At 41.8% G+C, this 61,568-nt stretch overlaps 4 protein-coding genes across 12 annotated transcripts; 3 read left to right on the forward strand and 1 right to left on the reverse strand.

The window, feature by feature from the left end:
- Window positions 1–5,849: 5,849 nt before the first annotated feature.
- Window positions 5,850–13,685, forward strand: pou5f3 (POU domain, class 5, transcription factor 3). Of its 4 annotated transcripts, XM_086053254.1 has the most exons (8): window positions 5,850–6,324; window positions 6,858–7,160; window positions 8,542–8,765; window positions 8,859–9,539; window positions 9,614–9,725; window positions 10,456–10,586; window positions 10,808–10,972; window positions 12,624–13,685. In XM_086053254.1, the coding sequence occupies exons 4-8, from the start codon at window positions 8,994–8,996 to the stop codon at window positions 12,879–12,881; spliced, it is 1,212 nt and encodes a 403-aa protein (XP_085909380.1). In that variant the 5' UTR covers window positions 5,850–6,324; window positions 6,858–7,160; window positions 8,542–8,765; window positions 8,859–8,993; the 3' UTR covers window positions 12,882–13,685. The 4 variants fall into 4 exon arrangements, with proteins under 4 accessions (XP_085909380.1, XP_085909376.1, XP_085909378.1 ...); XM_086053250.1 differs by having other exon boundaries at window positions 5,851–6,324; window positions 8,542–9,539; XM_086053252.1 differs by having other exon boundaries at window positions 5,851–6,320; window positions 8,542–9,539.
- Window positions 13,686–14,656: 971 nt separating this feature from the next.
- Window positions 14,657–18,273, reverse strand: fut7 (fucosyltransferase 7 (alpha (1,3) fucosyltransferase)). 4 transcript variants are annotated; one of them, XM_086053257.1, is made up of 5 exons: window positions 17,896–18,273; window positions 16,877–16,930; window positions 16,538–16,620; window positions 15,416–15,762; window positions 14,657–15,328 (listed from the first exon to the last, which is right to left on the reverse strand). In XM_086053257.1, the coding sequence occupies exons 3-5, from the start codon at window positions 16,562–16,564 to the stop codon at window positions 14,698–14,700; spliced, it is 1,005 nt and encodes a 334-aa protein (XP_085909383.1). In that variant the 5' UTR covers window positions 16,565–16,620; window positions 16,877–16,930; window positions 17,896–18,273; the 3' UTR covers window positions 14,657–14,697. The 4 variants fall into 4 exon arrangements, with proteins under 4 accessions (XP_085909383.1, XP_085909381.1, XP_085909382.1 ...); XM_086053255.1 differs by having other exon boundaries at window positions 14,657–15,762; window positions 17,896–18,062; XM_086053256.1 differs by lacking the exon at window positions 16,877–16,930 and having other exon boundaries at window positions 14,657–15,762; window positions 17,896–18,052.
- A 2,900-nt stretch (window positions 18,274–21,173) lies between these two features.
- On the forward strand, window positions 21,174–31,569 carry clic3 (CLIC family member 3). The gene is made up of 7 exons (XM_086053693.1): window positions 21,174–22,563; window positions 22,634–22,725; window positions 25,646–25,755; window positions 28,721–28,846; window positions 28,940–29,046; window positions 29,808–29,983; window positions 30,098–31,569. Exons 2-7 carry the CDS (start codon window positions 22,651–22,653, stop codon window positions 30,260–30,262), a joined length of 759 nt encoding a protein of 252 aa, XP_085909819.1. The 5' UTR covers window positions 21,174–22,563; window positions 22,634–22,650; the 3' UTR covers window positions 30,263–31,569.
- Window positions 31,570–31,865: 296 nt separating this feature from the next.
- On the forward strand, window positions 31,866–53,670 carry pnpla7a (patatin-like phospholipase domain containing 7a). Of its 3 annotated transcripts, XM_086053902.1 has the most exons (36): window positions 31,866–31,986; window positions 32,419–32,473; window positions 33,464–33,547; window positions 34,388–34,475; window positions 34,569–34,651; window positions 34,728–34,834; window positions 34,921–35,061; window positions 35,626–35,785; window positions 35,927–36,007; window positions 36,727–36,855; window positions 36,964–37,044; window positions 38,386–38,515; window positions 38,598–38,669; window positions 38,749–38,822; window positions 38,916–39,071; window positions 39,422–39,499; window positions 39,773–39,978; window positions 40,061–40,192; window positions 40,313–40,436; window positions 41,098–41,211; window positions 41,577–41,643; window positions 41,754–41,903; window positions 42,170–42,233; window positions 42,349–42,517; window positions 44,410–44,592; window positions 44,695–44,813; window positions 45,255–45,411; window positions 47,105–47,221; window positions 47,351–47,420; window positions 47,983–48,099; window positions 48,220–48,368; window positions 48,495–48,647; window positions 48,747–48,866; window positions 49,663–49,747; window positions 51,313–51,428; window positions 52,287–53,670. In XM_086053902.1, exons 2-36 carry the CDS (start codon window positions 32,420–32,422, stop codon window positions 52,389–52,391), a joined length of 4,035 nt encoding a protein of 1,344 aa, XP_085910028.1. In that variant the 5' UTR covers window positions 31,866–31,986; window position 32,419; the 3' UTR covers window positions 52,392–53,670. The 3 variants fall into 3 exon arrangements, with proteins under 3 accessions (XP_085910028.1, XP_085910029.1, XP_085910030.1); XM_086053903.1 differs by lacking the exon at window positions 51,313–51,428; XM_086053904.1 differs by lacking the exons at window positions 48,747–48,866; window positions 49,663–49,747; window positions 51,313–51,428; window positions 52,287–53,670 and having other exon boundaries at window positions 48,451–48,597.
- The last annotated feature ends 7,898 nt before the right edge of the window (window positions 53,671–61,568 follow it).

Here is a 61,568-nt window from a genome sequence, read left to right on the forward strand (position 1 = left end):
CCAAAATGTGACTTGAGGTTTTGGCCCGATGCCAGCGATTATATACATATATACGTACATATATATATATATATATATATATATATATATATATTTATATATATATATGTATGTATATATGCAGAGCTGGGCATGGCCTAACCGCCGCCGAGTTCCCGTCCGCATATTTAAACGAACCACGCGGTCCCGGTCCGCCCCTCGTCGGCGGCAGCCAATCGGCGTAGAGAACGGAATCTTCACGCCGGCAAACAGGAAAAAAAAAGATCAAACGAAAACAATTGAGACGCACACGCCCAGCGTGGTGATCGGTGGAATAAAAAGGATATGGGGCACGTCACGCACACAACACTTTTATTTTTGTATTTTTTTCCTTACTCGACCGCGTGGGTCGTTTAAATATTCAGACGGGAAGTCTGTTTCGGTTAGGCCATGCCCCGATCTGTATATACATATGTACGTATATATGTATATGGATATGGATATCGTTGCTGTCCTGTGAAAAACACTTATGTCCATTGTTTTTTTCAATTTTCTCATTTTTACGTGAATGGTGTTTCCGCGTTACAGACATCGCATTAACGTGAACATTTTTTTTTTTAAATCCAAAATTGCACATACGTATTTTTCACAGGACAGCGACGATATCTATAAATATGCAGATCGTTGCTCTCCTGTCAAAAACACGTACCGGTATGTCCGTTTTTTTTCAATTTCCTTATTTTTACATGAATGGTGTTTCCGCATTGCAGATATCGCATTAACGTGAAAATTAAAAAAAAAAAAAAAATCCAAAATTACACATAAGTGTTTTTCACAGGACAGAGACCATATCTATAAATATGCATATCGTCGCTGTCCTGTGAAAAAAACTTATGTCCATCGTTTTTTTCAATTTTTCAAATTTTTACATGAATGGTGTTTCCGCGTTACAGACATTGCATTAACGTGAACATTTTTTTTTTTTTTTAAATCCAAAATTGCACATAAGTGTTTTTCACAGGACAGCGACGATACGTATGTGTATACATACACACACACACGCATATATACATACATATTTGAAGTACTTGATGATGTCTGTTGCATGGTTTGACAGTAATGTGTTTGAATCATGGCAATGCAAATCCTTCTGCCTCCCGCTATGTATGCAGCCTGCCACTGGAGGAGGAATGTACAGTCCAAGTGACTCTGAAGCATCTGAATGACGTTTTCGTGGGGGGGGGGGCGTTGTTAGTGAGGCTTTGTGGCGTTGGGGGGGGGGGGGGTGACAGACTATATTGATAGATGTGTCGGTGGTCAATTTCACTATCTTGTGTTGTCCCGCTCTGTCCTCTTGTCGGTCCCAAAGTGAACCTCCTGCTGCAAAAATGTACATAAAAGAGTGAAAGTGTTCACCTTTTATAGATATTTGTACATGCAGAACAAGGATCGGTAATAAAACTTTTTACCACGTCAATTTTACTACTCTCTTTGTTGGGCGCGTTCTGAACGTTTTGTGTTTATCATCTGTTTTTTTTTTTTTTTTTTTTTTTTTTTTTTTAAATCCAACTGCCATCTGATTAAATAACCTAACAGTAGAAACACGTCAGACAGGCGTGTGAAAAGCATCAAAGCTGTGTCCAAATAGGAAGTGACAGTTGTGACTTGTTTTTCGAGGTACAAGTTCAGCTGATTTTTTTTTTTGTTGTTTTTTTTTCTTTTTAAGAGTCAGAATAATTCTTCAAGAAATGGGGTTCAAGCTTGTTATTGCCACTGTCAGTCGAATTACTGTCAATCTAAACTTAAAACAAGAGTATGACACGTCAAAGTACTTAAAGCGACCACATAGCCTGTTTAGCTTAGTGCTAACAAAAAATGCAATGACATAGACCGGCTAACGAGTTGCGGACTTATTTCCCTGTAAGCAACGGATACTTTAACAGAACCTGTGGAGCAAAACGTGCAGACAGATAATATACTATTATTTACAGGCATCAGTTCTTTATCCTCTGGGAAGAATGCCTTAAAGTAATGTATCTCACAGAGAAGGGGTAACGGTTAATACTTCGTTGTATTTTGAGCTAAATAAAAAGACGATTAAAAGTAGACTTACTGTAGCCGGGTGAGTTTATTCACTCACCTGCAGAAAATACAAGAAGGCTATTAGGGGGGAATAATTAAAATATCATTTTTATATTTTTCAGGCAATTTTCCCTTCCAAATTACAACTAATACTTGACTAATTGGACAAGCTGAAAGTCACAAAAACGTGTTTGTTTTTTTCCCCCCCAAACCTTCATTTCTTTAATTCAATAATAAAACACGTTTTTTTTTGGTTTTTTTTTCAAATCCTAATGGAGTTTTATAGTAACTGGAGTGTTAGTAAACTGCCTGAAGCAAGCCCATTTTTGACTCTTTTTAAAGACTTTTAGCTGCTTGCCGAGCAGCACACCAGCGCAAATACGAGCATAATGATAGGAAGTTATCATTACTTATTCTACTATGGCAGCGTTTTTTTTTTTTTTTTATGAGTGTGAATACAGAATCAGATCTCCCTATAAAATGGGTGTTTTGGCTGAGGAAGGGTCGGGAATGATGTGGATCATAAGTCAGAAGGGGAATTAAAGTGGCTTTAAGTAAAGTCAAAGTGTCAACAGTGATTGCGATCTGGCCGCTCGTGTTGAGTCATCAAACAAACAAGCAAACCAAACGCGTCATTTGAAATGTATCCTTGCTAGCAAACAGGCACTTCCTCGTTGCGCCGCGTCCTCTTGTTTGATGTCTCGTTGGCTCCTGTCTCAGTCTTGGCGATCGTCTTTGACTTTGTGCAGCGCTGCCTTGGCTCACAGTTGCCCCAACTCGGGATTTTTGTGGCTACAAGCTACCGCTAGGTCGATTTTTGTCTTTATAGAAAAATTTGCCTTACAAGTGAGAATTCTAAAAAGAGCCCGATAGTGCTTGCTTCAATCTGTTTATTCCCCCTGCTTGCTGAGGATTACTGTAAAACTAAAACAGAAAATCACTTCTAACCAAACCACATGACTTTGTTTTACGAAAGGCCCCTGTCGTATCGCTAATCGTTTATCAGCGTTGTTACCATGGCATTTATAAATGAACATCTTTATCATGTAGTACATCGCTGGCATCGGGCGGAATCCTCGTGCCTCCAAAGGCATCATTCACTATTCAACAGACCCCATCAAAAAAAAAACGGCATGTTTGTTCAATCGTTAACATTGCATCGTCAAATAGATCGAGCCATTTTCAACACCTTTGATTGGTCAATAATTTGTGTATGTGTGGACTGACCAATAGGACAGAGTTGCGAACAAAATATTATTGTCAACAAATTGTAACGGAGGAGGTTCCGGCCCGACAACAGTGATGCATACATTTGTTGGAATAAAACACGATAACCGATTAATCGGACGATTTATTAAAAAAAACATGTAGATTAGGGCTGCTTGATTATGAAAAAAAATATATCTATCATGATTATTTTGGTAGTAATTGAAATCGCGATTATTCAAACGATCATTTGTTTTTGGGTACAAAACAAGAAAATGTTTAAACGTAAGAAAAACTATAAAGACAAATAAATGTAAGTAAGTTCCTTTTGGACCAAACAACATTTATAGAATTATTATAAAATGAGAGAAGGTGCAAATGTATAAAGTATGATTTCCTTGTGTAAACAAAGCGCCAGTGCGTTGGATAGAACTGCATATTAATCATCGTTTTTTTACGATTATGCCAATTTTGTGACCGCGGGGTGTAGTAAACGTAATTGTAATTGAATTAAGAATAATTGCACAGCTGTTTTTTTTTTGTTTTTTTTTTTTGACGATTGGGCGGGGGGATTTTTGAATGTCATTATCTGCGATCAAATCTTCGGCCCATTAATCAGTCGGGCCTTAGCGCGACGTCTTTGATCGTTCAACCCCGAGTCAGCGTCGCAGCAGAAGGAGCGGCACAATGTCCATTGAATTTGAAACTGTTACATCGAACGGATTGACGTTGTTTTCATTCATCTCAAGATCCCACTGTATTCCCTCCAGCAATACACACGACGAGTGCATGGTGGTGGGGGGGGGGCGGAGAGGTAGCTCACAAGGGTGTGGGGGGGGAGGGGGATGGGGGGAGGCCCCGGTCTCCTGTCCCCATTGAGCCGCATGCCGAGGGCCGTCAAGGCCCATTGTGCGCGTGGACAGTGGAAGGAAGGCAGCCATTGGTGGCAGGGTGAAAAGCGAGCCCGGGTGGAGGGCCTGTGAAGATGGGCGTCAAAGGCTCGGCCGTTAAGGAAGAAAATCAAAAAGCCATCAGACTTGTTTGTTGCCGCTCAACGGGAGGGCCGCCGTTTTACATTTAAGCCTCCCCAGTGGACAAAGAGGTTTCCCTCCACTTAGAAAGTTGGAGCGACGCGCGCGCGTTCTTTTTGCTGTCGACTTTCACAGTACGTCGTGCCTGGGAGCGCTTCATAAGCGACTCCAAATTTCAGTCGGCGGCGTTAATCGAGCCACCACATGAACAATGGATGTGACTGAGCTTTTTTTTTTTATATATTCACAGCATATATTGACGCTCGAACGAGAGTCACTGTCGCGAAGACGGACTTTTCTGTAGTCTTACTCTAAAAAGTTGCTCGACGCCTCAATGGCGAAATTCAAAATAATTTGCACACAGATTGCAAAGCCAAATTCAAATACCATATTATTTGTCTTTGTCTTTGGTGCATCGCTCAACTGTTGTATTTTTCAGGAAAAGATTCGTATTCAAAGATCAAAGAAAGCGATTAGAACAGTCTTCGAATCGAAATATACTGTTACTTTTTTTTCCCCACATGAATTCCAACACTTCACTCAAGTAAATATCGGTTCCGAGCTTTGTAAAAAAAAATTTACTCGAAAAATATGATTAATCGCGATCAAATTTTGCGATTAATTAGTTAAGAAATGTTAATCGCTTGACAGCACTAATATATATACATATTATATATGTGTGTGTGTATGCATATAAGTATACAGTATATTTATATAAAAAATTGGCCAGGATAGATCTTTGTACTTGCCTCTTATACTTCATGCCGTATACTGGCGCATATATGAATGGATGAAATACAGATAAAAGCCAATTAGTTTGGGATTTTGACTTCCATTCCAATTGGTACAACTTCTTCTCTTTTAACTTGTGGCAAACACGTATGTTGATAAAAAGCCAACATCCGACAACCCGCCCCACCCCTCCCGCCACCTTTTGGAGCACCCCGAGAGTGATGTGTGCTGTCTTGCTGGCTGGCCTCGCTCTCTTCTTCTTGTCTTTTGCATGACAATCAATCAGTCATCCAAGTCCATGGACCGTCGCAGGACAATGCCGCCGCACTCGGGTTTGATGTCTTCTTAAGCTATTGAGTAAAGTCTCCCGTCTCCCCGCCAGTTTGCCCCTTGCACTTTGTGTGGCTGTGAATAGTCATACAAAGTGTTATTTAAAATAAGGTGTTATGAGATCTTGGTGAGGTGCTTTTATTAAAGTTAGGATGTTATTTGATCTCTTCTACAGGTATAGAAGAGAAATGATTCATTAATAAATTAATTATTGTCATAACCTTGTTTTCATTGTAAAAAAAAAAAAAAAATTGAAAAACTCCTCCCTCCCCTCTGGAAAAAAAAGAAAACTACCAAATAGATTTTCGATCAAGGCCTTTAGGCTTTTGCTAGAAAGCACAACTAAATGTCAGGAAAAGCCTACTAGAACTGATTAACTTGGGTTTAATTGGAGGCCCTTTAATTGGTAGCAGGTATGCACAAATGTGGAATGTGATTGGTGTATTCTAAACACAGCCACGCCCCTATTTATAATTGGGTGTGCACACTTTTGCAACTGCATTATATCTTAGTTTTGTATTATTACTTCCCCTCCAAAAAAATCCTTTAAAAAAAATGAATTATAAGTCAGATCGTGTAAAACGTTTTGGAGTTATGTTGAGTGTTTTTCTCAATACAATAGTTCACCTATAGCCACTGTTTTTTTTTTTTTTTAATCTATATATTTTTTATATTTTTAAATTTAATAGTTTTCTCTCATTTTTGGGGGGAGGATTAGCAAAATTATTTAACCCCACTTATTCCGATTTTTTTTTTTTTTTTTTAATCAATGCAGTTATAATAGCTGTCGATTAGCAACCACTATCCATTAAACCTGCACGTTTTCAATGGCCCTTTTATTGTGGGCAGCCTTGGCACACCTGTGCAAGAGTAATGCAGTCTAATCAGCGTCTTGATATCCCCCACCTGCGAGGAGATTGATGATCCCGGCAAAGGAGAAGTGCTCACGAACAGATCAAGGCAGGTTTGTGGTCCACATTTGAGAGAAATTGGCCTTTTGTGTACATATAGAAAAGTCTTGGATCTTTTCAAGATAGATAACGTAGCTCTCTACCTAGCTTGATAGCTACCTAGCTAGATAGCTACCTAGCTAGATACAATAGATAGATAGATAATGTAGCTCTCTACCTAGCTAGATAGCTAGCTAGCTAAATACAATAGATAGATCGATAACGTAGCTCTCTACCTAGCTAGATAGCTACGTAGCTAGATGTGAGAGATGGATAAATGAATGGATGGATGTGTCACATGCCATGTGGCAGGAAGTTTTTTTTTTTTTTTTACAACTTTCACCTGGGCCACACGAGACTTGCAGGCTGAGCATCTCCTCAGACCTGCAGAGTGAAACTGCAGCCTGGTGTTTGTTTCATAGGCTGGGGCCGGGTGGGGGGTGGCTGACGGTGGGTGCGGGGCGAAATCAAAGGGCCGAGACGTATTGTTTCAATGTGAAAAGGAGCTAATGGCCGACCATCGCAACTCGGGATCTGCAATCCACAGGGTGCCCCCGGGGCCGGGCTGGTACAATGGCGCGCCCCCCCTCCTCCGCTCCCTCCCCGCGGCGCGTCTTCCTGCCGCAATCTGCGGCCAACGACGCGCGCCGGGGGGAGCGCATCTGTGCGCGCGGGGGCCCGGGCCGTGAGGGCCTCGCGGTGGGGGAGACACCACCCCCCCCTCCCAACACCGATCAAGAAAGAAGTTCACCTTAATGCTCCTGATTCGTTTATGCTGCAAGAACACGCATTGGAGTGTGGAAAAGAAACCCACGCAATGTGTCCAAAACACACACTGTCACGACTTAAGGTGAGGAAGCAAATATAGAAAGAAAATGTTTTTTTTTTTTTTTTGTCTTGTTGTACAAGAAAATAAGAATTATAAATAAATTGGCGAAACTATTCAGTTTATATCTTCAGTAATGTAAAATGATAATAAACATTGGAAAGTTAGTAAAAATAAATCCTCACAAGGTACACCAAAAATTAATATAGTATCTAAGTACATATGAAATGGGCAATGAGTAAAACATGACATTCTACGTTAAGTGAAAAAAACAACATAAGCACCACTGGTCAACAGCAAGTTTTAATCAGCCATGTTTTATGAGTCCCCAAACGTAATTTTGACGCTGAGGTTTTTTTTTTTTTTTTTAAAAAGATGACTTTACTATTTGAAGCACATCAGGTTTTTGAGGTATTTTCATTTTTTGTTTTTAAGTTTGAGCAATAAAAACTAGCTCAATGCGGATTTTACCATACGTTCTAATTTATAGTTATGACGTTTCGGAGTGACCCCTGTTGCTGAACCAAACCCTTACCAGATATAATGCTATATAGTATTATATTTATTGTATTCTATATATTTAACTATAGTAGCTATATTTATTTTATGAAAACCTGATGTGCTAGAGAAAAACGCGAGCAGATTCGGAATCAACACAATTTTAAAAGTTTACTTACTAAAAAATAAACTGTAGTTGACCAATGTAATTAAATCCAAATAAAAGTATGAACAAAGTGATTAAAATATTAAAAACTGCAATAAGCATATATACCAATAGCGTGAAGTAAAAATATGGAATCCTTCACAGTTATTCAAAGTTAAAAATCTAATAATAAAAATAGAAATGTTATATAAGAAATATGGTACAAACTTCTTCACAAATTAAACTCAGTATATATTAAGTAAAAATGATATATTTAGAAAGATCTACAATCCTTCCCAAAGTCATGATATAATCTGATATAAAACCAAACAATCATACGCTCACATATTGTAAAAATGAATCAATGTGGATGAACTCAACACTGTCACAGAGAATGTCTTTAAAAAAAAAGAAAATAAACGAGAAAATCCATACAAGTAATTAATAACAATAAGTCATTTATTTTATTAAGCTTGATGAACAAAAGGCCTAATGACGTGTATTTTAATATCAAAGCCATCTTGTGAAACACTCACTCGTCTAAACAATCATTAGAATCCATGTGTGACACATACTTAGCATTGTAGATGCGTTTTAATTCAAACAAAAAACAAGTTTAGACTTTTTTACAGTTGTTGCTGCTGCTTCAACGAGACCACGCCCACGGGGGTGTGGGGGTTTGTGGAGGGGGCGGGGGTGGGGTGCTTGCTACCAAGGTCATTGGCAAATTCACCTTCAGCCGTGCGTAATTGTGCGTGGCAGCCAATGAGCGACCAGGCCAAAGATCTCCACCATTGGCAAAACGTGTGCAAACCAGCCCGCAGCGCACATTCGATCTCTACGCCCGAGGCCGGAACTGGTGCCCGAGAGCCGGCCTTCATGGACTAGTTCGCAGCCTTTCTGCGGTTATGTTGGCCCGGTGTTCCACCACCTTGGACTTTTGTTTTGACTAAGAGCTTTTTTTTTTAATTGGTGTGGTTCCCAAGGTAAGTTTAAGTGCCAAGATGTCCGAAAGATCCCACAGCCCAAACTCGGAGTGTCAAACTCGCCCGTATGACTTCAGCCGGGCTTGCGCGCAGATTTTGGGTCAAGAGGGCCTCGGGGCTTCGTCCTTCCACCAGCTTCCCCTGCCAGAAGCGGGTGTGCTCTACAAGCAACCCGCCTACGGTGGCCTGCCATCGGTCGCCGCGCAGAGCTTCTTTCCCTTCCCGTCGATGGGCGCCGGCGACTACCGGGCCTCCGAGCTCCAGGCCGGGGAGTTCGGCCAGCCCAAACATTGGTATCCGTTCGCCGCGTCCGAGTACATCGGGCAGGTACCCGGTGTAACCGCGGCCACGCAGCCCACCAACCTGAGCCCCCCCATAGCCGAGACCCGGGAGCAAATCAAGCTCTGCGATATCAAGACGGAGAAAGACACCGGAGACGAGTACTCGAGCGAGGTGAAGATCCAGCAGTACCCGCCGGCCTCCGCCGCCATGCCCCACGGAGTCCTCTACTCGAGCCCTTGGAACCCGTCGTTCTGGCCCGGCATCAGCCACCTCACGCCGCCCGGCAGCGGAGGAAGCAGCAACCAGAATCCGTCGACATCTTCCGCGTCGTCGCCATCAATGTCCCCGTCACCGCCCAGCAACGGCGTGCCGGCGAACGCCTTCTTCGGCGTCACGCCCGGCCAAGGGGGCCCCGGGCCTCAGGGCCAGAACCCGGCCTCGTCTACGCGGAGCAGCGGCTCTTCCAGCGGCGGTTGTAGTGACTCGGAAGAGGTAAGCTTTTCCGCTTTGCGTGTATACTGTATAACTAAAACCACATAAACATTTGACTCAACGCCATGCTTTAGGAAAACCTTTCCACTGAAGAGTTGGAACAGTTTGCCAAAGAGCTGAAACACAAACGCATCACTTTGGGGTTCACTCAGGCTGATGTTGGCGTTGCGTTGGGCAACCTTTATGGTAAGTTGATATAACCGCTCAACCAATGCAGTTGTGTATATTTTAAAGGGATTAAAGTTCAGCTTTCTGTTGTAGGTAAGACAAATGGTCGATTGGATTTTCTTCAGGTGGTCAATGGCCCTGGATCCCATTAGATCAGGACCCGCTGTTGATATGGAAACTGACAATAGCGTTGTTGTACTTATTTGTATTTTTTCTGCAAAAAGCATTTTTTACCATCAATTGGGCAGTTGGTGCAATCTTACCCTTTGGCACATCACACACTGTAGTACCAGGACTGACCTAGAAGAGGCAGCAGGGAGCGTTTGGACGGTAGTAGAAGTAGATACTGGAGCTAAGCTAACTGTAACCTACATGATTGTTTTGTTGTTGTTATACAAATTCTCACTATAACCAGTTACTCTGATTTGTGTTTAGAAACGGCTCAAGATTCAGGTAATCTCCTCATTGGCTAATGTACAGTCTCACGTCACAATAACGGGGCTTGGCCGCATTTTAATGTTGACCACACGCATAAGGAACATAAATATGTACGTTTAACATTTCCGTCTGTCGGGTAGGGAAAAAAAAAATCACTTTACGCCGCACATCACAGGATAATATTCTCAAGACCACCGATGGTTGAGCTTTCGCTGAGGAAAAATGCTGATCCGGCCCAGTTACGTGTACCCTGCTTAAGTGATCTAATTTCTTTTTGGGGGGCGTGCGGGGGGTGGTGGTACATCCACAGGTAAGATGTTCAGCCAGACGACCATTTGCCGCTTCGAGGCCCTCCAGTTGAGCTTCAAGAACATGTGCAAGCTGAAGCCCCTACTCCAGAGATGGCTGAACGAGGCCGAAACGTCGGAAAATCCCCAGGATGTAAGTCCTCTCTCCACATCTGCCGTCTACTTTACAAGACAACAGACGAACGCATCCGATGGGAGGGGGTTGTCACCGTGGGCCGACGTCCCGCTGAGAGCCTCAATGGAATCCCCCTCGCTGCCATTGTGACCACCTGCAAAGCCTTCTGAACCTTGACCTTGTCCCAAGGCCTTCCAGGTAACAGCGCTGATATGCAAAGTGTTCATGTGTTCATTCAGATGTACAAGATCGAGCGGGTGTTTGTGGACACCAGGAAGAGGAAGAGGAGGACCAGCTTGGAGGGAGCCGTCCGCTCGGCTCTGGAGTCTTACTTTGTCAAGTGTCCCAAACCCAACACTCAAGAGATCACGCACATCTCAGACGATTTGGGCCTGGAGAGAGATGTAAGTCAATTTCCCCCCCCCCCTTATAACACATTCTAAAAAAACAGTGAGTCAAAAATAATAAAGTATGGCTCAAAAAAGGACGGACATTGGATTGTTTTGGGTTGACCCATAATTGGGTTATTTTTTACTCCAACTTTTTTAAAATGTGTATTTACTAATGCCCCATGTTGCAATCTAGCTTCTGATACGCCGTCACTCGAGTGATGTGAAGTTTATTGAATGGTCAAATGCGCAAAAAAAAAAAAAAAAAAAAGCTGCAATGATTTGGATCAGTGCATCTTGATTTTTACAACAGTGAATGAAGTCTGTACGGATGGGCGCAATTGATTTGAGTCTGAAGGAAATGGCCGTGGCCAGCGGAGGCACTGTGGACTTGGTCTCAACGAGTTTGCAACACAACACTAGCCATTTGTTTGAATTTTGGCAAATTTTACCGCAACTGTTGTGCAATTAATTGTGCGGCCAACAAACTACGAATCCAGAGAGGAATTTTATCACCGTATGTTGGGACCCTTCTTGCAAGGACAAAGGGGCTCCAGTGATGGCTCGTTCACTTCCCCGGAGACGAAATTCTCAGCCTTTTGTCTTCACTGAGGTAAACAAGTCGTTATGCTTCGCAATCATTCACCAGATGACGCGTTGCCTTTTGGGTATTAGAATGACATGGATGAGTAAGGGCGACCTGCGTGACGTTCGTGGTGAAGGTTTGCCCAACGGCACTATGACGGTTACCAGTTTACATGATTACTCGACAAAGATGTGACGTTTGTAAATAAGCGACATGTGGACGTAAATTCCTTTTCGGTGTTGTTGGCAGCAGGTTAACTTTTTGTTCGTTCCTAACATGTCAGTGATGTGTTGGCCAATTCTGCGTACATTTGAAAATCAATTTATTTTTTTGTTGTTTTTTTTTTTTTTCAAACGTTACTTTTTCGCCGCGCACCTCGACCAGCTAAGCTATGAGACGACGACTGAGGCTGCATGGTTGAGCAAGGTTCACGGAGGAAGCTCCAAAGTGGAATAGTTCGATTCAAGGAATCTTTATGGTGAAATTGGAGCGAAAAATGGCAGTATGCGATGTTTGCAACTCAAAGGCAAAAGATATGTTTACTGTCATTTGTCTAGCTAGCTTTAACTCTGAAGCTAAGCTTGCCGAGTTAGCTCGGGGGCGCCGAAGGGGAATAAAACATTTTTCAGTCCTTCATTTACTCGAATTTCTCTCGTCAGGCATGTTCGTACGGTGGAGCGAACGCTTTTGACTGGCAAACTCAAATATATCGGCAATTTACAATTCCTGCTACTGTGTTTGTGGGAAGGCAGGAAGAGGCACGGTGAGCCTTTCGTTTACTTGGGCGCTAAGTTGGTATACGCTGGAATGTATTTACAAACCTATTCGACCATAGAGATAAAATGTAGGCTAAATGCTAAAAACAGCTCCCCCCCCCCCCATTTCAACATTGTCCCCCCCAATTTTTTTTAATAAAATATATTTTCACTGCAATGTTGTGACTGAGCAAGATTATACACACAGTAACTTGGGACTCCACCTCGGGTGTTGACCTCAACCTTACGCAAACAAATCAAACCAAACGTAAACGAAGACGAGCATGCGTTCCGCGTGCGGCTAACTCGACGTTGTCCCGCGCAGGTGGTCCGAGTGTGGTTCTGCAACCGGAGACAGAAGGGCAAGCGTCTGGCTCTACCTCTGGACGAAGAGTGCGACGGGCAGTTCTACGAGCAGAGCCCCTCGCCTCTCAACATGGCCGCCTCCCCCGGCCAGGGTTACCCGCCACCGTCCGGCTACCCCGGGGCCCCGCCGCCAACGCTTTACATGCCGTCGCTACATCGGCCCGACGTTCTGAAGCAAGCGCTGCACCCCGGACTGCTCGGTCACCTGACTGGATAGAAGCCGCGGCGCCACGGATGAACCGCTGTCCAAACCTGATCCGCCTCAAAGGATTGTGGGACAGTTCAAGGTTTGCTCTATCACTGCAGCTGTGTGTGTGTGTATGTGTGTGTGAGAGAGAGAGACTGATCGCTCCACGCCAACAACTTGAAGTGTTTTGCTAATGCATGTTAAGTTATTCAGTAGGCCGGATTACCAAAGTGCATTTGACGCAAGGCAGCTTTTAGTTTTTTGTCGTGCAGATTTTTGTTTGGTTTTTATGGATGAAAGTAATTTGACAGTAAATGAGGGGAGCTATGGTTCATGTCATGTTCTACTTTTTGGATTCAGGTGTTTTGATGTAAAGACTGGTGGGGGGGGAAACAAATCTCAGTGCATCATTCTGTAAAGTGCCTTTCCAACATTGTTTGTTTGTAAACTTGATCTCTAATGATGGTTATTTCTTTAATGTCAATTGCTGTGTTTTTTTTTAAGAGATTGAATGCAATATTTTGATAACAAAATGGTCCTTGCTGCTAGTTTTCCTCTGCTTTTATTGCACATTTTCAACATTTCATCAGGTGGAAGTCTGGCCAATGCGACAGTTTTCTAATAAGTGTTGACATGTTTCTCATCTGTGCTTTTTACACCAGTGATGTTGGTTTAACAAATGGAAATTGAATACATCCTTTTGAGTTATTTAACTTGTCCACCCTGTTTTGAGTGTGTTAAAATGGTGAGCTTTTTAATGTTACATCAGCAGACAATTTTAGCCATCCTTGATATGAAAATACTAACATGTAAATGGATTATAACTCAAAGGTTGGCATTTTAACTCACTGTCTATCTTCAAAAGTATGATTTTGCCCCCTGTATTTTTGTTTTTGGGGGTGTGGGGGGGGGGTTGTTTTAGTTATGAATTGTTTCCCTACCCATGCCAAAGTAAATGTTTACACTGCTGTCAATGTGTGTGTGTTCCCGTGACTGGTTAGTTCGGTTTGGATCAAATGTGTATCAGCAACGATGTTTGAGATGCCATTTAATTCTGACATTTTTATATATTTTTTTAATTTGATAAATTAGTATTTGTATATATTTCGATATGCAATGAATTCATATACATAGCCTGTGCATATTTACATTGTAGTTACCATACCTTCTCCATGGGTCCAAAACAAATTAATTGAACATGCATCCACACAATGGGAAGACTAAAAGCAAGTCAAAAGTTTACTGTCAGTGGTGATACTGAAAAAATGATCACTGTCGAAATTTACAGGTGTTGCATAAACGCCAGATGTTTTATCTGCAGCCTCCAAAGCACTGCTGCATCACTCATTTGTGTAGGTGACCTTAGTTCAATTCATTTTTGTTGATCACGTGACGCCACCATATCCTACACACACACATGCGCGTGTGTGTACAGCACACCATGGCCATGAGTTTAAGTGAATTTCTATCATGGAATTAAAAACATTTTATGTTCATCTTTGGGCATGACTGTATATGGTAAGTGACGAGTTTGGAAAAACGGGATTTGTTTACTGTAAACAGAAGGGTCAGTATATATATATTTTTTGTCCCTCTTACTCTCATAGTATATTATGTTTTAAAAGTGTTCAGTCTTAAAATATGTACAGTACTCTAATAAGTTAGCATTTGTGAACGGTGTTTTACGTAAAAAGTAATCAAAAGTAAAAAAAATGGAGGAAAAGATGAGAGCTAAGACAAGCGCTCGCGGTTAGGTAATATCGTGTCTTCCGCTTCGTCGTGTGTAAAAGTGACAGACAAATAGATGAGCGGATCCATTTATTTGCGATTTCTGCACGAAAGAGGCTTACACTGCGCCAGTCGCATGAACCCACGCAGCCAGGTCGCTGTAAACCTTGTCGGGAGGCAAATGGTCAAAATGGGAGCAGATCTTACACAGTCTCTCGCTCCAGTCACCGCTCACTTTCACTTTCCACTTTCGCTTCCACTGAAAATACTCGCTGTAGCGCTTCGGGTCCGCCGCCGCCTTCAGCAGATACTGGGCCAGCTCTTTTACCGACGCGAATTCGTCGACGTGTATGAAGGAGTGCGGTGGTGCCACGGCCTCGTAATCCTTCACCGGCGCTCCCAGGACGACGGGAACTGCCCCCGATTGATACGCGTTCTTCCACAGCTTCTCTGTGATGTAATCTTTGTCCTCAGAGTTCTCAAAGGCCAAATAGAAGTAGCAGCGAGAGATGGTGGGCAGGAGTGCTTGTGAGCTGAGGCTAGTTTTTGTCCAGCGCCCGTAGACCTTCACGGGAACTATGGCGCTGAGTTCTTTGTATACTTGACTTCGTCTATATGAACTCCTGTAGTTGCTGACTACCCAACATGCCAGAAAGCTTTTATTCTGCTTGACGTCCCGCACCGGATTTTCTCCTTCAACCTGTTTGGCTAGCCGCTCTCCATATGGTATTGAAATATCCGCATCCCTCCTGTAGGTGATAGTCAAGTTGAAGATACCTGCAAATCTCCTCAGGTCTCCGTCGTGAACAGGGGACTCCAGGGACATCCAAGCCCACCTCTGGCCTGGCGGCCTGGGAAGATCCAGAGGGAGTTTCTCCTGTCCTGTGACTAGCTCTCTGTTGTGGAACACCACCACGTTTGCCGTGGGAAACAAGGACCTCTGCTTCACCAGCTTGCAGAGCGGCGTGCAGTTGTGGACCCAGTTGGCGTCCCTGCTCAGTTCACTGGGCTTGCTGAAGGGTCGGTGCCATATCAGAACCGTCACTTGCGTACGGCGGTTGGAGTCAAAGCTGAATACCTTGAGCGAGACATTGAGAAGGGCCAGCGGTAGGACACAGAAGAAGGTGAGGATTTGGCACTTCCTCATAGAGGTAAGCGCATTCTTTTTGGTGAGGTTACACTCCTGAAAGGAAGAAGCAAGTGTTTTTTTTTTGTTTGTTTTTCCCCAGCAACAAGGTTTGAAACAAACATACAGTATAATCTCTTCCGTTGTATTGTCTTAAAGTGGAAGTCAACCCCAAACTGTTCTTTACGCTAATATGTTTTATGCGCCCCGCTCATTTAAACTTGGTAATGGTTTTTAGCCATCTCAGGGTGTTGGCATTTTGCTACTTGCTGTCAAATGAAAATGACATCCGCCCATTTTTAGCCATCTCGGAGGCGGCCGTTTTGATACTTTCTGTCGCCGGAAAATGACATAGCAGTTACTCAAGGCTCAGGTAACAACCAATCATGGCTCACCTGTTTTCTGAAGCTGAGCCATGATTGGTTGTTACCAGAGCATTTTCAGTCGGCAGAAAGTGACAAAATGGCCGCCCCGTGAGATGGCTAAAAAGAGAGCTTCAGAAAATCAGGTGAGCCATGATCGGTCGTTACCTGAGACGTAGTCAACTGCGATGTGATTTTCAAATCGACAGAAAGTATCAAAATGGCCGCCTCCGAGATGGCTAAAAATGGGTGGATTTTGCTGGTTAACTCATATTCCACGAATGCAATACTAATCAAAATGCCATTGACTTCCATCTGAAGATTTACCGGTAATTATTCATCCGTCATTCTCATAAGAAATACAATCTGGCTAAACAACTGTTGAAAACACACCGATAGTATAGCCAAGGCCATAAAAAGTGTTTTCTGGTTCAGTTGTAATTCTGAATTAAAATTATGATGAGACTCACCAACAGGGCGACCCCCTCAGCTGCCATTCTGTTAAATCAGATGAGCATGATGTCAAGCATTTTGCTTTGATTGCTGAGAGATCCTGAAGAAACACATGAATTGATGCTGGGTTATTAAATAATTCATTAATTCGCTGCCTATATATGACGAATACATTCATCAAACAAAAGTCACACCCCCTGCCTTTTTTTGAACGAAACTGGTGGGACAAAGGCTACGTTCACACTGTAGAGCGTGATGCCCAATTCGTATTTATTTATTTTTTTTGTTAAATCCGATCCTTTTCACATTACAAAATCATAAGTGTATGCGTCGAGGTAGCCACAAGCCGCGCATACCCTATTGGTCTTCTCTGAAGTTTTCAAAGTTGGAGGCAATTTTCCCGCCCACCACTGGATGGCAGCATCGCGGTGGTTGATTGATCAGCCAATGTGAAAAACAGAAAAAGAAGAAAGTGGCGCCATACATTGCTGGCGCTGAACAAGTTAAGTGCAAAACAGTAACATGGACATTTATTTTGCGCTCAAAGAAAGCTAGTGCCAAAAGTGTATCGTCCCAGCCTTAGTCTCTACCAATAAAAACCTCAGTGGAGATCATTCAAGTGTCTGTAACATTCTGGCATGAACATTTCAGAAATGTGGAATCACTTTCTTAGAAAGTTGAAAGATTATCAGGGAAGAAAAACGGATTGTGAAACAGTACCGCACTATCTCGCTTTTACGCAACGCAAAAGAGGAACAAGAGGTGACAGTTTTCTTAAGAAAATGCCAAGAATCCCCCCCCCCAAAAAAAAATCTCATGTGACACTTTTTTTTTTTTTTTTTAAATGCATTGTCACTAAATTTGGAGAGGATGTCAGCTGTTCAGTTGCTTCTAATCTCATTATGCCAAAGAGACGTTGGCCTTTTCTGGAGATATTTTTGTCAGACCAGAAATAAACATTGAAAAAGACTGTGCACGCCCTAGAATATATTCTAAATGCAATAATTTTAAATAAACTGTAAATGTATTCCATGTTTCAGTCTTTCATAAACACTTTTTTACTCTGAACAATTCTAATTCATCATTTTAAAATAAAGGAGAGTAGTACAAGTCAGAATTCTGATGTTACCAGAAAAACAAATATTACAACAACAATCTTAGTATCAGAATAAAATAGTCAGAATTTGATGCCATTACACAAGAATAAAATCATATTTCTACAAGAGTTTTACACCGACAGCTTTTTCGTGGCACAATTGCAACTTAACTGCAGAAATGACAGTGAGGTTCACCTATGGAAAAAAAAGATGGATTTCCCCCCCCACCCCCAAATAAAGAAAAAAAAAGGAAAACACAGATAGCAAGAAAAACAAACCTTATGGCAGCAGCACAAGGACAGCATACGCAAACACAAAAAATGCAGAGAGGTGAACTTAATTACAACTCAAACACTGGGGCAGCAGATTGGTCAACAGCTGAAACTAATAATGACACATTGCGGGAGCGCATGAACGGAAATCGCCCATACCTGTTTTTTTCATTAACCGATTTTTAAAACGTGAGCTACCCCCACACATGACGAGGTAAGTCAAGATGGAGAAATTAAGATTAGTTTCCCTGGCAAATTGAACGAGGTTAATTTTTTTTTTTTTTCTACTGGGGTTTGAACTAATTAGCCGACATGACTATCGCGCAAATGTTGGGAGTACAAACAAATTGTTGCCAGAACGTAAAGACACAACAACAGAAACATCTTCCCACTACTGCCCAAGCGAGATGTCTTTTGTAGTACCAAGATTGACCTGTGAGTGTCAGTATGGTGCCACCATAGGCAATCTAGACAATACAAAGACAAAAATAGTAGTAGAAGAAGAAATAGAAGCTCTTTGGCTAACTGTTAGCTTCCGTGCCAACTCCACTCTTGTGGCAGACTGCTCAAACATGTGCACATAACCAACTTTTATCTAACTCTGTCTTTTTTAAACTACACCAAGTACCACCCCAAAACATTACTTAGCTTTCCAGGTATCATCATCATGGATAACATTCAAATACAGTACAGTTGCGCAAAAGGCTAAAGTGTTTGCCCGAAAATGAGACTGAGGTTTTACTCCTAAAATGTATTTTTCCTATTATTGTAAGCCACTGTAATAAACACCCAACATTAAAGTGACATTGTGTATATTTTAGTACCATCTAGTGGTGAACTAATAGAACACAATAACCTAAGTTTGAAGCGCATGCATTTTGAAGCGCACACCGCCTCAGAGAGACCACACATCGCAATCCTGCCGCCACTTTCTGCAGCAGTGGTGCAAGCGAAAATGTCATCACAAACGACTTCTAGTATTCCCTCGAGTGATGAAGTAAGTGCATTGCACTTGGTGCACACGCTGTAGTCATGATGTTGAGGAAGTACGTTCGCTAAGTTTGTCTACTTTGGGTGTCCGGAGCAGAATGATGGCAGCGAAACATGGCAGCCTCCTGTAGGGGAGGCGCTCCTTTTGTAATATAATTAGCGATTACTAGAGCTACAATTATACATTAAAGAGAAAAAAATGTACGTCGATGTGATAGAACATATTGTTTGCACATTGTCGAAATTAAGAGTGGGATTTTAAAATGAATGAGCATTGAAAAATCAAAACATTCTACACACCGTCCCTTTAACATTGGAATTAAATATATAGAAAAATGAAAAACAACTGTAGATAATTATTCAATCAATTTGCACATCACATAAAAGGAAAGTAATTGCACCGCACTATTTGATAACAAACCGTTCTCAAACTAATGCAAAAAATAAATGTAACATTATTGTAAGCCTCTGTAACATTAAACTGAAAGCAATGAAGTAAGATATTTTTTTTAATTGAACTGCACATAAATGTCCTCCAATCACCAATATAAATACTTAAAGACAAACAGTTCTTAAACATTAAATGCAAATGTATTTCACTTAAAAGTTAAATACAACTGAACTGTACTTGAGCAGTGATTGTTTCTCATACCACAAGAGGGCGCAAGCATGTCACTAGTGGAAACCGTGCCATGCTTTGACAATCACTGATCCAAATGATTAAAATCAAAACAGCAAATTCAATAAACTGCATCAGGAATAAAGTCACAAAAGTAAAACTTGTCATTCTATGAGAATGATCTCATAGTATTAAAAGACAGTCGCAATATTATGAAAATGCTCGTCACAATACGCGTTGTAGCCGATCAGGAAACAGGCGTGGTTATCTGAGAGTCAAAATTTCAAAAGAAACCTGCTGTTCATTCTGTCATAAATATGCAGTTTTTAGGCTATAAATGTTTCAAATATATATATATATATATATATATATGTATATATATATATTCGATCGTATCTTTTTCCATTGTGCAAGCGGGTCGCACGAGAGTAAATAAATAAACGACTGACTGTCTTCAAGCAGCCATCAAGAAAAGGGAGGCTCATTAGAAGTCACTTATTATGAGCATTCTCATTATTAAAAATCGGTCGCGACCAGAGAGGCTATACGGATGAAGACTTTTCTAGAAATTCTCTACAGGATGTGGTGAGAGATTTATGTTGGCAGTGGCACCCTGTGTCACTTGCCGTTGCAGTTAGGAAGTCCTCAAGGTCACACAGCCATCATTCATTCCTCCAGTCATAATTTTTAGGCGGCCGTCGAGACGGGCGCACGCACAGCTCCCCCCCCACTCCACTGACCTTGCGACGAGCGGAGACGTTGGCACCGTTCCCTCCGCCCTGCCCCGAGAGCATCTTTACCCGGTTTGAAAAAGTGCAGCCGGTTTTGAGGAAGGGGTGTGGCCCCTCTTGAGCATCGACTGCGTTACATCACCTCCTGGCATCCTCCAGCCACTGATGCGCTTACGCTACCCGGTGTCTTGCCTGTGCTGAAACGGCGAGACCGCTGGTGGCCAAGGAGGAAGTCAAAATGGGAAATGGCACTTTTGGACGAAAGGCGGTGCATATACGCAACTGGACGCCAGACAGCAAATCAGCATTGACACATGCTCGTGAATTTTCTCATTCATCCAGGTCGGTAACAGATAGGTTGGAGCCGATATTCATTTTCAGTGAAAAGGAAAATATCGGCATCGAAATCTAAAGAAAAATTGACTCGTAACTTTGTCGTAACGTAAAAGTTCACGGAGCACCCGGGATTGTCGGCATGTCTTAAAAAGGATCAACTTAAACAATAGCACCGTGTAGTTTTCGACAGTAAATGAAAATTTCAAAAATGACAGAAATGTTGAACTCTCACATATCTTTGTTTTCATTTCCACGGTTTTAAATTGATTTATTATCGGCAAGCATAGTTTTAAAAAAAAGGCCGATAATCTGTCCATCCCTAAAAAAGAACACAATTTGGGGTCAAAAATGGACCAATCCACTACTTGGGTCAATTTGATCCAACTCTCGAAGTTGTTTTCTGCAAAAATAACCCCCCAAATGGGCAGGGACCGTTTTGTCCAAAACAACACAAGAAAGTGGGTCAAATTGACCCAAATAGTGGATCGGTCCATTTTTTTTTTACCCCCAAATTGTGTTATTTTTAAATTGGTTTATTTATTTATTTATTTTTAAATTGTTTTTGAAATGTGTGGCGGGGGGGGGGGGGGGGGGGGAGTGGGACGCTGAGGTTGATTATCTCCAAAACTGTGGTGCAGTACCACAATGCATGTGTGTAATGACCTGTTGCTGTTGGACAGTGTACGCATTTGTTGGTTTCACTAACAAATATCAGCTGCAAATGGAGGTGCAAAAACATCTACAGACACTGAATGTCTCCTTATTTCCTTTTTGTCAGTGCCAACACACATCAATTGTCTGGTAAAGTGGGACACCCTGTAATTACACTCTTGTTTGATTGCGTTGGGGGTTGTTGCATCATAGCAAAAGTAAAAGTGTATGAGGCAGCTTTATTTAGACACTTGATATTGCTGATTTGAAGTGATCTCCGTAGCATGCGGCTGTCTAACTTCCTGTTCCTCCTGACTTGACATCCACACCAAGGGCGCTATTTTTATGTGCCAAGCAAGTATAGCTCAAGCCGTGGCAGAAATCTGCGCAGGGGCAGGGCAAACCGAGTTTGGGTATTTTCGGCAGACGCTTGGCGCAATTGAAAAGGGGCCTTTAGCGCCATTGTGGGCGTGAACACAGCCTACTTCATTTGCCGGCAATCGAAGCGACTCGTGTCATATCCAAAGAAGCCACGTGATCAACTTCACGCTATAACCGTCGATCAAGTCGACGAGTCCACTAGTCGGTTCCACCTCCAGCGCACACCGAAGCTCATGTTGCTGCAAAAATTCAACCTGAATGTAATCGAGTGCGGCTTCCTGCTGAGTCGCGCTACCTGCTACGCAGGAAGGCTGCTGGCACACGCTTGACATGTGTCAAAATGAGTCACACGTCTGCCGGTGAAATGTTTCCTTGACATTTGTGTCGAAAGTCTGAATCAGCATTTGACGTTCAACCCCGCCGTTAACGGCGTTTACGCCTTTCATTACCACGGCCACCGGGGGCGGGGGGGGTCACCGAACGATGTGCCCCGTGATTGACTGGCGACCGGCCCAGGGTTTGCCCCGCCTCTCATCCAAAGTCAGCCGGGATAGGCTCCAGCTCACCGGCGACCACAATGTGAACAAGCGCCGTAGAAAATGGCGGCCGGCGTGACAAATATCACCAACACAAATTTGAAATTTGGCATTGCTGCACTTTGAACTTTGGAGCTAGCCGGTGTTAATCAGGACAAGTTTGCTCCAGAAAAGACGAAAAGAGAGCAAAGATTGAGCGAGGATGAGATGTATTTTCTTGATTACGCTGCAAAGCCGGGAGGAGGAGAGAACCAGATTTACAGGTCGCACAGGTACGGCTGGGAGGAGCTGTGGATTGTCAGGTGTGGTTTGCCACCTAGCAAATACCAGCAGCCCACAGACGGCGGTGAACAGCGGAGAAAGGTGGAAAGTTACCCTGAAAGTGGAGTCAAATTAAACAAAACGAGCCGTTCCGAGTGCGACGTCCACTGTGAGTACGGTACGACAGTTCATCGAAATCTTTGAGGGATTTTGCAATTTTAAAAATGCCGTACCTGCAGGAAGGGAAGAATTGCGCATGCAGAGGGGACAGATGGCCCAAAAAAGGGAGGAAAGTAAGGGTGGCGTTCCAAAGATTGAGCTCTTTGTCAAGGTGAGGCCCGCCGTTGTTTCTTGTTTTTTTTTTAAATTATGTTTAAAATGCCTTCAGCGATGCAAAAGTGCTTGAAATGCATTTAAAAGTGAGGATACCTTGATTTAAATGAGCATTTTCACGCCATTTGGTTCTTCACAATTGCCCAGGACACTAATCGCATTATTAAACCCAAAATTATTGTTGTATTTTAATGGCAAGCACAAATCTAGCGATACATTCATTCACAACCTTAAAGAACACCAAGTAACTTTAATTCACAACTTTGCGGGTGACTTGTGAAACAACATTTCAATTGACTTATTCTCTTTCAGCGCGCAGGTGCATCATCCTAAGTTGCAATATTTCTCTCACGCCATGCTTTGCAAAGTACAAACAGAAAAGCTGCGAAATAATGGCTAAAGCAGACTACATGCACCCTTCGCGCCGAGAGGCAACCCGACGACTCGACTAAGATTGTTTAGGTCGTCGTCTTCATCGAACGTGGGCGTGTTGTCCCTCCACTTGAAATTCCGCACATGTTGGACTCTCGACAGTCTGAGCAGGCTCGGCAAGATGTAATCACATTTTGGTCAGATGCACAAGCCAGAAGCGACTCTGAGGCTGGCGTGCTATTTCAAAACTATTTGTTGATGCCTGCGCCAAGGGATTTAAGCATTGGCACAGTTGCTTTGTCTTCAGGCCTTCTTCCATGTGAGAAACCCCATGCGTTAACATTTTTTGGACTCCGGTGGGATTGTTGATAACTTTGTGGTTAAAAAGTTGCTTCAAGTTGTGAAAGCCAAAGACAAATGTTTATATATATATATATATATATATATATATATATATATATATATGCAACAAAATCTACCCGTTTTTAGCCATCTCCGGGGGCGGCCATTTTGTCACTTCTGCCGACTGAAAGTGACATCACAGTTGCTCGAGGGCTCAGATAACGACCAATCATGGCACAGCTTCAGAAAACAGGTGAGCCGTGATTGGTCGTTACCTGAGCCCTGTGTGACTTTGATGTCATTTTCAGTCGACAAAAGTGACAAAATGGCCGCCCCCTGAGAGGATGAAAAGGGTGGATTTTCTCGCTTAAAGCGGAAGTCAACCCTAGCATATTTTTTTCAAGAATATGTTCCCAGCAGGCCCACTAGTTGAAACACGGCATTCTTACTAATTTTGCGTTTGTGGAATATAAATGAAGCAGCAAAATGCACTCGTTTTTAGCCATCTCTGGTGGCGGCCATTTTGTCTTCTGTCGACTGAAAATGTCATCACAACCGCTCACGACGACCAATCACGGCTGACCTGTTTTCTGAATCTGAGCCGTGATTGGTCGTTGTGAGCAGTTGTGATGTCATTTTCAGTCGACAGAAGTGACAAAATGGCCGCCCCCAGAGATGGCTAAAAACGAGTGCATTTTTCTGCTTAACTCATACTCCACAAACACAATATTAGTCAGGATGCCTTGTTTTCAACTAGTGGGCCTGCGGAGAACATATTCTTGAAAAAAAAAAAAAATCTTCACTTGAATACTAACAACTAGTCGCCGTGACATTCACACCCGTGGGCACTTGAGAGTCTTCAATGAAACCTGCGTGTTTTTGGAATGTGGGAGGAAGCTGCGAAAATACACCCAAACTTGAGAACTTATCAAGTCCACACAGGAAGAACCCCTCAACCGAGGCCGACACGCTAACCGCTGCTAGTCCATCGTGATGCCTCGTACTCAACAGCACATAATAATTTATGGCTTGTCAACGCCATGCTTTGTGATTATGTGCTCGAGTGGTTAGGCATGGGCATAATTGATTCATTGATGGCTAAACAGTCAGTTGATTGCGTGTATTGATGCAGCATCTTGAAACGCTGGCAGGCGCTGTGGCTTCCTGTGCAGAGGTGCCTTTGAGTCAGTTTGAACTAGTTTGCGGTCTAAATACAGCAGATCTAAGAAGTCGACACTACCCTGTTCAAATGCCAGGCTTTTGTTGTATAAACATGGAATTCATTCCCATGAAATGATGAGAGGAATTGTGAATAAAGGCTAAATACAGCGGACGCTAACTCCCACTCACAGTAGCCAAAAGCGAACAAAAAAAAAAAGAAGATTTTCCACATTTAGCAGAAGCCTGAAAGTGTTGTGCCAACGCTGCTTGTTATTTGGAACTGTTCATAATTCCCTCCATCCTGACAAAGATCCCATTTCCACAACCGTGTTTCACTTGACTGTAGGCACGGTGTCCTTTTGGGGATGAGCAGCGTTGTTTACGCCAAACATACTTATTCCAAAAGGTGTTTTGGTGCAAAAGTAACACTGCTTATCACCAAAACTGAGGCTTCAGTCAAAGTGGAGGGAATTATGAACAGTTCCAAATGCCAGTCAGTGTTAGCACAAAAAAACCTTCAGGCCTTTGCTAGAATGCAAAACAGTGTCAGGAAAATCCCACTAGAATATCTTGGATTTTTTTGCGGCACTTTAAATGATGTTATGTGCTGACTCTCATTTAAGATAACTTTTGATGTGATGGGTTAATTCTGAGCCAGGCCACATCTTCGGTTATAAGAGGGTGTGCACATTTGTGCAACCACACTACCTCGGTTGTTTATATTTTATGACGCCTCTTAAAAAGGTTTTCAATTGAGTGGCACAGCTTATAGGTCACAATGGTGGAAAAATTATTCATCCTGAACTTATTTTTTTTAAATCGCAAAAATGGCATTTGGACAGGGGTGTGTAAACATTTCATACCCGTTTTAAGTCTAAACAGTATGCGAAGTTGACATCCAGTCCAATAATGCCATCATTACCACATAGAACCCGCACTTCAAAACATTTAGGGAGCGCTTCTCCGATTAGCATATCAGGAAATCGAACATGGAATTGCTTAATTAGTGTGTAAATACAGTATTGTGTATTTCCTTCTCCCAGGCTAGCAGTGATGCCGAAAGTGTGGGTAACTGTCCTTTCTCTCAGAGACTCTTCATGATTCTCTGGTTAAAAGGGGCCAAATTTCTACTCACCACAGTAGACATGAAAAGGTAAGCACCATTTTAAAAAAGAAAGTTACTGTGATTGGTCCTTCTCAAATTACTTGACAATACTAATTTAGCCATTTGTAGTAGTAGGTTGGACATTTTACCAGCGATCGGTGATGATGTGATCGCTGATGTGCATACAGTATTGGCAAAAGGTTTCAAGGGTGAGCCTAAAGTGCACTACAGTCGTCCTTTGGTTATAAATAAACCAATCACGACTCACCTGTTTTCTGAATCTGAGCCGTGATCGGTCGTTGTGAGCAGTTGTGATGTCATTTTCAGTCGACAGAAGACAAAATGGCCGCCCCCAGAGATGTCTAAAAATGAGTGGATTAACACTTATTCCACAAACGCAAAATTGATCAGAATGCCCTGTTTCAACTCGTGGGCCCGCCGGGAACATATTCTTGAAAAAATATATTTGGGTTGAAAAACATAGAGCAACTTGAAATGTACACAAGTCTGAGAGACCAAATGAGAACAAAAATGACAGTCGTACTGACAAACGAACAGAAGACGAGCGGCACTACTGGCGAGGACAAAATGATCGACGAGGTGCGTGAGAGTAACAGGCTGACAATGTATGATGACTAATGAAAATATCTTCTGCATCGAAATACTCTGCTGATGATAATGGGCAGCAGTTGTGATGTAGGAGACTCCGCCCACCTGGGCTCTGCAACACAAGGAAGCAAACACAACAGGACTAAGCAACCAATTAGTATGTGACTGGCTCGCCGTGCCTCTGCAACTGTTGTGGACATGCAGCTAGTGTGCTTATTGTTAGAGATAGACCGATACCCTTTTTTCACTGCCGATACCCATTATTAGTAGTCAAGGAGGCCGATAACCGATATTTGGAGCCGATATTCGTTTTCAGTGAAAAAGAAAATATTGGCAAAATCTAAAGGAAAATGTACTCTAACTTTGTTGTAACGTCTTTAAGCATGTTTATTGAACAATGTTTCAGGCTTGCGTAATGGTGATTTTTTTTTTTTTTTTTAAAACATTATTACAAGAAATTTTTGACAGTATACATGTCTGTTATAAAATTCTAACAAAACGTTCAGGGAGCACCCAGGATTGTCTGCATGTCTTAAAAGGGAAAAAAGGAAAACTTAAACAGCAGCTCCATGTAGTTTTTTACAGTAAATGAAAATTTCAAAATGACCGGAATGTTCAACTTTCACATATCTTTGTTTTGGTTTCCACAGTTTCAAATTGATTTATTATCGGCCAGCAGAGTTTTAAAAAAGGCAGATACCGATAATTGGCCCGGCCGATAATCGGTCCATCCCTACTTATTATGCGTTTATTTTGTTGCCATTTGTTTAGTTGTTGCGGCGCTAGGCTATATTAAAGTAGTTAAACTACTAAATGAAGGATTAGACTCTTTTCTTTCGTCGCAAAAAAAGTTCATTTCTTCCTTATTCCATTTTTTAGTAATCGGCAGTAAAACATGGCTTGGTTTCACCCAAATCAAATATTTTGGATCCCCCCCCAAAAATGCAGAAAACAAGCTTTTTGTGAAAAATTATATTTTATTCACAACACTGACTTTGGTGCTGATAGTTCTTTTCTTTAGTGATGCCTCAAACATCTGAACAGACATTTTCTTCATACAATATCATAGTATCGACAGTGTAACAATTTTACATTTGATGAACGAACTATTTGCATACTCTTTAGTAGTAGTATTTAGTAGTGTGCGTGCGTGCACGCTTGCCATGCAGGTGTGTGTGCGTCATCGTTTCAACTTCTGAATTGAAATGATCTCCATCATCTTTTCTCCCTTTTTGTGGCAGTCTTTGTAGTAAATTCAACGTGACAAACGCTTTGATCAATCACAAGCTACTTGTAATGTTTGGATTTCTAATGTTTAATCATTAGGAGATTTAGGATCTTTCACATTGCTGTAACACACAGTGAGCTCGGTGTTTGATCCATGAATGGACTCATACATCCGGTTCAGTTTGAACTGGAATTTAAACAGTCCTCTTCATCACGCTGTTCACATTTTGACATGATGAGATTGAACTAATGATTGGTCAACTAGACTTTAAACAGGATGTGCTCAGAGGGAAGCCTCGATTGTCTTGCTCAATGAATAGTTGAGTTGAGTCATTAGCAGGTTTCGACAGAGAGGCAAAGAGGACGGAAGAGCCGCAGAAACGCTTAGAAGTGGATGTCCTTGCAAATGTACCCGTCGATTCATTGATATAACAACTGCTGTGAATTTTGCCATTCAGGTCCTTGTTAAAAAAAAACAGTTAGAAATGCTCAACAACAAAAAAAGTTTCAACCTGGAATTTCACCTTTAAAGCCGAAGTCAAGCCAAACATATTTTTTTTTCAAAGAATATGTTCCCAGCAGACCCACGAGTTGAAACGCGGCATTCTGATTAACTTTGCGTTTGTGGAATATAAGTTAAGCAGAAAAATGCACTCGTTTTTAGCCATCTTTGTGAGCGGCCATTTTGTCTTCTGTCGACTGAAAATGACATCACAATTGCTCACGACGACAATCACGTGTGTGTGTGTGTGTCTCTCTCTCTCTCTCTCTCTCTCTCTCTCTCTCTCTCTCTCTCTCTCTCTCTCTCTCTCTCTCTCTCTCTCTCTCTCTCTATATATATATATATATATATATATAATGCTCATACAGTATGTAGTTATTCATAGTCTCTTTATTAAATACAATCACAAAATACACACAAGTTGCCTCTGTAAAACATAAATGCAATGTAATCAACATTACGCCCATACTATTGACTTCTAAGATAAGTCATACACTGTTTCCATGGTGATGGCAGGGATGCTATTCTCCCTTTTGAAGCTGCGATAGATTGTGCATGTAACTAACACCATTTCACTATATATTGTTTTGCTTTTCTGTCTCTTGCCAACGTCACTGCCAGGCACTTTTTTCATTGAATTACACAATGAACTTAATCTGATTTGTTGCGCGACAGAGCCCCGGATGTGCTCAAGGACTTGGCTCCGGGATCTCAGCCTCCATTTCTGGTCTTCGATGATGAGGTCAAAACGGACGTTAACAAGATCGAGGAGTTCCTGGAGGAGAAATTAGCACCACCAAAGTGAGACAAGCGCATCGCGCTCAGCCTTGATTCCTCAAAATATTTTCCATCATTCATCCACACTGGATTTCCCATTTGACTTTTCTATGACAGATATCCCAAATTATGCTGTCGATATAAGGAGTCCGTGTCCGCTGGAGAAGACATCTTTCGTAAATTCTCGGCATATATTAAGAATCCCATCCCTGGATTAAATGACAGTAAGATAAATATATATATATATATATATATATATATATATAAACACACATAACATCCTGTGTGATGCCTGTTCAAAGCAATTTACCAGTGTATTGATAACCATAGAACCTGATATGGAACTTACCGCGACATAAGAACGGATCTGACTTCTCAGTCCAATTAGATAAACCACCTGAAGAACTTTTTTAATACCAGCCACCAGGTGGCAGTGTCGACCGGCAAATGTCTGTCAGGCATGTTGGGAGGGTGCATGTTGGTACAGACTGCATTCTCAGATATGTAGTATCAGTGGTGGATGAAAATAATAATAATGCATCAGATTTATATAGTGCTTTTCCGAACTGTGCTGTATACTCGCTTGCCAGCTTCAGAAAACAGGTGAGCTGTGTCATTACCCGAGTCCTGGGCAACTGTTATGTCGTTTTCAGTTGACAGAAAGTGGCAAAATGGCAGCCCCCTTAGATGGATAAAAATGGGTGGATTTTGCTGTTTAACTTAACTTGATATTCCACAAACGCAATATTAATCAAAATGTCGTGTTTAGACTAGTGGAAGTGCATAGAACATATTAGGAACATTTTTGGGTTAACTTCCAATTTAAGATACCGGTACTGCCCCCTTTATCTAATCCTGGATAAGCGGAAGAAAATGAATGGTTGGATGTTCAGGGGTGTTGATTATATTTAGGAGTGCAAAAAGGGCTGAATACGCACACAATTTCCTTTTGTATTACTAATAAGAACAACTTGTGGCGTTTCAGTGTTAGAGAAGAAATTCCTGTCAACCCTGGTGAAACTCAACATGTACTTTGAGACGCCGCTTCCTCACGAGTTGGACCAGAACCCGAACGCTACAGAGTCTTCACGTCCCTACCTGGATGGAGACTCTCTCACTTTGGCCGACTGCAACCTGCTTCCCAAACTCAACATTGTCAAGGTGAGACATTTCTGTACACACTCATTTGTCCACAGTCTAATCGCCTAACCACTCCTGCAGATTTCAATGCAAGTCTTTCAGCAAGCAAATCTTTAAAGCCTTTATCGCCCCCAGGTGGTGTGCAAGGTGTACCGCAACTTTGACATCCCTGCTGAAATGAAAGGCCTCAAACGTTACCTGGACAACGCCTACAAAAGGGATGAGTTTCGCTTGACTTGTCCAAAGGACGTCGAGATCCTCATTGCGTACCAGTCTGTGGCCAAGTACCTTAATAAATAGATGAACGGGTGAAGCGTTATACAGAGTGTCCCAAAAGTAAATATACACATCTTTTATGAATTGATCGTCGTCTGAACTTGACACCTTAGGTATTAAAGTTTTTGAAAGCAAATCCTTGACTTGTCCATGGCTCACCAGTTGACATTGGAGCTGCGGTGCAAGCTGGGTTTTTTTTTTTTTTTTAAGCTTTTAAAAAAAAAATTGAAGTCAGTCTTCAAATCGAGCTTTTGATGCTATTGAATTCCAGTGTGATGTCTCAGAACTAGTGCTGAACTGAAGTCGGGGCAGAAGAATTCTTTTCAGGCGGTAATTCTGCAACGCTGCTCCAATTGGCGAGTCACGGGCAAAGGAATGATATTCTTACAAAAACTGCAAATGTCTAAGCTATCAAAGACTGATAGCTTCACTTCTGTCTGAATGCTACCTGAAACTGGAAAAAAAAAAAGGACGTGTGTACTGGCTTTTAGGACATCCTTTGTAAGATAATGGTTACAACTGTCACTTTATTATCAAAATCCACACAGCTACTTTTCCATGTCTTATTATGTACACGCTGCATTGACTATTAAATCCTATGGTGTTATTTTTGTGGCGTTCTTATACAGCCCTTTGAAAGAGCATGGACGCACTCCTTTAGCCACGGAATATTGATGTCCTGTGCCATTGTGCACCTAGGTATTACTTGTAAATGTATCTACAGAATGTATTAGGCATTTACTCAATGTAAATTGCAAAGAAGCAATAGCATTTTAATATAAATCTCAAAAGCTCAATGTACTCACGTTTGATTGTAACATCTGTTTTTTTTTTTTATCTCGTAGCATCTTTTTCTCAACACATTTGTATATATTGGAGAGAAAGCAATACCTCTTATATAAATAGCTATTATTACTTTAAGGAGTAATTTCTTAATATCTGCATTCTCTTGTCTTCATTCCTTCCAATTTTCTGTCCCTAGAAATAAAATATAAGAAAAAAAAACCCCTGACTAAACCAAAGCCTTGCTTGACCCTTTTCTTCACGACTGACCTGAAAAAAACATTTTAGCATAAAATCTGTTATTTACTACTGACTCTCCAGGCAATGATACCCTATACACGACCAACAAGAACCACAAAATGTTGCGTGCATGTAGGTTTGATAATCTGGGGATGAATATGATATAATAATTCTAGATTTGGAATGAGAAAACTATGATTTTCATTATTTGTTTTGTCTTGGACTGTGACTTTAGCACCTGCAATTGTTTTTTGAATTCATGTTTTTATTTCATCAATAAATTGAAATAAAATGTTTTCTGCACTATATTTTTACCACTCCAAAAATATTTTGCTAATGTAAAAGTTCGTTTTGCCCAAAGCATCAGTGAGTGAAAGATTTCTTTGTTTGTTTATTTGGTGGGTGGTTGGACGATTTACTTTAGTACAGTAAAAAAAAAAAAAGACAAAGAGAAAGGTGCTCGAGGTTATTTTATTAATTTAAATTTACTACTGACTAAACAGGTAGACATGGAAGTGGCAAGCGTTCTCTGATTGGATGCCTTGATTCAGTGGTACCATGGCAACAGCAGATTTGCCTTCCCATTGGTGAATGCAATAACATAGGCGGGGCTAAAGCAAGTGGCACCGCATCGAAAACTTTGTTAGCTAGCAGCTAATTTTGCTCCTTCGCCAGTTTTAACAATGCCGTAAATTTGACACACTTTCACTGCCAGACACCGTAAAGTAAGTATGATCTTTTATGCACCTAATCCATTATCGGACACTGTTTTGTCTTCGTTCACTGACACCCATTAGTGGCTCTCCCTGGATGAGTTTGAGCCGTTAGCCATTAGCTAGCTCGCTAATTTTTATTATTGCTAACGTTCCGTCGCGTCTGTGAGAGAGTCACCGTTTTTCAGCTACAGCTGTCACCGTATGACTTGTGATACTAAATTGCATTTCAATATGGATTAAGGTAATGACAATGACTGGCGTTGTGTTTTTGTAGAATGTTTTTTTTTTTTTCTTCGTAGTGCAAACATAAACAAGCCACGCCAACGTGACGCTCTTATAAGAGACAGAGTATGTCAGTAAATGGCTCTAGTAAATTAAATTAAGGCTACTTGGATGGTTGTTCAATGAAAAACATGTGACTGAGGTATTAATATGATGCAGGATGAATTGCCGCCCAGAAGGTGACGATGGAGACATCTGTGGATGGGCCAGTTCAGTAAGTTTTACAGTTAATTTAGCTTGCATTTGTGATGCGCAACATCACATCTTGTGGTAAATATAGTCGCCACTAGAGTCTTTCTTACAGGGAGCATTTCCCCTTCTCATTTCTCTATTTTAGTCTCTGACTCTCACCCAGACACAATCTTGGCTGGATTTCCACTGCATGGGCCAAGTGGCGCAATTCGGATTTAGTTTTTAAGGGGAACAATTGTGCCATGGCAGGGTACATGGAAAATATTTAAAAAAACAAACAAAATAAAAAAACTCATGCTGATTTGAAAAAAACAACAACTACTGCTGTAAATCTAAACTACAGCAATGTATCAAACAAGGTCTCAGGTTTCTATTTTCATCCCTGCCTCTGACCCCAAAACCAATCCTTAACCGACATTTTGAAGGCAATTGTCTTGAATAGTGACGTATTTTCAGTGAAAAAAAATCTTGGCACGACATTCAAGTGACACAATTCAGATTTCTTCGCTGTCAAGTGGCACAGTAGGAATATACAGTATGTCATGGCAGCATAAGCAGTTTAGACACAGCTGCATCTGATAAAGGGTCTGAAAATGTCTGGCAGTGAATGAGTTCATGGACATTTAACCGCTGTCTTAACCTTAATGACTGATGATGAGGGTTAATCCTGCATGTCATTTTGTTTAACTGTCACACAAGCACATTGTAAAATAAACTGAACCACCAGTGTAAAGTAAAAAAAAAAAAAAAACAACAAAAAAACAACACCTGTTGAACCCAAGTGACACATTTGACTGCTAGCTAGTTGGTGGCTAGCTCAAGAAGCTAATTTAACAATCTGCATCTTCACTCACTGCTCCTTCTTGTCTAAGAACACAAATACCGGTAGATGGGCTCAAATAGGCATAACGAAGAGGCAAATTGAAGAAAGGGTGTGAAAAGCACGTAAGCCAATCAGCTGTCACAGTATTGTGTGTTGTTTCACAAACATCGTGTACATTAATGTGTGTAGATGCTGGTTCACGGCAAAAATGACATCACAGCGGTGACATCACGAGTGCAACAGTTTGTGGAGGAGAGGATGCAGACCACTATGGTAAGTATGACACGGTGCTGTTAGCATTTGCGTGTTATAAACTTTTCCGAACTTACAAAACTTACAGTGACCCTTATATTACTACATTGAAAGTGAATTAATTGAAAGTAAATTAGATGCGTGTCTTACCTAAATCTTTTACTAGTATCCATGCTTTTGGTTTTAATTAGTAGAGGTTAACTTTTTACCTAATCATCATCCACATGATGCATAAAAGCCAACACCTCCCCCCAAAAAATCAAATGTTCCGAACTTCAGTTTTGATGCCATTATCCATAGGTACTTATTTTGCTAGCGAACTAGTTGAGACTAAATCAACGTCAAGCTTGGATGCATGTTTCCTTTGCTTGAACATTCTGAGCTCATCTCTTGATGTCACTATCCATGGGCTTCAGGGCTCCTGCCTTTCTTTTTTCTTTTCTTTTCTTTTTTTTTCTTACCTGCATATTCAGCAAGCAAACTGGTTGAAACGGAGTCAACGGCGCCCTCTCCTGGTTCCTTCCCTTGCTCCAAGATTCTGAACTTATGTTTTCATGTCACAATCCATCCGTCTGCGTGGCCGCAGCCTTTTATTTTTATTTGAAAACAAATCTTGACAAATCAGTTCAGACTTAATCAATAGAACCATTTGCTGGCAGCCTCCTTGACTTCAAAAGGAAGAATTTCTGCTTTGAAGCCGTTGTCAATGTCTTTGTCATGGCTGCAGTGTTAAATGAAAAAAAAAAAAAGAAAAAGTCCCACACAATTGCTAATATTCTTGATTTTTTTTTTAAAAACATGTATTTATTTATTTTTTTTGTACCTCTAACGTCAGACTTTTCTGCATTATTTATCTTGTAGCTCACAGGTGTCCTGATAGGTGCTGCCGTCGCAGTCGCAATGATCGGGATCGTGGTGCTCTTCTTGTACAGGAGGTTCAAGCATGCTCGTGGGTCTCGCGTTTATACCGAAGCTATTTCAAGTCCCAATGTGTGTAATCTCTACAATTCTAACAATTTTGATCTTTGGATTCTCTGTCCAGGTGAACAGCAACCTGGCGTGCCTCATTATCGCTTCAGAAAACGAGATAAAGTGCTCTTCTACGGTCGGAAAATAATGCGCAAGGTATTCGCCTTTTCTTCCGCTTCCGTTCAGACTTTTGTTTCTAAAGTTGATGTTTTTTTGGGTGGTTTTTTTTAAGGTCCAGACGTTATCCTCAATTCCTCCTTCTTCTTCATCATCTACCTCAGTGTCAAAGCAACCGCAGCGTGTGCGCAAGAGAACCAAAGTCCTTAGCATTGCTCGCAAGTATGATCCGCAGGAGAGGAAGTGAAAAAGCATTTTGAAGATGTGTGCAGTTTTGTTTGGTTAAGTGAACACGTTCCTCTGAACAGAATCCTCCGTATCCGTAAGGACCCGCCCACTCTTCAGCCTAAAGAACCGCCACCCTCTCTGCTGGAGGCTGACCTGACTGAGTTTGACGTGCAGAGCTCAAATCTGCCCTCTGAGGTTCTCTACATGCTGAAGAACGTCAGGTGGGTTTGAAGACGATCTGAAGTGCTCTCGCATTTGTACAATTTTACCAACTGAACCGTCTCAACTGTCATACAAGTGTAAAAAAGAAGTTGGCCAATAAAATGTTTACTCGGCTGGACAAATGCAAGTGCTGAACATGCGGTGAAAGGGAGGAGTGTTGCCTCGCAAAAGTGTAGCTCACTTTATTTTTCACCGCCCACTTATTTTTTTACATGTTGTCCTCAGCAGCCGGGACAGAGAAGCGTATATCACTTTCTACGCTACTCCTACCTCACAAAAAGTTTAATTTCCTGTTCTAAGGTCATCTTTATATCTAGTTTTTTTTTCCTCGAAGTGCTACCCTTCTTTGTTAGCATTTCGGAAAAAAAAAAGAAAAAAAGAAAAACAGGCTTGTGGAGTTATGCCTTTTGATGATACTTGGACGTGGGGTTTGTGCGTCTTAAGAGATTGATTTTTTTTTTTTTTTTTTTTTCCTGAAAATGTTGGCTGCTCTCGGATTTGTCCAACTTCAGGGGCATTCAAATATATCGGTCCCATTGCATTCTGCGCTGTGTTTTCTGTAGGGTGTTGGGCCACTTTGACAAGCCCCTTTTCCTGGAGCTGTGTCGCCACATGGTATTTGTTGAGCTGCAGGAAGGTGAGGGTCTTTTCAAGCCCGGAGATGACGACGACAGCATCTACGTGGTCCAGGATGGGCGACTTGAGCTCTGCATCTTTGAGAGCGTAGGTCGACTCATAGTTTTGCCCTAGTGATTTCCTATTTATTTTTTTTTTTATTTTTTTTTTTGTCAAACCAGGCAGATTGACTTGAATGCGATTGATGCTGTACATGCGTCGTTGTCTTTCTTCATTTCTGCCCCGTAGGACGGCACAGAAGTGGCGGTGAAGGATGTTCTTCCCGGCGACAGCGTGCACAGCTTGCTCAGTATTCTGGACATCATCACGGTGAGCGACTTCATTTCGCAGTCGCTCCTCATATCTGTCTGTGTCTGCTCTCTCCTCCCAGTCAAAGAGTTCATTGATGTATTTTCGTCAGCCTCTCTCTATCCCCTTGCAAATGAAATGCCCTAATTTCATTTCCTCCTCTAAATGTCTTTTCTTACTACGCCAAATTGGAGGATTAAACTAGTTCCAAGGGATGAGCACGCATAATTAGTGTTCATTTAATTGTCCAATAGGTTATGTTATGAAGCAATGGAGTTGTCATGCGACTTTGGCGTTGCACTGTGTCTGTCTCCCTAAATAGGCGGACATGGAAACTTTGGATTTTAAATACAACTGCGCCCCAACGGTTTGAAAAAAGTATGATCATGTTTCTCAAAATGATTTCTCTAATTAACAATTTTTAATATGACATACATCCTATATGTACTTTTCCTGCATTCATATAGTCTCCAAGTACTTATTGACCAGCCAATGAAATATCAGTTCCCGTTTGTGAGTCCATCACAATTGTGTGTGACTCCTATTCATTGAACATTTTTTGATTCTTGTTGACTTTTTATTTTTTTCAAAATAAACACCTTTTTGTTTTGATTCATCCTGCCCCGACTCCCTGCATTTGGGTCCACCTTTTTGCCACTGCCACCCCAACAACCCGTACGTTGCGACAACCGAACCTTCCTGAACACTCACATTTGTACTTTTCTCTGCTTATTATTCAGGGTTTTCCAGCTCCTTACAAGACTGTTTCCGCTCGTGCGGCCACACGCTCCACCATCTTACGTTTACCCGCCTCTGCCTTTGAGTCTGTGTTTAAGAAATACCCCGAGACGCTAGTGCGCGTCATTCAGGTAAACGCGGCGTCTCAGTGTTATTGTATTGAAATAATTGGAATGTGACTGCGTTTTGTAAATGTGATCTTCTTCTGCTACGCTGCGGCTGATGGTGGTGTGTTTCAGATCATCATGGTGCGGCTCCAAAGAGTCACTTTCTTGGCGTTACATAACTACCTGGGCCTGACAACCGAGCTCTTCAATCCGGTAGGAGGGAGGGTGATTTAATATGCATTTATTTTTGTGTTGGTGTGTGTTACATTCTTTCATGCGGAGACCCTGACATTAGCAGCTGCTGGGAAGGAAACCATCCTTGCACGTTTACGGAAAGTGACATAAACCCTCTGTCCTGCACATGCAGGCTAATTTCACACAACATTAAGCACGGCATCATAACACTGTCCTTCATATGGGTCAAAACGAATAAACCGTGATAACCCCTTCAGAGGAAACTTTATGACCAGAAATATATTTCATAAGAGAATGCTTCAAAGGCCTTTGGTGGCCAATTGCGCAAGGCTTTAAAATATATTGTATTGGATGTGCTATTAAATATAAATCACACCTCAGCCAAAGTCTAAAAATGTGTCCTACAAGCAGAGGTTGCACTATTATAGTATGAATTAATAATCTTGCAGGATTATGGAACACAAGGCAAATGTAAATTTTAAGCGGGGGGGGGAAAAAAAAAACCTTTGTGAAACCAGAAATGTATTTAAAATCAGGTCATTCTTATTGACTCACGTCTATGCATCTGTTTTCTTTTCTTTTTAGGCAAAAATCATTTTGTACCAGCTAATGTTATGTTTGCCTCCTTGTCCTTTTTTTTTAAATCTCTTTATTCTGACCTATATCAATTTTGCAGGCGTATGATATATTTGTAAAACCCTTTGTAACTGATTTAAAAAGTTCTGTATAAATAAAACCTGACTTGATGTAAACCCTACTCACAAGGTTAGAAGACGATGCCTTCATTTTTAGGTTTAGAACCGTTAACATTTCATTAGAAACAGATTTTTTTTTTTTTTTTTTAACAATGTTTATGGCAATTACCCACATTTGGTTGAGAGACCTGCTGGTTAAAATAAATCTCTTTGGGGCACTATTATTTTGTGCAATTTATATACCGGTATTTAATTTGACTTTACTCTGAAATGCACTTTAAGGTTTGAAGGCTATTTTGGGGGGGGGGGGAAACCCATTTGATTTGGAGAAGTCTGTTGACCTAGTGGCCAGGCCAGATTGCAACCCACCTCTTTCCCAAAGTCAGCTCGGATAAGCTCCAGCTCACCCGCAACCGTAAATAAGAGCAAACGCCGCAGAAAATGTCTGGAAAGTAGGTGTTGACTTGGTGTCCGTTGAAAATGTTGGCGTCAGCAGTTTAGAACCCCCGCTTTGTGGTGTGTAAACATATAATATCAGAAACACTTGATGGTTGCCCTGTTTGATACCTCGTGGCACAAACGACCGTAGTTTTGCAGTTGCAACATATCACGCCGTCACTAATTTCAATGTGTGCCGTGGGCCGTCTTGTTGCTGAATTGACAGGAGAGTCATGCGGTGCCTTTGTCCAACGTGAACACCGTGGCGAGTGAGGCGATCTCTGGCAAGGCGACCCGTCGTTTGCACTTCCAAGATGAGTTAGCTGCGGGGACGGCGGAGAGCCCCGCAGACACAGGTCTCACACCCACGCGTTCATTTAATGTTTTTTTTTTGTTTTTTTTTGGTCCAATTACTTAATCTCACTTCGTGCGAAGCAGATGGCGTAAAGGACAGTCCTTCGAGCAGCCACAGGAAGCAACGATCCATCTCGTTGCCCCCCGACAGCGCAGGTTGATCACTGTCTTAAATTTGGGGTGATAACCCACTCGACTCACGCATACTCATCACCCTCCCGGGTGCGTCCTTCAGGCGACATGACGATGGCATGCGAGCGGGCTCGAGTCAACATAGACGAGACCCCGCCCAGTCCTGCCGCTCAGAAGGTGAAATGTTTGCCGCTTTCCGATTACCGGTAAAGATCAGCTTGCGTTTACCATCGCGTCCCTTTTTCGTCTACATTGGGTGCGCGCCCGCAGTCTAGCCTGAAGAAGAGCGTGACCATGCAGCACACGCCCTCCGAGGTGTTCCGCTACACGGACAGCTGGGGGCAGTCTGACGCAATCCACCTGAGCAAGAGCGGAACAATCTTCCAGGCTGCTAAAAAAGACCTGCTAGGGATCATCCAGTTGCAGGTGAGAAACTGAGTCTGCCTCTATGAATTTATCTCCCGGGATTTTATTTTTATTTTTTTTTGCTTTGTTGCGTTGCAACCTCTTGCTACTGATTTTGATCAGCCAACCTGATTGGTGGCAAGATTTTCTTCCATTAGATTGATCACATGAAATACAATTAAATGGATCCCTATTCTTTAGAATGACTGCAACAAAAACAAATATATGTGAGGGTGGAGTCTACCTTTTCCCAGAATTGCCATTATGTTACAACCCCGCCAAGGAGATTGATTCTACCACCAAACTTTTTCTTGCAGCGCTGTTGAAATCTGCCGTTTGTACACGTGACTGAAGATGTTTATTGTTCGCAGGATCCCAACCTTCTTGAGGGAAGAGTGACCCTCCACCAAGTAAAAGCAGGTTCCGTAGTGGCTCGTCAAGGAGATCAGGTGACTTTAATTCTCGAAGTCTCTTTCAGTCAATCTTTCCTGATTGATATCAGCGATGCATGTTATTGTCTTTGTAACTTTAAAGCAGCGGTTGGGCAATTTCCGGTCCCTGTCGGCCGGTGTCCTGGATGTTTTGTCTCCCTGTGATTGGATTCTGATCATATAAAACATCCAGGATGAGATCCGGAGTTGCCCACCCCTGCTTGAGAGGAAACTCTGTTAATATTTTAATGTCACTTTTCTGCCCTCTGCTCTTTTTTTTTTTTTTTTCAGGAAGTGAGCATTCAGTTTGTTATTTCAGGCCTACTCCATGTTTACCAGAGGATGATCGACCGCGAGGAAGACACGCGTCTTTTTGTGACACACCCCGGAGAGCTCGTCGGTCAACTTGCTGTCCTGACCGGAGAGCCCCTCATATTTACTGTCCGCGCTCAGCGGGACTGCAGCTTCCTCTCCATTTCAAAAACCCATTTCTATGAGTTAGTCCCTCCGGATTTCGTTTGCGCGCGTGGATCTATAATGTACGTGTCATGCTCAAACATCCTTGTTTTATTTGCTCAGGATAATGCGCGCGGAGCCAAAAGTCGTGCTAAACGTCGCTCACACGGTGGTGAGGAGGATGTCATCTTTTGTCCGACAAATTGACTTTGCACTCGATTGGATGGCGGTGGAAGCCGGCCGGGCCGTCTACAGGTACTTTTCAGCAAAGTGAATACGTTGCTGCCATCTTGCCGCCCCTTTCCAAAGAGATAAACACTGATCCGGGCTCTCACGCTTATGTTGAATTGCCGTTAATGGACGTATATTATCCAGGCAGGGAGAGAAATCCGACAGCACTTTCATCGTGCTCAGTGGACGACTGCGTTCTGTGATCATGAAGGAGGACGGCAAGAAGGAACTGATAGGAGAGTATGGCCGCGGTGACCTGATTGGAGTGGTAAGCATCAAGATGGGGAGGAGAGAAGAAAAGGGGAGGAGGAGGAGGGGAGGGGGGGTTGCGGTCGGGGAAGGAAGAAATGGCACTGAATAGATTGCAGACTGCCAATTTTGACAGCACCAAATTTGTTATCTTAATAGATACCTTTCCTCCTGCGTATAATTTTGTCGTTCCAATTCATGCATTACTAGTAAAAAAAAAAATTAAGAAACGTGTTAAACCCCCATCGCAACATAAATGGGAGTTTGATAAAATACAAATTGGTTGCGTAAGGATTAACCGAAGACTTCTTACAGGGTTTTTTGTTTTTTCTCCCACACCGTAAATGCATTAGTTTTATAAATTGGCACGTGGGTGTGCTTTTCAGTGTTTGTCTATAATTGGTGCATGCCCAGAAATCTGTCAGAGTTCATTAACAAAGTCACAGACATATTTTTTTTTCCCCTTCTTCCATAGTTCTAATTATACCTGAGTTGAAGGATGCCATGGTTACACGAACCAGGAGGCAGAAAACTGTCATTCTGTAGGAGTTAGATTTCACACCACTCTGTTACTTTCCAAACATTAATTATGAGGGTAAAATGACTCCTGACTATATGGGGGTGACACAAACGTTGTTGTCTTTTGCTTGGGATTTATAGTCTTGCCATTCTCTGCACAGGTGGAGGCCTTAACCCATCAAAACAGAGCCACCACTGTCCACGCCGTACGAGACTCTGAGCTGGCCAAACTGCCCGAGGGCGCCCTCAGCTCCATCAAGAGGAAGTTCCCGCAGGTAACCTTGAGTCCTTCGAATTTAAAACATACACGTTCTCCTGAAGGTCAAATTAAATAGCCGTCCATAAAGTAGTCTTATACAATATTTAATCTGGGCTTTTTTTTTTTTTTTTCTAGTAGCTCTCTGGTTGGTTGGTAATAATTTGTCAGTTGTAAACAATGTTTTTTGTTAGGTTCTTTAAAAACTCTAAACTGTCCGAAAGTGTAAATTTATGAATGGTGGTTTGTGCCCTGTGACTCATCAGCGACCAGTCCAATCCAGGTATATGTGTGAAGATCAATATTTGGAATCTTACAATCTGTGTTAACAAAGGAATGAACAATGCATTCGCATATTGGATCAAAGACTTTTTTCCATTGCAGGTTGTCACCAGGCTCATCCACTTGCTCGGACAGAAGATCCTCCAACAGGTTAATGTTCCTCTAACTGGTGCGTACGCTTTATATAGTGCTTTTTACCTCATTGACACACACACACGCACACACAAAAAAAAAATACTGTTCGATAATCGGCAACACTGACCGTGTGTGTCCTCCCAGGTCGCAGTTTGGCACTGCACACCCCCGGCAGTAAATGGGACGCAGGCAACCAAGCCTCCAACCTCTCCACAGTGACGGTCCTGCCCGTCTCCGAGGAGGTGCCGCTCACCACCTTTACTCTGGAGCTGCAGCATGCACTCCTCGGAATAGGTACAAACGACAATTATGGACAGTGTGACCTTTTCTGCTCCCCACAGACGAGTGCTCAATATCCCGTTTACGTTTGTGCTTATGAGGATGTCATTCAAAAGACCCGATTGACCGATTGTAAGGCTTGGCGACAGTCGTTCTCAGTTTCTCACAGGACAGCAGTCAAAGGACATATCAAAAGGAGGAGCTACTTTGTAATAAATCAAGCACAAGTTCCGTCGGTGTAAAAAGTGATGGCCCGTTTCCCTCCGCTCTGTCACATTCAGGTCCCACTCTTCTATTGACCAGCGATATAATTAAACAACGCCTTGGAGCTGCAGCACTAGACAGGTATTTAAAAAAAAATTTTTTTTTAATGATTAAATGACACTTTAGTTATTTGAATGATATAGCAAGACAAGCATCTGGTTATCTTACTCCCTGTCCTGCTTCTTCCCCGTCACAGTGTTCACGAATATCGTCTGTCCAGCTGGTTGGGCCAACAGGAAGACATCCATCGCATAGTTCTCTATCAAACTGACTACACATTAACCCCCTGGACCCAGCGGTGCATTCGTCAGGCCGATTGCATCATCATTGTGGGCCTGGGCGAGCAGGATCCTGTCGTCGGAGAGGTGAGGCGTGACGTGGTGGTGCAGAGGATGAATTAGTGTGACTGAAGAAATCTGACCTTGCGCAGCCGTGTTTAGCAGTGTCACACATTTTTTTTTTTTTTTTTTTTTTTATCTTTCCAAATCCTTTTTGGGATACAATTATGTTGTTGAAATAGACACAAGTGGCTGTGAAAGTGGGGACTTAACCCAACACTCGTCACAAGGGACGTCATGTGCAGGGGCGGCCGTCACCCTTGAGGCAGGCGGCGATCATCCTTGAGGCAGTTGTTAAAAAACATGATTTGTACCAGTCATACCAAGTTGGTTTATCAATGACCTCGTCGATCCGAGCCGACGATATGAATTATCGGTAGTGCTTTCACGCTTCGGTAGTCATAATTTGTTTGGATGATTCTTTATGAAATGGATTGCGTTTGTCGTAAAGACTCATATTTTTTCTTTTGAAATAGCTTACAAACTAGTGGTATCACAATAACAAAACTCTTGACTTTAAAGGAAGGCAACCCAAGAATTGTCTTTACAAACATGTTCTCTGCGCCTCCACTAGTCAAAACGTTGCACTCTAATTAATATTGCGATTGTGGAATGAGCTAAGTAGTAAAACTACAACTGTGATGTCATTTTCAGTTGACATAAAAGTGATAAAATGGCCGCCCCCTGAGATGGCTAACAACGGGTGGATTTTGCTGCTTAACTCAATATTAATCAGAATGCCGTGTTTAGACTGGCGGAGGCACATAGAACATATTATAAAGCAAATCAATTTTGGGGTTGACTTCCACTTTAATACTACACCTGCATAAAGTATCTTCATACTGGCATTGACACGATACCGTGGCCCAAAAAAATGTCAAACATCAATAGCACTGGAAAAACAGGAGAAAACAACTTCCAATTCTTTGTGGTTTTATAAAGTTAAAAATAATAGAAGGATTATTAATTCCATAGTATTTCCACTGTCGTTTTTTTAAGCACATGTGTTCATTTAATGACTATAATTAGTCAGCTGTGTGCTTTACTGCCCTCCAAACAGTATTTCTTAATTGCTTCATCGAATGTAGCTAGTCGAGCACAAGATCGCTTGTCACAAAATAATTCACACTCTTTGGACGTGTATTTGAAGGGAAATCATTGAATTTTGCCACATGCTTACCTCTCACTCTTTGAATTGTCAATAATAATTCAGGACGCTGGTCAGCTGTGTTGCGTCACTTTGGATGTGTTCCCTCCTCCAGACTAAGTAACTCTATAACACCTTGCAGACAGGCCCATTCCAACCCTCAGTTGATGTATTAAATTTGTAGACAGTAGACAGAAAACAGATCAAATTATTACTGGTATTTTTTTTTTTTTTTAACCCGGCAAACGACACCCCCGCTCACATGATAACCTCTCATCTCTTGAATCCTAATTATCCCAACACGTTTAGCCTTCGTAACGGCACACTGTCCGCAGCAGGATTGTGTTTGACCCTGGGGCATATAAGGCTGCAGCGAATGGATACTATGAAAGCGTAGAAGGCAGGAAGTGCACGTCTAGCAGATGGAGAAGTAATTGCTTTCTCGGGGGGGCGGGGTAGGGGGAAATGAGCAAACAGAAATAAAGGAACGTGTCCACGTTTAACAAGAGACGGTGGGAGAGACGGAAAGACGGATCAATATTTGCTGGGACGCAATGAGTCACAGCTGAGGATTTCATCTTTCTGGAAACACACACACACACACACAGTGTTGTGTTGTGAAAACACACATTATCTTCTGGGTAACACCTGTGCAATGGCTGTATTCCCTTGACTTTAATCACCTTCAGTCTTTACCTGCAAACGCTCGCTTGCCATAATTCGACACGTGAGCTCTGCGGCGCCTTGTAAAAAATTGTTCATGTTGCTCTAGCTGGAGCGCATGCTGGAAGGAAGTGCCGTGCGCGCCCAGAAGCAGCTGGTGCTGCTGCACAAAGAAGACGGTCCCCCTCCCAAGGGCACAGTGGACTGGCTCAACATGCGCAGCTGGATCTCCAGACACCTCCATCTATCATGTCCACGACGGGTCTTCTCCAAGAGGAGCCTGCCCAAACTGGTGGGAGCGGATGCACTATACCCTAGTTGTCTTATTCCACATCCACACCTTTCGTATTCTAATTTGGCCAACCATTTTTTTTTTATTTGTATTTCCTTTAAGCTGGAGCTCTATCAGCGTGTGTTTGAGAAGCCGGCAGACCGCCACTCAGATTTCTCCCGATTGGCCCGAGTCCTCACTGGGAATGCCATTGCCCTCGTCCTGGGCGGAGGCGGAGCCAGGTAAAGCTCACCCTGCCCTCGGTGCGAGTTTGACATTTCGGAATTTGGCCAAGAATTTCTGGAAAATATTGCTTCGCACAAAATGTAGGGCTGAAAGCTGCTGCCATGCATGACGTCATACAAGGTAGGACTTCAGTCTGTCCTCATTCCTTGACTATCAAACCATTAGCTCCCAGTGCCTGTTTGCTTTTAAAATGGCGTTTATTCTAAATGATAATCAGTTTATTGCATGAGACCTCTGCATACCCAAGGAGACCTCAGTTTTAAATGATGAACTGGGCTGGTGTTTTGCTTTTGGTTACTATTAGTACTTAGCTTTACTCATGTATATTAAAATGTTTTTATCCTTTTTTTTGCAACTGCTGGCAGGGATTACGTTTTCCTTTTCAATCTTTTCATCGTCATCATCCCTTTGTCTCGTTTCTCTGCCCCGTTTTGTAGAGGTTGCTCCCAGGTGGGGATCTTGCGCGCCCTCTGCGAAGCTGGCATCCCGGTCGACCTGGTCGGCGGCACTTCCATCGGTTCCCTGTTGGGGGCGCTCTACGCTGAGGATCGCAGCCACAGCCGCATGAGGATGAGGGCACGAGAATGGGCAATGGTAAGTATTTATTTATTTATTTTTGGGCCCCATTCATTTTGTGAAGGTGCTTTGCTGTGAGCAGGTGTCTGCCTGGCTGTCTTTGATTGGTCAATTGGAGTCTGATTATGAAAAAAATAGTAATCATCATTATCATTGATTATTCAAACGGTCATTGATTTTTTTAATTTTTATTTTTTTATATATTTTTGGTACAAAACAAGAAAATGTTTAAACGTGAAATCACAATTATTCACATGATCATTGATTTTTTCTTTTGGGGGGGTACAAAACAATAAAATGTTTAAACGTAAAAAATGAATGTAAGTAAGTTCCTTATGGTGCAAACAAAATTCATAAAATCAATTATGATTTCTTTGTATAAACAGTATGTTGGATAGAAATGAATATTCATAATTGTTTTTTTACGATTATGGCAATTTTGTAATCGTGGAGTGTAATAATTGTAATTGAATTTCGATGAATTGCACAGGCCCATGTCACAAGTAATTACGTTGTACTGATGAAGCAGATTCATATGACACAAGTGACTCTGACCAACCAAACTAGATTGCGCAAGCTCTAATAAATAATGTAGCTAAAAATACAAGTAGCAAACGGAACGCAGCCCAGTGTAAAAGACATACTTGTTACATTACTACTTTCCTATTCAGATCGGGCTTTGGTGGCATCTTTGGGTGTTTCAGAAACAGCACAAAAAATGCACATTTTTCCACAAATAGCTGGTGGTTGGTGCCACATTAAAGGTGCGAAATGGTACATTTATGAATCGTGAATTGAATCGTGGCATTGTTGCAGTCACAGTTAACCCAATCAAATTACAATCATGTTTACACTTGATCTCGGCGCCCCATCATGTATTAAAGCCAGGAGGGAGCCCTATTTGAATCATGCCACTGGAGAGCATCACAAATCCTATTCCAGATATCATCAAAAGGCCATTTAAAGGCCCATTTCCATCCTCATTAAGAGAAGATGCTGGAATGAATTAGCTTACGGTGAAACTTTGATGATGATCACATCGTCCGGAGGAATTTGCGTCATGCGGGTTGACTTGCAGAGCTTGGGGATTCCTCCCTTGGTGTCATACTTGAAGATATCTTCATGAAGACGAATGCAACAAACAAATTGTTTATGTGGGTTGAATGAGCACATTAATATTCAGCTCTTGCTCTTTTCGAATAATTTCAAGTGGTTTTGTCACTTTCTGCAGGCTGTAGACAGGACCTCTTTGTGAAGGTGACTCCAACAAGAAATCATTTCATCTCAAATCAAATATGATGGTTGAGTTTGTTTATTTTGATGCAACTTTTCTATTTAATACAACTGTATTCAGGTGGGCCTGTGTCCTCTCCCTCCACGGCTCTGTCAAGCACGATCTCTACTTTGCTCAAATCTTTTATCCTCAGCCTGAGGGATGCACGAGAAAAACCTGGACAGATAGCTCTCCAGAAATACCTTCTTTTTTTTTTTTTTTTAAATTTATGCGGGATTGTTTTTATGCACATAATGAAAGTATACTAAGAAGCCCAACAGTACGCTGCTGTGTGCATCTGATGGAAGAAATAAAAATGCCATTAACAACCTGGCACATTCTATTTTACCTTTAATGAAAGTGCTGAGCTTGAGTAAATGCTGTTTGTGTTAGCTAACGGTGAAAGCAAAACAAATGTTCGCTCTTCCCTTGCCGCAGGAGATGACTTCAGTGTTCAAGAAGGTTTTGGATTTAACATACCCGGTCACATCCATGTTTTCTGGCGCGGCCTTCAACTCCAGCATCAGCAATGTCTTCAAGAGCAAGCAAATTGAGGTGAGACGAGGTGATTCCAGTGCCGCTCCAATAGAGTGACAGACACATCGCAGGAAGGAGAATAAACTAGCACCAGGATGACGAAGTGTATAACTCAAACCTGTTACCTGTTTGTGTTTATGCACGCAGGACCTTTGGATACCGTATTTCAACATCACAGCTGACATTACTGCCTCGGCAATGAGAGTGCACACCGATGGTAGGTGTACACATTGCAGGCTATGCATAATGCGTCCACACCAACAATATTGGATTCAAAACGTCTGTGCCCACGTGAAAAATGCATTCATGATGCCAAAGCTAGGGGTGACGTCTTTCTCCTTACTGGAACCCATTGTCGTCGTTGAGAAGACCGAAGAAATGTCAACCCTTTTTCTGTAGCGAGCCTATTCCAACTGAGAGGCGGAACATGTAAGAGAAGGCCGAGATTAGAATCAGTTTCCCCGTGTACACACAAGTGCTGACTTGGCTAAAGTTCTCCCCAAAATGTCGTAAATAAATAAATAAAATAAAAAAAAAAAAAAAAATATATATATATATATATATATATATATATATATATATATATGTATGTATGTATGTATAATTTTATTTTATTTTTTTCGATTTTCCATTGGTAACATCAGGTACCTGATGGTTGATTCTCATTGGTCACGCAAAGTCATACAGTATGGAAGACCCTTGTTCTCTTCTTTTTGTTCGTCCCGAACAAAGATTAGCAGAGCATACATGTTGTTAAACTGTTCGGTTTGCTGTTTGAGGTTCTCTGTGGAGGTATGTTCGTGCCAGCATGTCCCTTTCGGGGTACCTGCCTCCTCTCTGTGACCCGAAAGATGGACACCTGCTTATGGATGGAGGTTACATCAACAATCTGCCAGGTCTTTCATAATATCCGCTTAGCTTAGTTTTTGATCTCTCCAAAGACTTATTCAGCTTTTAACTCATCGTATGGTCTTTTTTTTTTTTTTTTTTTTTTTTTTTTTTTTTGTCACTGCCAGCTGATGTGGCTCGCTCAATGGGGGCCAAAGTGGTGATAGCCATCGACGTGGGCAGCCGCGATGAAACCAACCTCACTAATTACGGCGACTCGCTGTCAGGCTGGTGGCTGCTATGGAAACGCCTCAACCCTCTAGCAGAGAAAGTCAAGGTAAGGGATTGAGTGAAAAACGAAAAACAATTCTATTACACCTTAGCCGGACTTTACGAGTCATCGAGTGCAATTTTCACAGGAGGGTCCGCCTTTGAGGGGTTTCTCACTCGTGCGTGTGCTCAGGTGTTGAACATGGCGGAGATTCAGACCCGCTTGGCCTACGTGTGCTGCGTTCGACACCTTGAGTCAGTGAAGAACAGCGACTACTGCGAGTATATCCGACCCCCCATCGACAGATATCGGACGTTGGAGTTTGGGAAGTTCGACGAGATTGCTGTACGCGTTTCCGTTAATGCTATCATCATGTGGTTCGTTGTTTTGTTTCATTCATAAAAAAACAAACCCCCCCCCCCCCCCCGTCTCCTCTCATGTTAGGAGGTGGGATACCAGCACGGCAAGACTGTATTTGATGTGTGGAGTCGCAGTGGCGTGGTGGACAAAATGCTCAAAGACAGACACCAGGAGGAGTTTCACAACACGCAATGCAAGAACAATGTGAGCAGCCGCTCGGTCACTTGGCCTTCGTTCAGTGTCTTACATCACAATCCTTTAGACACGGCAGAATTTTTAGTGCTGCGCTTTTAATACAGAACTCCGGCACGACAAAGCAGACTTGACATTTTGATGAAGCGTTCCATCAATAATTGGCTTTTTTCCCATCATTCCGAGACCAACCGTAATCAGCTTTTATGCTGCACTCTGTTTTTGCGCCAAAAGTGCCTCCCGGCTCTCCGGCTTAGGGCTCACTGTGGCTTTTCTTTCCTGTTATGTCACTAATCGCAATATTGTTATCTGACCTGCTATCAGACAGCACCCAAAATACACTCGTTCATTCCAAGCGTCTAGTCAGCCGCAAGTGTTAGGACTACTTGTTCTGATACCTCAAGAGCGAAAGAGGACTCATGTTGTCATCACAACCGCAGCAAACCAACATTAACCCATGGAGGCCTAAAGCGCCTGTCTCAACAGCTCCCCAAAACCGAAGGTCGCCTTTGGAATTCCCCTTGAAAACCTGACGTTTTCCCAGAAATTCAACACTTACAAAATGATGAACATCTCTGAATGGGTTAATGAAAGCAGAAATGGCTGATCAGTTCCCACTGAAATGCTGCATTCACAACCGCCCGGCTATCATTCCAGGGTGTAGTCGGCCTTTCTCCCCACGTCAACTTGGAAACATTCCACCAAAAACAGACGGATAAGAGAGTCAATGAATGTGCAAGTTTAAGTCTTGGAAGGAGGTCTGTGCCAATTGTTCCCCATTCACTAATGTTGTCCTTGTGCCTATCAGGTGTTGACATGCCCCAACGCGTCCTTCACTGACTTGGCTGAAATCGTGTCCCGCATTGAGCCTGTCAAACCTGCCTTGGTGGATGGTAAAACCACACACACACACACACACACATACATGCAAACACTATTTTCCCCACCTGAAGTCATCTTTTTTTTTTTTAAATCTTAGCATGTACAAACTCATTCTACACATGCATGCATACTGATGCTATTCTGTGTCCCACTTTCCCTCCTTTTTCTATATGGTGTGCTTGACCCATTCACTTATTGCTTTTTGCAACCAAAATGTGCACATTAAAGACACAAACTGAAACTTTTCACAGTGGAACCGCCATGGTCCAACACCATCGCTTCCAGAAAGCTGATTACGCCCAATTTTTGGGGGGGGTGATAGAAAATTATGAAAATTGGACTAATCTGTTCTTGTCATTAAAAAGACAGTTCAGGCAATACATTTTATGTAACTTTTTAACTTCCTTGATTGATGGGAAAAAATATTAACCACTGTTGGTTAAACAAAATCACTTACTCTTAAGTTGGAGGCATAATATAATTAAAAAAAAAAAAAAGTTTTAATTTCTATCCATTTATTCAGGACATTTCAAATTGACAGTGCAGAAAATTCACAAACAAAAATGAATGCGTAAATGAATTAAGTTTGCTCCGCATCATGTCAGTAAAAAGGGCAACATTATTTTTTTACTTTTTTTTTCCCCAAAGTAAAATCAAATGTTTTATTTTGAATCAACACAAAGATAAATCTCCTTAAATGGAGAACTACAGAAATCAGAATATTTACTGTTGAGAGGCTGAAATTCTGAAGATTTGGACAATTTTATATTAAACTTGGTCTCAGTCGTTACTCAACTATCAAAAATGATGAGCGATTCATTTGATCAATTAGCAACCGATTAATCATTGCAGCTCTAATAAGAAATAATGGAAATACAAATGTCCCGGGGGCCAAAATGTTGACAAAAAAAAAACAAAAACCTGCATAGGCAAATTTTAAGTTTTTTTTCCAGACATCAAAACATTAGCACTCGGTCCAAATTCATTCCCTAAGTCACAGGTGTATGTCGCTTTATTTTAATGTACAAAAGAGTCAACCATCCTATCTTTTGTTTATCGTGCTTGTTTTCATAAGGGTTTGAGAGTAAGCTGCAGCATATTCCAGCCTCCGCGGGCGAGAGGCGGCATACACTCAGAACTGTGAAGGAGCGTGACACTTCAGTGGCATTCGATTGCGTCATTGGGTGTGCGCTGAGCCGGCAGCAGAGCCGCTTATTCCAATGATGCTGGCTGAACTAAGGTCGTGTGATTGTGAAACGGTCGCGTTTAAATTAAAAAAAAAAAAAAAAAAAAAAAATGGTTCCAACCTCAAGGGTGTCGGGACTGTCGAGGTGCCACTCTATTTCCGAATGAAGCAAAAGCTCTAAGTGACATATTTGGTTTCACTGCAGCAACGGTGTGCATTCATCCAATCACAAATTGTTTCTCCTTCCTCTCCGCTCTTCCGACCTCATCGCTCGCACGCCCACTTCCATCTGTCCCCTCCTCCACGCTTCCCCGACAGCCTCACAATGTGATCTATTTTTTTTATTTTATTTTTTTCTCTCTCTCCTGTCCTCACCTCCCTCCCCGTCAGAGGAGTCAGACTACCACACTGACTATGACGAGGAGGCGGTGGAGAGCGCACTGTCTGACCTGGAGCTATACGGTCACTATGGAGAGCATACTGAAGGGGAGGAGACTGCGGACACGGTGCGGGCCTCCGGTCGTACGGCGGGTGATTCTCTTGCGAGCTCTACAACTGCTGAGTGACACGTTCGCTGTTGTCAGGCACATTCGACAACAAGTGGTTTCAGTGAAAATAGAAAGTGTCCCTCGCTTGTACAGCTTGTCAGATTTATTTATACGCATGTTTCTTTGGAGTGAGCCAAACCTTACACGGTGGGAAAGTAAACAAGGTGGACAGAATGAAACACTTGATAGGCCACACGCTTTTTTTTCATTCTTAATTTTTGTCTTTGGATAGTTACTGATTTGATTAGATGATTGTTTCGCGTTTCCTCTATGGCTTTAGTCTTACATCATTTTTTTTTTTTTAATACAACAACTTTGCTCTTTGCACTTTATTCTACTATAATATTGTGACTCGACATTACAGCTTTATTCACGTCAACACTAAAAATGGTGGTAAATAAGGCCATTTTCTTTCTGACATTTTTCAAATGATATTTTTATCGTTTTTAATGTAGACATGCTATGATAATATTGCTTCATTATGCTGCGTGTATATTCGTAATTTATTATTCGTTATGTAAAATTCTTACGTAATCTCACCACTTAATTCTCACGTTTAAAATTCATTCTTGCAATAATTATTCAAACATTCTAATACAACTTATTTGATTAAATCCTGTGACTTTTAAGATTATATTTTCATTGAATTATAATTTGAATGTAGAATTCAAAAATATACATTTAAATTAAGAGATGGTTTTTTTTTTCTTGTTTTAAAATAACTTTCAATGGGACACGCAATATGGATTCGATATGTCAATCGTGTCTGATTTTATGGCGACAAAGCCTCTTAATGAATTTCCTTGATATCCTCAGGATGAAGAACTGGATGAAAGAAGTGCTCGACGTGCTGATGCAGTCTCCAGTCACGAACGCTCACTGAACATCTCAGCCAACAAGGAAGTACTTTCCAATCGTTGATGAGTACCACAACGAAGGAACATTAGACCACCGTTGGCCTCAATTACTCGCCGGTCTCTGCAGCCTGACTCTTTTAACGATTTAACCTTCATTCAGCTTCAAGTCCCGCTCATTCCCAAGCGTCATCATTTCTCATATTGAGATAGTCAAGCGTTAAAAGGATCACATCAGTCAAGAAGCGAAGGAATTGCAAAAGTGGCACCAGGTTAATTCATATGAAGGAGTATTAGGGCCACACTCAAAAGACGCCATAGATTGACATTGGGAATTTGCACAATTACGATAATGATCATTGTAAAACAAATTTGTTGTAAAAAAAAAAAAAAAAAAGGTTAAGTCATATCACCAGAAAAGTCAAGAGTCATAATTTTTACCAGGATGAATTCTTAAAATTAGAAACATAATTTTACGAGAATAATCTTGCATTAAAAATATGTACCAGTATGTCATATTAAGAGAAAAGAATAATATTCTGATATTGGACCAAATTTAACTTGAAATACTACAGTACCTTTTGTTTTGAGTTGACAACTACAGCAAGAAGACTTTACTTGTTAGCGTTGACTTTCTGTCACAGGCAATAGTCCATCTCTATCCATTTTCCATAAACGCTTATCCTGTTCAGCGTCGCAGCCGATCACAGCTGACATCAACTCTCTAAACATCACTTCTGGTACTACTGGTATTTTGTAGCATTATTACCTTTATCGTCATAGCTTTACAACTTTATTCTCTAACAGTTTATTCACGTTATATTCTCGTGACAGTCTTGTATTTTTCTGTGCAGTATGGCCTTAATACTCTTTGTTAATCTTCTCAATTCACTATTTATAAAAAAAGAAAAAAAAAAAAAAAACACAAAACAAAAAGTTACAACATATGCCGATACCTGAATACAATGCGGACAGAGCAGAAAAGTTGGACAAAAAAAAATAAAAAAAAAATAGGAACAGCGACAATTTAGCAAACAATGCCCACTTTTCTTCATCTCAGAATTTATGCCAAAAAAAAAAAAAAACGCCTTGCTGTTGCCTCTTAACGAACAAAGTGGTGTTATAAAGGTTCAGGCTCACCTGAAAGGATACCTTCCAAAACAGAATGCCTTTTTACTGTTTAGACAATTTTGCTGAAAACATGCTTTAGATATTGACTGTTTTTGGTGGGCCTTCGCCGCCTCGACTTGCCATGCGAGATTGATTGTTCCAACCCCCAACCAACGTTACCAATGTATGTTGACAGTGTGGAGGAACCGTACATAAAACATACCGAACCTCAGAAATGATGCACAGGTAGCTCGCCCATCATTCCAGATATGCACTTCAATGCAAATGTTGATTTTATTTTGTTTTGTAGACTGACCAAACTCTCCGTGTTACACTTTATTTTTTTGTTTATATTTATTCTGTCAATCATTTAGTTGAATGTAGGTTGCGAAGCTGTTCTAATCCTTGCTAAGAAACTTAATGGCGAAATTAAATGTCAAAAAAATCTCACCATAACCTCGTAATTGATATTTGATGAGGAAAACAGAAATAAGGGGAAATACAAAGCAATAGTGATACGAGACGGTCAAATTTATAACAATAGGGGAAAGAAGAAAGTTGGACGTATAGAATTAAACGCCTTACTATTGATGGTACAGGATGCTTATCTGATTCCATTTTTCCAGTAGGATGGAAAGCAATCTTTTACAAGGTCAAACTGTCGTCATCTTAAAACCTTTAACCGTGCACATTTTTTGGACATAATTTTCATACAAATTAACAAATAAGTTGACTACTGTAAAATTTAAAAGCGTACTCTTCATTTAAGAGAGGAAGTCAACCCAAACATATTTTTTCCAGAATATGTTCGATGCAGGCCCGCTAGTCTAAACACGGCACTCTGTTTAATATTGCGTTTGTGGAATATGAGTTAAGCAGCAAAGTCCACCCGTTTTTAGCTAGCTCAGGGGGCGGCCATTTTGTCACTTCTGTCGACTGAAGATGACATCAAAGTTGCTCAGGGCTTAGATAACAACCAATCACGGCTCAGCTTCAGAAAACAATCGAGCCGTGATTGGTCGTTATCTGAGCCCTGAGCAAATTTGATGTCATCTTCAGTCGGCAGAAGTGACAAAATGGCCGCCCCCTGAGATGGCTAAAAGTGGGTGCATTTTCCTGCTCAACTTATATTCCACAAACACAATATTAATCAGAATGCCGTATTTCAACTAGTGGGCCTGCATAGAACATATTTTTGGGGGAAAAAAAATGTTTGGGTTGACTTCCCTCTTCAAACAAAGGCAAAATGTCTAATCGCTGCCTTTTGCAACTCATTTTTGTCAGCCGTAAAACGAAATGAAACAATGCAAAACACACGAGCCAAATCTATGCCTTAACTGTGATAGTCTTGACTAATTTGTTGTGGCTTGTCCTTCCTTTGGATTACATAGTGCAATAAAGCCCATCAAAAAGGAGCTAATCATTTCATGCCCTGAGGCTGGGCTGAAGTCTCGTGAGTTGTGCAGACGTCTTTGTGCGATGTCTTGCATGACAACGGTTCAAACGCTGAACTTTAGTGTGAATTTACTCCCAAAAACATAGTCATATTTCAAATTGTGTGATTTTAGGAGACTTCAACCTAGAGGATGTGCTGCGCAAAACATCAGATTTGACGTTACCTATAGTGGATATAATCTCCACACCCCTATTCGACCAGGGTTTTGTGGTATAAAAAAAAAAAAAAAAAAATGAAACCAAGATTGATCATTTAAATTTTTCTCCACCATCATTGTGACCTGTACAACTCATTTGAATATATTTTTAATTCCGCTCTTGATCAATAAAGAGGAAGTTAAGCAAATATATATTTTTTCAAGAATATGTTCTATGCAGGCCCGGTAGTTGAAACAGGGCAATATGATTGATATAAAATATGAGTTAAGCAGCAAAATCCACCTGTTTTCAGCCTGCTCAAGGGGCGGCCATTTTGTCACTTCTGTCAACTGAAAATGATCTTCCGTGGCTCACCCGTTTTGTGAAGCTGAGCTATGATTGGTCATTAGCTGAGCCCTGAGGCTCTCTGATGTCATTTTCAGTCAACATATGTGTCAAAATGGCCGCCTCCAGAGATGGCTCACAACGGGTGGATTTTGGTGCTTAACTCATATTCCATAAACACAATATTAATCAGAATGCTGTGTTCCAACTAGTGGGCCTGCATAGAAAATATTCTTTAAAAAAAAAATGTGTGGGTTGACTTCGGCTTTAAGAGCCTTTTTTTTTTCTTTTCTTTCAAGCTGTTCAGCAGCAGGTGCGCACACACACACACACTTGAAGTGGCGGCAGGTGTGTACTGAATCCCTTTTTTTTTTTTAAATGAGTCATACAAGTTAGGTCATGTTAATGGTGGAAAAAGTTTCGAAATTATTTATCCAACTTTTTTAAAAAAAATTTTTTTATATAAATATCTCAGAATCCTGGCGTTTGAACAGGGTTGTGTAGGCTTTTTCTATGGACCTTAATTGGAGCCAAGGGGTTGTTGCGTCTGGTGTGTTGTACTTTTGGGGTGTTTCCAAAAACAAAAAGCACAAAGAAATTGATGTGTTTGGCCAGAGTGTGTGTGTTCCACCGCTAGTTTGAAACGGTGATGGATGAGACGCTGATGCTACGTGTGGAAGCGCGCCAGGTGACTGAAACAAACGCAACCGCTTGTGCCCTCATTCAGCCTTTAGCTTTGATTTATACGCACGCAATGCTTACCAGTAAGCCTTCACTTCATGGCTTGTTAAGTATTTATGTTGTACCATGTGTCTTTGATAATCAGGTATTACTGACAAACCACTTGTGTAATTATTTGTATGTTTACGATAAATAAATGATTCAACTGAAGAATTGAGCAGCCCGGGGCGGTGGTTGTGGATGTTTTTTTTCCATTTCAAATCTATTTTGCTGTAGCAAACTCATTAAAAAAAAAAAAAAAAAATGGAACGTAGGCAGAAACACATTTGTTTCATCCCTCTTCACCGATTAGTCCACCTCTGCAAAAGTGTTTTATTAGACGCCGTCATTCTATAGAAAATAATCCCGACAACACCTCTGTTAAAAGGGCACTACTGTATTCACGTCACTGGGAGTATTTCTGTTCGGCCAACAACACTGAGGCCTCCGATGTATTTTTGGACAAGCGCTCACGTCTATTATCAGCTAGCAAGAGGGCTGAAACGAGCAGATATGACTTATTGTCCACGTGACCTCGCGTGTTGCGTTCCTCTTTAAAAACAGAACATCCAACCTGCACTCCTACACAGGGGTCACAGCTTTTTATTTATAAGGACTCCGGAGAAGATGAACATATATTAGCGCGGTGTAAATCTGCAGAGAAAGCACACTTCACATCACGTTAACACTCGAAACAAAAGAGTGACCCCATTCACCCGTTTCAGTCCTTTTTGTGCCCATTTCTCAGCGAGCCTGACGGCACTAGGAGAAGGATGGCAGGCAATGAAACAGGCGGAGGACGACAAAGGATGCTAAGGCAAAGTAGACACAGGGATATTTATGTGTGTATTTGCACTGCTCTATTTAACCTCCCATAAATCAAGCTGTCTGTCTTTAGGTCGCAAACCCAAATCTGTCAGCACTAATTGTGCGGTGAGGCCATTGTCCACCAACATGCTGTGAATGTGACGCCCCCTGGATCAAAATTTAAAAAAAAAAAAAGGATTTTCCATTGAACTTGATATTTTCATATCGTCGCTGTCCTGTGAAAAACACGCATGTCCAATTTGGGAATTTTATTTTAATTTTCACATTAATGAGATGTCTGTAACAACACGCGGAAACACCATTGACATTAAAAAAAATGGACCTAAGTGTTTTTCACAGGACAGCGACGATATATATAAAAATGAACTGAAAAACAGCAAAAATAGTTTGAGTCATTTTTGGCTAATTTTATTTCATGATCACATTCATGGTGGATCTTAGCAACATTTTTGGGATATATGGATCCGAGTTTGTTCATCTCCCGGCCCTGAACTAGCTTCGTTGTTCGAAAGTTGATTCATAATTTGCGTTATTCAGCTCATTCCCGGTGACATCATTAGCCACATTCTTTCTCAGCCGCAGTGGACATGAATGACTCCAGTAAGGGCGTGTTTTGTTTTCACTAAAGGAAGATTACAACTCGGCCAGCGTTCGGATATTCATCTCGTCTCCTTCGGGATGGCAGCCAATGCTGGCCTTGCTCCCTTTATTCATCCACTTGTAGTAATCTTAAATATACCCACTGGAAGTTTCCCAATGTCTTGCCATTGCAGTATCTGCTAACGCTGCACCAAAGACACTCACGCCAGGGAAAACAAACAGTGTAGTCGTAAATATACAGCAAATAATACGCCTTTTTATGGCACGTACAATCGTTTTGTAGCTTTGGAGAGTATTGATGCTTGTTTGAGGACAGCAATTTAAAAGTACGGTATTGATAAAGTCGCAGAGAACAGGCTAAGTGGTACAGGGTCAGTACAGTGGATTCTTTTTTGGCACGTCCGCTCCGCAGTTCGGAGCATCTGGGTTTGAATCTCGGGTCCTGTTGTGCTTATTCTGCCCGCGCTTGCGTGGGTTTGCTCCGTGTACTCCGGCTTCCACCCACATAACCGAAACGTTGATCCTAATGAGTACGTACAAGCCTTTTAAAAAAAAAATGGATGGCTGGATTGATGCATGTCAAGCTTTATCACCTAAAGTCACTTTTGTGTTCTGATTAGCAAACTCGGTCCGTTTGAATTCCGACGCAAAACCCAACACCCCTCCGTGCCATTTCCACGTTTCTGTCTAATGGCATCCACTTTCTCACCATTCTTTCCCCCGAGCTCTCAATCGGTGACTCACCTGGCTATGCATCGCAGCGGGGGTACGTCGCCTGGGACGCAAGGTGAGGACGGTGGAGGCTGTGAGGGGAAGAAAACTACAAGGAGCGACGTCTGCTGCAGTAGCAAGGTGAGTCAAGGTGGGGATAGGCATGGATGTCACGTAGGAGGAAGGCCCCCCCCCCCCCACCCGACTCCCCCCACGCACGCGGGTCGAACCCAGAGCCAATGCGAATGTCGTTAGTCTCGGTGGTGATTCTGGGCCTGTAATGAGATTGCGGGGCTGCCCCTTTAGGAAGAGTTATGTCGCCACTAACAAGCCGGCAAATTCGCTTACACTGCAGTCAGCGCATGCATGACCACTTATTGTGTCGTCACATTCATTGTAGAAGGTAGAAGAGGTAGAAGAGCTTCATTCAAGGTGTGAAAGTACTGGATATTAACTCCCGGCGCTAATCAATTCAATCATCAGGCTCAGTGGAGAGTCTTTTTTCCTGAAAGACTCTCTGAAATCTTGGAGCCGCAAAAAGGCTGGAGTAAATCCATTTTTCTTCCATTTTTCACTTAAAGCGGAAGTCAACACAAACTTTTTTTTTTCATGAATATGTTCTATGCAAGCCCACTAGTTGAAACCCGGGGCATTCTGATAAATATTGCGTTTGCGGAATAAGTGTTAATCCACTCGTTTTTAGCCATCTCTGGGGGGGCGGCCATTTTGCGACATCACAACTGCTCACAAAGACCAATCACGGCTCGGATTCAGAAAACAGGTCAGCCGACAGAAGACAAAATGGCCGCCCCCCAAAATGGCCGCTAAACTTATATTCCACTAGCGCAAAATTAATCAGAATGCCGTGTTTCAACTAATGGGCCTGCTGGAAACATATTCTTGAAAAAAATATGTTTGGGTTGACTTCCGCTTTCATGTAGGAACTGATGGCCCAATGGTTTAATGTACAGTTGAAGCTGCATATCCCTGTTCAAATGCCAGATACAGATACCCGTACAACTCAATTGAAAATAACAAAATCTCCCGAACACATTGAATGTTTTTTTTTGGGCGGCCATAATTCCAAAAGGTATGTATACTGCTCATCACTAAAAGAACATCAGAAAAGTATTTGGGCTAAATCAAAGGTACTTTAAGTGGTGGCAAGTGTGTACTACTGACTCCTATTTAACATGAGTTTGAACATGAAAAAAATTGTAACACATCTACTCCTACTTTTGTGTGTCGCTTCGCTGCCCTACACCATACGACAAAGATCATGACGTTCACTGTTGCTGTGATTTTTCGTTGATGGTACCTTGGCTTTTGCTATGAAAAGTCTTATTTCAAAATGCCCCTTAGACTTGGCAGAGTGCCTTTGTACCATTTTTGTTAATGAAAAGCTTTTACTTTTATACCTGTAATAATGTCAATGGGAAAAAAAAAAAAAGAAAAAGATTGTTTTCAAGTGTTCTTGGCTACGCAGACCCTATTCATCCATATTCATTTGACTCGCTGGTGGATGTCTGCTTTTTTTTGCCGAGTGCCTTTGGAGTTCGTATCTTTTGAGTGCTACCACTTTTGCCATCATGTTCAATCCAGCCATTATTCTTTGATTAAGTACAGTTAAAGGGGTAAAATGGATTAAAATATTTGCGGCGGTCAAATGAAATGCATTCGATGCACCCACATAAACACGGACTTAGCTCACTGTTGACCCTCGCATTCAGCCAGGAGCTGTCAGCGTGAATTAAGAGCTTCTGCTATCGCAAAAGCGCCGCCGTGGAAACGTGTCTGTTTGACCTTAACGCCGAAGGAGCTTTTTAGAAGAGCAGAGCTCGCTTTTGTCCGCCACCGTCCGGATGACAGAGGAGACGGTAATGGCCGCCTTTGTAGTCCAGAGGGCCATCCATCGCTTCACTGTCAACCATCATGCACAGATGGAGTGCCTGTGGGGACAAGTAAAGTGACCGACTATACACACAGGGTAGGGACGCCGTAGGCTGTAAGAGAGTAAGTGGCCAAATGCTTGGCTATACACTGCTGCCTTATGGAGGAACATATTGTATTACACCAAAACAAAAGTGGAGGAAAATAGCAAGTTAGTCGACTTGCGCGGCAACTGCGATCAGGGCAGTTTCCCATCAGATGATTTTGCTTTCTTTTTCCTTCCTACAGTTTATATTCACCGCAGAAATATGTGTTCAGTGGGACCCACGCAGGCTGTTGTTGTCCCCGATCTGCTCAGAAAACTCATTAAAAAAAATAAATAAATAAAAATCATAAACGTTTATCGCAAACCCTTATCTGGGCGTTCATCACCGACTTGGGCCACGAGATTGTAAAGTGAAACTGTACATCAGCCAAACTTGGAAGCGACTAACAAATAGAAGAGCAAGTGGTTGTGTTGTGGAAAATTTCTTCACATTTTTCTGCTAATAAGGATGGATGCTGAAGCCAGAGGTGGTTAGTGTCAAGGAAGTATGATATATTCATCCTTCAACGATCTCTGTATTCAGGGGAGGACTTTAGGTTAGCGTGTTGTTTGTAAAAATTGACAAGAGTGTAGTGACAGCATCATGTGTATGTTCTTGCTTCGCTGAGTATCAAAAACGCTCAAATCGACACAGTTGACCACAATAAAAATAACAAGGAGAAGTAGTTGCAACTGCGATGTAGCTAACAGATCATCTTACAGTTAGCCTAGCTTCTTCTATTATCTACCAACTGTATAAGTATAATATAATATAAGTGAAGCAGCAAAATGCACTCGTTTTTAGCCATCTCTGGGGGCGGCCATTTTGTCTTCTGTCGACTGAAAACAACATGACAACTGCTCACAACGACCAATCGCGGCTGACCTGTTTTCTGAATCTGAACCGTGATTGGTCGGTGTGAGCAGTTGTGATGTCGTTTTCAGTCGACAGAAGACAAAATGGCCGCCCCCAGAGATGGCTAAAAACAAGTGGATTAACACTTATTCCACAAACGTAACGTTTATCAGAATGCCCTCTTTCAACTAGTGTGCTTACATAGAACGTATTCTTGACAAAAAAAAATGTTTCCGGGGCTATTTGACATTAGCATTTCCACGCTGTCTGAACATTGTCTTAAGAAGTGAAATTGGACTAGGAATCAACAAAAGAAAGAAGATTCACGACAACAGGTGTATACAATACCTGAGTGATATCTAATGCTCAGTGTCAAGGTGACGTCTGCTCTTTGTCCCCCCCCCCCCCCCCCGCGACGTGTACGCCCTCATCATGCCAACGGATTAGGACTTTTTATTCCCCCACATCAACAGTGGGATTCCAGGGCTCATTTATCGCAGCCGGCT

Source organism: Filicampus tigris, chromosome 15 (assembly GCF_054856515.1).
Source record: "Filicampus tigris isolate MCC_2025a chromosome 15, RoL_Ftig_1.0, whole genome shotgun sequence".
In the NCBI taxonomy this organism is placed as follows: Eukaryota; Metazoa; Chordata; class Actinopteri; order Syngnathiformes; family Syngnathidae; genus Filicampus; species Filicampus tigris.

What these genes read in the sequence shown, in the direction of transcription:
- pou5f3 (XM_086053250.1), top strand. Translation starts at nt 8,784, where the DNA reads ATGTCCGAAAGATCCCACAGCCCAAACTCGGAGTGTCAAACTCGCCCG. An exon ending in GTTGTAGTGACTCGGAAGAG is followed by an intron (nt 9,540 to 9,613) that starts GTAAGCTTTTCC and finishes GCCATGCTTTAG; the next exon opens with GAAAACCTTTCCACTGAAGA. An exon ending in ATTTGGGCCTGGAGAGAGAT is followed by an intron (nt 10,973 to 12,623) that starts GTAAGTCAATTT and finishes TGTCCCGCGCAG; the next exon opens with GTGGTCCGAGTGTGGTTCTG.
- fut7 (XM_086053255.1), bottom strand. Translation starts at nt 16,564, where the DNA reads ATGGCAGCTGAGGGGGTCGCCCTGTTG. An exon ending in CTGAGGGGGTCGCCCTGTTG is followed by an intron (nt 15,763 to 16,537) that starts GTGAGTCTCATC and finishes TCTTCCTTTCAG; the next exon opens with GAGTGTAACCTCACCAAAAA.
- pnpla7a (XM_086053902.1), top strand. Translation starts at nt 32,420, where the DNA reads ATGAATTGCCGCCCAGAAGGTGACGATGGAGACATCTGTGGATGGGCC. An exon ending in CCAGTCCTGCCGCTCAGAAG is followed by an intron (nt 38,823 to 38,915) that starts GTGAAATGTTTG and finishes GCGCGCCCGCAG; the next exon opens with TCTAGCCTGAAGAAGAGCGT. An exon ending in GGGCACGAGAATGGGCAATG is followed by an intron (nt 45,412 to 47,104) that starts GTAAGTATTTAT and finishes CCCTTGCCGCAG; the next exon opens with GAGATGACTTCAGTGTTCAA.
- clic3 (XM_086053693.1), top strand. Translation starts at nt 22,651, where the DNA reads ATGCAGAGGGGACAGATGGCCCAAAAAAGGGAGGAAAGTAAGGGTGGC. An exon ending in AGATTGAGCTCTTTGTCAAG is followed by an intron (nt 22,726 to 25,645) that starts GTGAGGCCCGCC and finishes TCCTTCTCCCAG; the next exon opens with GCTAGCAGTGATGCCGAAAG. An exon ending in CCAAACTCAACATTGTCAAG is followed by an intron (nt 29,984 to 30,097) that starts GTGAGACATTTC and finishes TATCGCCCCCAG; the next exon opens with GTGGTGTGCAAGGTGTACCG.